Genomic DNA, 72,089 nt, shown 5'->3' with positions numbered 1-72,089 from the left:
GCCTGCCGAAGGTTCCAGATCAGGGTCTTTCTAACTCTGCTTTTGACACTCTGTCCACTACACTACTTGAAAATTCCTCGACTTTCCCATCCCATCCCATCCACATTCCTCCTTACCCTTTCCCTATCCCCCACAATTGTTGCGGCAATGAGAACGATAACAATAACTTACATTTATATCATGCTTTCAGATTTACAAAGTGCCCTCCTATGAGGTTGTTGAAGACTATAGGAGTCCTCAAACTCAAAGAATCTAGACTGTGCATTAACCCCATTTTAGAAAGAAGACTTGTCCAAGGTCACACAGTCTGGCACCAGCATTCAAACTCAAGGTTTCTGCCTCTAAATCAAGTGAGGTTTACATTACAACACATTGCCCCTTATATTCCACCCAAAGCCCTGCAAGTAAACTCACTTATTGGAGCTTTTCTGGGCAGTGATTACCCTGGGACCCCAGCTCCTCTTCTCCCAGAACCAATTTTTTTTTGCAAGGCAGTGAGGTTAAGTGACTTGCCCAAGGTCACACAGCTAGGTAATTATTGTCTGAGGCCACATTTGAACTCAGGTCCTCCTGACTCCAAGGCAGGTGCTCTATCCACTGCACCATCTAGCTGCCCCATCATTTTTTTTTTAATGAACAAACTAGCATCACCAGGACCATTGAGTTGGTATTTGGTAGATTCATCTCTCCCTGGTGGAGATGCTGACCTGGTTGCCTTACATCTCCTCCCACTCCAGTTTAGGGACATTTTGTCCCTAAGTTTGACATAAATGGGCTGGGGAGGAGCCCTGGGTCTGTGGGGAAAAAAGAGAGAATAGGAGCCTTAGATCAGAGGAAAGTTTGGGTGGAACAGTTACAGCCTGAAGGGAAGCTGTGACTTGTGATTGGAGAGAGGTGAATATGTCTCCACCCACTGCAGGAAGGCAGATAGAGGGGAAGAGGAAGAAGAGGACTGGGGCAAAGAAAAAAATTAGATTCAGATCCATAAGGTGGCTTAGGGATCTAGCGAAGGTGATCATGACTTGCCCAATTCACATGTTCTCTGACTTTTGCCCCAGCACTTTCTTTCCTCCAGGGGAAATTTCCAAACCATACAGATAAAGATTTAGACCAAGGGTCTAAAGATTGGAAATTGGAAATGACATTCTGCAGAGTATAGAAAAATCCAGAAACACTTGTAGAGAGCACCCCCCAAACAGCACACACTCCCAAGGGTGATCAGAAAAGCCTTCTTCCAACTCTTGACCACAGCACCATCTGGTGTTCCAAACAACACAAGCGCTCTAGAGGAGGGTTTCATTCCCTCTTGCCCCCTCCCCCAGTTGAAACCTCCCAATATTAGATTTAGCATTGCAAGCTTCATGATTTTTTGAAAGTTTTTTCTTCCCCCAAAACATTTCTTTCCCTTCTATTCCCACAGGAATATAAATATTCCCAAGAGGCAGACACTGCAACACAACTGCAGACAATGCAAAAATTCCCATTTGAGCCTGAAAGTATGATGTTTTAAAAGGACTTTTGGGGGGTAGAATTCATAAATTCTATTTTTCATAGATTGATATTAAAAGAGTATAAGTATGTCATGTTTAAGAACAGGGTGGGTGGCAGTCTTGGATTAAAACTATGCCACAGATAATATTGCAAAATGTGTCCTAAACTCAGTAAGAGAGTAGCAAGTCATCTTTTTTTAGGTTTTTGCAAGGCAAATGGGGTTAAGTGGCTTGCCCAAGGCCACACAGCTAGGTCATTATTAAGTGTCTGAGACTGGATTTGAACCCAGGTACTCCTGACTTCAGGGCCGGTGCTTTATCCACTGCACCACCTAGCCACCCCAGCAAGTCATCTTGATCTTCATACTAGACTACATTTAAATCAATCCAGATCAATTTGTGCCAACCCTATGCTCGGTCCTCTTTAGGGAATTTGTAATTACCTTTCTCATTCACTTATCCCAGTGCTCAACCATCCACATCCCCATATTCTTCCTTGTTCTTACCTCAAGCGTTTAATGTATTGACTTCAAACTGGATCAAACTATATATATACACATTATACGAGAGAGAGAGAGAGAGAGAGAGAGAGAGAGAGAGAGAGAGAGAGAGAGAGAATAGTACTCTATCCCTGGTCTTATACTTTGCAATATTTTTATAATTGAAGGGTAGAAAAGCACATACACAAAACCCCTCTGATGAAGCAGATTACAGACTGCAGACTGCAGACCTTGATGGCTTGAGACTCATCAAAGAGTGACATCCTGACGACTCAGATGAAAACTTTGGAAGCATACTGCATAAGATTTTCAGATTCCATGAATCTAGGAGAGAGAATTGATTCTTAAGATAACAGAATCAAGATAAAAGAAGATCTCAACTTGCTAGGATAATGAGAAGAGATGAACAGGGATGAAGTTTAATAGGAATAAGCATAAAGTTTGAAACAAGTTAAGAAAGTCAACTACAAATGTTCAATATGGAGGATATCTGAACCAATAATAGTTTATAAGGAGACCTAAGAATTCAGTTAAACTTCAACCTGAGTATAAACTCATAGTATCTTGTTCTTGTCAAAAAAAGCTAACATGATCTTGGACTATATTAATAGAAATAGTTTCTGGATCAAAATATGTAATACATAACCCCATCATATTAGCAAAGAATTAGAAATTGAGATGTCCATCAATTGGGGAATGATTGAATAAATTGTAGTAATGATGGAATACTATTGTGTTATAAGAAATGACAAGCAGGATAAGTTCAGAAAAAACCTGGAAAGTTTTCATGAACTGATACAGAATGAAGTGAGTAGAACCAGGAGAACATTGTATAAGGTAACATCAATTTTTATATAATAATCAACTACAAAAGGTTTAGTTATTGTCAGCAATACAATGATCTAAGATAATTCTGAAGAAGTCATGATAGAAAAAATGCAATCTATCTCCAGAGAAAAAATTGATGGAGTCTAAACACAAACATACTATTTTTCACTTTATTTTTAATGGATTTTTCTTTTTGGTTTGTTTTCTTTCACAACATGACTAATATAGAAATGTTTTTCATGATTGCCCCTGTATAACCTGTATCAAATGACTTGCTGTCTCTGAAAGGGTGAGAGGAGGGAGGGAGGGAGAAAAAGAGTTTGGAATTTAAAATTTGCATGCTAAAAACTGTTATATATATATATATATATATATATATATATATATATATATAATTAGAAAAATAAAAGATAATTTAAAAATTTAACAATCCCATTATACTCTGCCTTGGTCAGACCATATCTATAATATTGTATTAAGTTATGAACATATAATTTAGAGAGTTATGGATAAAATAGAGCAGAATCATAAGAAGACAATTAGGATGTTGAAAGGAATGAAAACCATGTCATATGGGGAATAGTTTAAAAATAGGGCATGTTTTGCCTGGAGATAAGCAGGTTTGGGAAAGGCTGTAGTTTTCTTCAAGAATTTAAGAGTTTGTTTTGTGGAATAGGGAATAGGAGAAGAAAAAATAGGCTTATTCTTTGTAGCTAAGGAAAGACTCAAGAAGAATAGACAGAAGTTATAAGAAAGTTGATGTTGCCTCTATGTAAAGAATTTACAATTAAAATTGTCTTCAAGTAAATTGCATCTTCTTATTGTAGGAAAGAAGTCTGTGTCACTGAACATTTTTTTCCCAAGCAAAACAGAATGACAATTAAGCAGGCATAATGCACAAGGGATTTTTACACTGGGTAAAAGGTTGGACTAGATCACTCTAATCATTTTCCAGTGCTGTATTTCCTTTAAGTTCTGTTCCCAGCAGAATAGAAAACAATCATTCATTACATATCAAGAGTTTGAAAATTTAAAGATTCACTCATTTTACCATAAGCCTTTATTTCCTCCTGCATATTTTTTAACTCAACAGCCCTACTAGAAAATTTCTGCTTTTTTTTTGAACCTCCTCCAAATTATCTATGTCCTACAATTGAGAATCTCCACTTAAGGAAGATAAGATGCCATCACTCTAAAGCACTTTAATTCTGATATGTTCCAGTACATCACCCCTCAGACCACAGTGTTCTCAGAAATTACCCTAATCTGGGTGGCCTCTTATTGATGATGTTCAGTCTCAGAACTGTCCATGGTGTTCCAAGAAGTGAAGTTTAATAAAACTGTCAAAGATGATTTGCAATTCTAGCCACAGAATCATCAGCATGAGGAGAGAAATCCCTGCAGAAAACAAAGTATTTTTTCTTATAGAAAAGAAAGGAGGGAGGAGGAAAAAAAGGAAGAAAGGGAGAGACGGAGGAAAGGAAAAAGAGTAGGAGGGAGGGAAGACTATAAAAGAATTTTTTTAAAGCATAAAAGAGAATAGAAAGGAGGTCAGGAAAAATCACTGACGAGCAGACTAGCTTGAAAAGTTGCATGTTGAATTTATTCCATATTTAAAAAGGAAAACAAGCTGTCCATTATAGAGTTTCACAGTTCTATGTACAGCCCTCTTTTTTCTGTTCTACTATGCATATGGAAATGACTATTTTATTTTGTGTTTAAGTTCAGAATAAAAATTTTAGCCGTTTTCTATGTTACCACTAATCACATTTCCTTGGCCTGAGCTCCACTTTCGGCAGAGCACTAGATTACTCTTTGTAGGTAACTTTAGTGAATTGAACAGATAATTTTTCCCCCCTGGGAGGTTTGCAATCTACCAGGAAGCCATGTTTAAGTTCCATGCTATACTTATACTTCTCATGTGAGCTAAAGGATAGGAATTAGTTTTCCACTTTCAGAGATAAGAAAAATATAGCCTAGAGAAAATTGACTTCCCCAAAGTTATACACCATATCAGTGGTGGACTTGGTCCTAGAACTCGGGTCTACTGACTCTCAGCTCAAGGATCTCCTACAGATGACCATGCATTCCCAATGTGAAAAATGCTTTTTAAAATCCATACCACAAATACATATTTGGGAAAACACTAACTGTGAGCCAGATCCAGTCAGTTTTCTGGGGTGAAGAAACCTCAAAGGTCAATGGGGACAAGAGCCAGAGGACATTAGCACAGATGTTTCTGTTGTGGTTCCCTTCAGCATTTTCCAGGCTGTCCAGATGTGTATGAATTCTTGGTCTTGGCTCAGCTGCGAGAAGAGATGTACTGGCTCTGCATTATAGTTTCCAAATAAGACACTGACTGGCCAGTCTAGACCAAGTACTATCCCAATCATAGTCAGCTGCAGGGTCCAAGACTGAGTCCCTTGCTGAGTCAATCAGAATTACTGAAAACACACTGTCTCTCACTGAGGCTCTTATCACAGGAATCCACTCCTTCCTCTCCACCCTAAGGCCACCACCTTAATTCAGAGCATCATAACCTCTAACTTTATTGCAACAACCTCTTAATTGGTCTCCCTGCCTCAAGTCTCTCACCATTCCAGTCCATTCCCTACTCAGTTACATCAGACAGAGAAAATTTGAGGTCAGGAAGTAGAAAAGACAACTGGTAATAGTCTCATTTGTGAACCAAAATTTTGTTGGGTTTTTTTTTTAGGTTTTGTTTTGCAAGGCAAATAGGGTTAAGTGGCTTGCCCAAGGCCACACAGCTAGGTAATTATTAAGTGTCTGAGACTGGATTTGAACCCAGGTACTCCTGACTCCAGGGCTGATGCTTTATCCATTGCACCACCTAGCCGCCCAGTGAACCAAAATTTTGAGATGACACTTTTATATAATACTTTCTTCATAATAATCTTTTCATGTTGTTGCAGATCAGGAGGAGCAACCAAGTTAGTGTGATACCTCAATTTTGGTTGTATAACAACATGAAACACTTGAAAATCAGACTGATATCAAAGGGAGACTGAGGAAGTTCATTAAGGAACTGCATTGATATAGCTGAGCAAAGACCCCCTTCCTCTAAGTTGTTCATCTGTAAAGGGGGAGGGAAGGAACTCTCCTTGGCTTTTGTAATAAGACAATGGGAAGCTACATCCACAGACTGAGCCTTAGCTTCCTGAACCAATTAAATCTGTCGGTTTGAATATCTTTTCATTTTTCTTTTTTAAATTTAATATCCTATTTTCCCCTAATTACATCTAAAAACAATTTTTTACATCCATTTAAAAATTTTTTTTAGTTTCACTGAATATCTTTTAAGGAAAAATTGGGCAACTTAGTTGGGACTAGACCTTATGATATTATTTCCACTTCATGAAATTTTTTTTTTTCCTTTCTTCTTTTGTTCTCCTTCCTTCCTTCCTTCCTTTATATACCTGGACATTTTCATCCCCATTTTACAGATGAAGAAATTGAGGATAAAAAAAATGAAATATGACTTTTCCCAAAACTATGTAGCTAGACAGAGAAAGAACTAGTGCGCACATCTAGGTCTTCTGTGCAATGCTATTGTCTTTTTTTTTTTTTTTTTGCAAAGCAGTGGGGTTAAGTGGCTTGCCCAAGGCCACACAGCTAGGTAATTATTAATGGTCTGAGGCCGGATTTGAACTCAGTTACTCCTGACTTCAGGGGTGGTGCTCTATCCACTGCACCACCTAGCCGTCCCCCAATGCTATTGTCTTTTCATGATACCATACTGTTATTTCATGGCTGTGACAATGAATATTTTAGAAGAAACTTGAGAAGGAGATGCAGCCTGGAATGCTTAGTTGAAATCCTGCCTCTGACACATAATGACTGATTGATACTGGGCAAGTCCCAACTTCTTAGGGTTCTCTAAGACTTTATATGGCAGAGAAAATGTTAATCATGTAGAGGGAGTACCCTATAGCAATAGAATCACAGGTCCAGGTTTTATCCCCACCTTACTTTATATCTGCCTAGTTTTCTCTTGGAATAAAAACCACTGAAATTGGAAACAAAAAACGAAAACAAAAAGAAGATAAAAATAGTTGTATTTTGTTTCTGACATAACAAAAGTTCATAATCAGATTGTTAATTTGAGTAGAAAAATCATTAAAGTAGCAGTTGGAAGCTAGTATGAAGAGCACAGGACAACCAGAAGAAACAGGTTTGAAATCTGAATCTGATGTTGAGGGTTCTGTTTCCTCATCTGTGAAGTGGGCATGATACCTGGTCATCAATCTACCTCAAGGACTGCTGTGAGAAAAGTGCTTTGTAGATTGGAAAGGACAATGGAAACATGACCAATAGGAAGACAAAAGAATAGAATTTGTTTAACAAAACTAGGATTATATGAAGTGAACATCCACTTCATGTATCATTAAAGTGGCATCTTCATTTTACCTGGGTATATCAAGCACACACTTTGTACAAGTCTCCTATCTCTCACCTAGGTGTTCCTAACTCCCATCCACTCTGTTCTGGCTCATTCATTCTAATCTGCTCTTATACCACAAGTATAATTTCCCATAGATGAACCACCATCACTTGAAAGACATGCAATCTTTCATGGTCTTTGGAGACAATTCCACCAAAGGTAAATATACTTTCCCTACTCATCATGCTAGCTATTGAGCCCCCATTCACTATGTTCTCATGTAACTGGTCACTCAGGAAAGTCATTCACCCAATCAGTGTTTGACATCTACAACTAGCTAATTGCACCAAGGGACTTTTAGCTCATAAATAGGGCAATAAGATAAATTTAATAATGATATCATAGATAGTTATATATTAAAGCAAATTCTTAAACAATAAAATGCAATACGATGCAAATAAAAACCTAGATCATGATCTCCACTAATACATTCAATATTTAGGGTGAAGAGTAGGCTTATGGCTTTATGGGAAACATTGTGGGGAATTGCATAAGGGACGAAAACCAATGTGCTGAGGTAACTGGTATCTCTGGACCAATTAGGAACCATACAGCTTAAAGCCATCTGTCTTTAGCTTTTTTGCTGCTGCAGCAACTTTTCAAATCTCTCCCTCTCTCCCTCCCCTCTAGTTCTTCCCCCCAGGATCCTATACTGAAATCCATCTTTTAGTGGTTTATGTTAGTCTACTGATTTTCAAAGACTCACCTTTACTTAAATAGAATTTGCAAATTTCCCCTATCAAATCAATATTCCTTTTTATAAACCATGCCTCAGTCTCCAAATATTGATATTATTTTATATTTTATTTTGCCCTCTTTTGTTATAAAAACATTATATAAGTGCTAAGTAGTTAAAGGACCAAAATGCTTGCAATTCTGATGACTTTCAGGGTGGCATATTATCTTTTTGGTGTCCATCAAACTGTTTCTCTAATTTTCAATAAATGAAAGATATTTCTCTGTTTATAACACCAAAGTTTACTACACAAAAGAGCATCTTTCACAATGGGATTTCAGCCTTAATATTTTTTATATAAAACTATTCATATTTCATATGAAAACTGTTTCTTCATATACATGCAACAAATATGTGTTGACTTTACTTTCTCAGAGCAGAACCTGCTACATCTCTCCCTAAGGGTTTTAGGCCAGCCAGAAGGGAATTGAAGTGATTTCTCCTTCATTTCTATCAGTTTAAGCCTTCCCTGGATGTTCTCTCCTTTGTTAGGTTTCAGTAAGTCCTAGTTCATTTATATATTTAATAGCACTTAACATTAACAAAAGGATATGTACTTTGAAGATATAACAATAGCAAAAGTACAAATAGTTTTCTCAACATCTTGGGGGCACATTCTCTCCCATTCCATCTCAATCCCTCACACTTAACTCAGTTTCTACATAAAATTTGTCCTACCAAGTATGACTGTTGAATGAGTTCTAATCTGCTTAATGGGGCAGCTGGGTGGGGCAGTGGGTAGAGCCCTGGAGTCAGGAGGATCTGAGTTCAAATCCAACTTTAGAAACCTAACACGTAAGAGTTGTGTGACCTTGGCTAAGTCACATCCTGGATCTCACATCCAGGACCATCTCCATTTATCTTCATTATTTGGCCACTGGACCCAGATGACTCTGGAAGAGAATGTGAGGCTGGTGACTTTGCAGTCCTCCCCACATCCTCCTCCACCCCTCCCCCAATCCAATTTGTGTGCATGTCATGGCATCACCTCCCTGATGTCAAGCACAGAGGACAAGCATCATGACTGCTGAATGAGTCCTTTCCTCAGCTACTGCAGGACTGGGTCTCAAATGACGTTCTTGATTACTCCTTGCTTTTTGGGACATGATGCTGAGCCTAGCTGCAGATGCTGCTTTTCTGAACTCACAAAATAAAAGTTTCCAGTCCCTTCACCCAGCATTGAAACAAACAAATGTGAATACCCAGGGCCAAAATCCATTTTCCTTAGGATTACAGTATGACTATGGTGAGGAGGGCCCAAGGTCTCTCCCTTTATAGCTTCATGCCTCACCAAAAGCTGTTAGGATAAGAGAAGATAGCCAGACACAATGCCCTAGTCTATGATCTTTTTTTTTTTTTTGCAAGGAAATGGGGTTAAGTGCCTTGCCCAAGGCTGCACAGCTAGGTAATTATTAAGTGTCTGAGACCAGATTTGAACCCAGGTACTCCTGACTCCAGGGCCGGTGCTTTATCCACTGCGCCACCTAGCCGCCCCCATCTCTTATCTTTCTTAAGGCATCAGCAGCCCTGGTTACACTGTCAACCCCCTAAAAGCCTGTCCTAAACATATATAAGCAGACTAGAACTAGCCACCAGATGAGTATCTCTCCAAGGTACTGCCACCACATATTAGTACTTATCTACTCTCCAAGAGAGGTACCTTCATAAGTGCCAGATCCTCAACACACATCTATTTTAAGTTTTTTTTTATCAAAATAAAGTTCTTGTCCCAGCTCCTTTTAGGTATCACAATGTGGGTATCTAACAGCAAATTTATCTGATTGTCATGTACATGATTAAAATATATTGTTTTATATAAAAATAACTTTTCCCCTTTTCATTACTATATAGCTTCATGTGAAAAGGGTCTTAAAAGGAATGTAGATTTTATTTATACTTGGATGATCCCTTCACTGAACAGTTGAGCTCTGTACTAAAATATAAGTAATTTGTGGTCAAAGATTCACACTTTTTGAACTCACAAAGGTCAAGTTCGATCTTGAGGGCTTTTCAGTGCTCATATATTTTAGTCTGTGCTGCCACTCTGGGTTTTCCCTGGGAATGTCCATTATTTGGCTCATCTTGGGAATATCAAAATTTAGCTTTTGTCTATGGGTTCTCAGTTCCCATGCAAGCATTTTGGTTAATAAAATATCAAATTTATGGCAGATTTTATTTAACCTTTTGTTGCAGTAAAGCTAGTCTCTCTTAAGATTCTTTCCCTGTCTCCTCCCCTTTCCACCCTACCATTTTGACCTCAGGTTTATATTTTGGGAGATTTGGTATATACTGGTTCCATTTATTTTTAAAAATAAATTTTTTGGATGCCTTATGTATTTACAAAATAATTTAACTGCCCTCCTTCAGATCAACTACAGTCCCTTTCCCCTATCTCCCTAAGAAGGAAGGAAGGAAACAACAATAATTAAATTCCAACCCTATTAGTTGCTGTGCTAAGCACTTTATAAATGTCATCTCATTTAATTTTTGAAAACATCCCTGGGAAGATGCCATTCTCATTTCACAGGTTAGGTGACTTGGCCAAAGTCCCACTGCTAGTAAGTATATGAGGCTGGATTTGAATGCCAGTCTTTCGGACTCCAAGACCATCACTCTACTCCACTCTGCAGAGAACTGTGAAAAAGAAAAGCAATGAGGTGGAAAAATCTGACTGAGAAGACAACATTCTGTCCAGAGAGCACTTCTTCTCTCTCCTCTAAGGGAAGAATAAGTTTACATTATCTATCCTTCACAGCTTTCATTGGTTTTTCCATTTACTCAAAATTCTTTTGGTGATCTTTTTATTTAAATTGTTATAAATTATAGTACTCTCAGTTCTGCTCATTTTGCTTATTCTTTTCCTACAAATCTCATGTTCCTCTGAATTCCTCATAGTCACCATTCCTTTTGCGCAATAATATTCTTTGTTTTGGTATTTTTGGCCATGCCCCAATAATAGTGTTTATGTAACATTTTAAAGTTTTCAAAGTATTTCACAAAAATATAACTTTATCTTCATAATAATCCTGAGATTCAGATACTATCAACAGTCCCCATTTTACATGAGGTATCTGAGGCAGGGAGATGTGAAGTGAGTTGCCCAGGATCAGTTAATAAGCATCAGAGGTCACATTTGAACTCCTGCTTCCAGTTTAGGGTCATTTAGCTGCTAATCAACAGGTATTTATGTTGTTCCCAGTTCTTATTTTGTTTCTAACATAGTGATGTTGGTTTGGTCTTAATTGATAATGGACAAGAACCAACCAATCTCATTACCACAAAGAATGTTACTTTAAATATTTTGGTATTTATAATGATATTAAATTATAAAAATGAGAAAAATGTAAAAATTGTTATGTTATACTCTTATACCTATCTTTGAATTCCTTAGGAATGTAAGCCCTGTAGTGACATTAGATCAAAGGGGGAGAACTTAGTCATATTTCTTGCATAATCCCAATTTGATACCCAGACATTTGGCCCTTTTCACACCTCCCCCAACTTGTCTTCCCATTGTGCTGATCCTTCTTACCCTTTTCATCTCCATGGCTACAAAAGCCTCTCTACAGGAAATCTCCTCTCTCTCTCTCTCTCTCTCTCTCTCTCTCTCTCTCTCTCTCTCCTCAGACTACCCATCCCACTTTCTCTCTACCTCTTGTCTCGCTTCTGGTTTTCTGGGGAAACACAGAACCCCTTTGGAAAGATCAAACCCAAAGCTCTGGATTGTGAACTAATTCTCAACTTGAGTTAGTAAAAAGTTCTTATCAATAAAGGCAGAGTACTCAGGAGAAACCAAAAGCAATTGATACTTTAAGACAAAAGGGGAAGGAAGTTACCTGTCCAGGTATGCCAGCTCCATATAGCAAGCCTGACCTTGGATTATACACAGGGGGGATAGGATATACTATTTTTTTTAAAAATGCACATTTTCTGCCTTCCAAAGGGGAAAAAAAGTATTTTTTAATTGTAACTTTTTAAAATTATGATATTTTATATTACAATTAAGAGCCAGCTGTATTGTTTTTCTAATTTTGTTTAGACTGTGCTCCTAGAAGAAAAAAACCCAGCACCATAGCAACAAAAACCCTTTAATGGAAGTTGGTGTGGGAAGGGAGACAGAGTGAGGTCAAAATGGCAGATTCTGGAGAGGGTGTAGGGTTAGTTGGACTACAAAGATCAACAAACGACTTTAGGGTTTTTTAGTCTATCCATGGTTTCCCCCTTTCTAGGCCCTTCCATTCTCTCCCAGAAAAGAGGTGATGCTAGGGGAGGGGGAGATCCTGGGAGGAAGCTTTCCACCTTCTCCAGAATTCTCCACTGACAAGGAGGAAAGCAGTGACTGGGGGCTTGGGGAACTGCCTTCTGTTCCCGACTTTTTCCCCGAGTGAGCTGGGTCACCCAGTGAAGTTCACTTCCCTCTCTCTGCAGCGTGGAGGCTGACCTGAACCAGAAGGTTCTTCCCTAAGTGATATACTGTGGAACCCCAGAAAACCAGAAGCGAGAAAAGAGACAAGCCAGCAGCCCCAGGGAGCCCTAAAGCGTGGGAGGGCCTGTCCTTGAAACAGGGCCAGCTCACCAGTTTTCTGTTTCCTTCTCTGCTATTGCTGCAAACAGGTCTCAGCCTTCTGTCAGCTGCTCTCAATCACCGACTGGAGCTTTCCAGTGTTACCAACATCTTCCAATTCCTCATATCCGTCAGCAAAGGCTCCCCCTCAGTTCCAGACCAGTGGCCTATAAAGCCTGGACTGCAGCAGCTCCTTTGCCCTAGGACAGGACAGGTCAGGACAGGACAGATGGTGGAACCTATCCCCATGCTGCTTTCCCTCCCCCATCAGCTCCTTAGCTGGTCTGCTGTCTCGGGGTGGGGTGCCTTCCCAGCCTCAACCCCTCAAAGGTGTCAGGCCCTTCCCCCACTCCTGGGACATCTACATTCAATTACAAGTTCATTGGAAGCCACCAAAGTTATTTAGCTTCTGGCCTCTAGGTTTAACACAATTTATTTCTCTTAAATGTTGCATAAGGAGCAGCCAGCAGCAGGAGGCATTTACAATTCAAGACCACTTTGTCCTTTCAAAATTAAAATAATCCATAACTAAGCAGTTGGGAAGATGTTTCGAATCCTACCTCAAATCCTTGCTATTATCACTTAACCTCAATGCTCCAGTTTCTCCACCTGTAAAAATGAACTCAATAGCCTCAACAATCCCTTCGAGCTCTACACCTATGATTTTGTGAGCTGCTAAGGTACAGAGGGATGCTAATTAGCATTGGTGAAAGGACTGCACTGATGAAATGTGTCGCTGAAGTGGTAAGTTTTGAAGTAATATCTCCCTAGGTAAGTCTTCTCTAGCCATAGCCTATCCCAAAGCATTCCCTTTGCCCCAGCTTTAACATAACAATAACTCACAATTACACAGATATTCCTTAGGCTCCCCACCTAGTTTTCTATCCAGGCTGCCTCCCTTTATAAAAACTACAGGTATTATTCCTATTTTATCAATGAGTACATTTGGGCTTAGAGAAATTATTATTATTATTTTTAGGTTTTTTCAAGGCAATGGGGTTAAGTGGCTTGCCCAAGGCCACACAGCTAGGTAATTATAGTGTCCGAGGCCGGATTTGAACTCAGGAATTCCTGACTCTATGGCCCTGACTAGTCACTTAGCTGCCCCGGACTTAGAGAAATTAAATGGCTCACCCTTAACTAGTTAAATATCAGTGCATAATTTGAACTCTGGTTTTTCCTGTCTCTAAAGTCCAGGGCTCTCCTCCCTACACCATGCTGCCTTTCCCAAGAGCAGTTACTATATGCATGAGTGTACTAGAATGCTTCCATGGATGCACAAATCCTCTTGGGTAGACTTTAAGCTTTGAAGAGGGAAGAACATGTTATCTTTTTCATTAGCATCCCTTCAAAGACCTAATCAGAGAGCTGTGCAGAGGCTTTCTTCAATAATGTTGTGCTGGATGAATGAGCCTCATTTAGTGCCTTTTTCACAAAAGATTTTGGTTTGAGAGGACTCCTTTGGGTTAGCAGCACCCCAGCACTGAATAGAAAACTTCTCAAAATGCTCAAGGAGTAGGTTTGAAAATGAATTCTGACTGGATCTCTTAGACACGCTTTGCTCAGACTCAAGTGTCTGATAGAATATCCAGAAGACTCAACTGTCCATCCATTAGCTGAAGCTGTTCCATAGTAAAAGGCCTACAGATTTTAAGATCCTAGAGGTTTTGTCCAAACCTTTTTGGCTTACTCATGGAAAAGAGGAAAAGACTTGCCTTAGGTCACACAACCAAGAGACAAAATGTAGACTTCGAACAAGTCTATGCTCCATTTCCTCACTACCCATCTTTCAGCCCTTTATGTTCCAGTTGTCCTTACTTTACTGGATCTGTTTTCTCCCAAGTTTAAAGAAAAAATCAATCCCAAAATCTTGCTAAATCCTATGACTTTCTCATAACCATTCTGTAGCTTTTGACATGCTGAGTGCACTCCTTCCTAGGGTTACTTGCCTTCAGGCCCTTTCTCCCTCCATGTTCTATTTGACTGCCTCTTTTGAATCCCCTTAGCTTATTTTTCATTCATTCAGCTGACATGCATTTAAAATGCCTGCTGTGTGCCAGATATCATGCTAGGCCTCAGGGGTACAATGAAAATCCCTGAGGGGCTTATTCTCCAAGGAGAACATCCACTTCATCATCTTTTCATTTATCATCTTCCTTCTCTGCTTTAAGTGTGAGTATCCCCTCATAAACAGACACGTTTAGAAGGATGTTAGTGCCTCTGACAAAATAAGTAAGTTAAAAGGAATTTGTTTATGGGGAAGATAATATATTGTTTGGATTTTTGTTATTGTTCAGTAGTTTGTCATCTCCCACTCTTCAATACTGGAGTAGCTTGCCATTTCCTTCTCTAACCAATGTGACAGATGAGAAACTAAGACAAAGAGGGTTAAGTGACTTGCCCAGGGTCACACAGGTACTAAGTGTCTGAGGCCAGAAGATAAGTCTTCTTGACTTCAAGGCTGGCACTGGAGCTTAGGAGAGAGATGAGGGCTTGACAGCTATCAGTTAATCAATAAGCACCTACCACTGCTAAGTGTTAGAGATAGAAACAGGCAAAAGACCTTGTTCTCAAAGGGCTTACAATTTAATAGGGGAGACAATATACCAACAAATGTAAACAGAGAAAGGCATATAGGGACAGCTAGGTGGCACATTAGATAGGAGTACCCACCATGGAGTTAGGAGGACCTGAGTTCAAATCCAGACTCAGACCTTAATAATTACCTAGCTATGTGACCTTGGGCAAGTCACTTAACCCCACTGCCTTGCAACACCCCCCCCCAAAAACAACTATATACAAGATAAATAGTAGATATTTAACAGAAGGAAGACACTGGAATTAAGAGGGTTTGAAGGTTTCCTGTAGGTGAGCCTTTAGAGTAAAGTTTGGAAATATGCACAAGACTGGAGAGGTAGAAAAGGGGCTAGGTTATGAAGGGTTTTGAATGCCAAATGGAGTAGTATATATCTCAAAAAAGTAAAATAAAAAAATTTTTACATCTCCTTTGACCCAGTGATAATCATTAGTGATCACATACAGGAGTTCAAAAGCAAAAAAGGGGAAAGGTCCCAAATATACAAAATATTTATAACAATATTTATATCAATCCATCAAAAATTATTAAATTTATTAAAATTTAGTAAATGACTATGGGCCAGGCCCATTTACTAAATCCTAGGGATACAAAAAAGAGGCAAAAGACAGTTTCTGCCCTCAAGCTTATAATCTAATGGGATAAACACAAATATCTACAAAGGAAGCTATATACAGGATAGGAAATAATTAACAGGAAGAAGGCACTGGAATTGAGATGCTGGAGGTTTTCTGTACAAGATGGAATTTTAGCTGGGATTTAGAGGAAGCCAAAGATTGGAAGACACAGATGTTTACTCATTGGGAAATGGCTGAAGACTCTAGGCCTCAGATATAGCAAAGAGGGCTTTATCCATCACCAGCCACTTTGTGCCTCATCTCTGACTGGCACAAACAATTATAGGTATGCCCTGCTTTGTAAAAACTTGCTAGACAAAATGCATAAATTTACTGAATTAAATTGAAATGGGAGTGAAAAAAATAGTCTTTTATTTACAAAATGATCCCACTATGTTTAAACTTTTAAATCCAAGTCTCCCAACTTGTCATCCTCTGTCCCTACCCACCCCAAATATTTAAAACAAATCTCTAATTTACAAAAACTCAGTTCACATAAACTTTTCAAGATGGCCTTAGAAGGGGAAATCTTTCAGCTGGAATCAGGCATTAATGATGCTGCCAGATCTTCCTTAACACATCAGCCTCTCAGAATCACATCCATTCAATACCAGATTATCAGGTGAGTCACACAGTCCCATTCCAGTCACCAAAGCCCAACTCATTTTTCTCCAGTAATAAAGAGGTGAACGTTCTTTTTGGACTGAAGCATCTGGGCTGCCCGCTCCACGCCAACCACAGCTGCCAATCTCTGGGCATCATACTTTGAATACAAGGCAGTGCAGGTCCACGTGGCTTCCTCCCCACCACCAGTGGCTTTCAGCATATTGCAGACTTCACTGTAGAAATGGGGATAGGTTGGCAATTCATAGAAAATCAGATTCCTGATGCCCTTTATTGTGTACCTGTTGGAAAGACAAAGAAACACCCAAATAGAGGAATGTTTTGAGTACATCAATAGGAAAGACTTCATCAAAAACTACTAAGAGTTTCTCTGGTCAAAATAGTCAACTCTTGAATGTCCATATGAGAAAGATTGTGTGTGTGTGTGTGTGTGTGTGTGTGCATGAGAGAGAGAGAGAGAGAGAGAGAGAGAGAGAGAGAAAGGGGAAAGGACTTGATTTTTTCATTTGTAAAATGAGGGGGTATAACAGTTGAGCATGTTTGTTAAGGAGGCTTTTTTTTAATTGAGCCTTTTTATAAGGTCCCCAGTTGAGGTAGAAGGGAAGGGATTGGGAGAAGGATTAATAAAGATACCTATTTTTCTGTGAAAAGGAAAGGTCATTAAGGTATCTTTTTGGGGGTGGGGAGAAAAGAAAAGGTAAAAAAGCAATTAGAAAGATCAGCCAAGTGGGACAGCTTTGAAAGCTTCCCAGGAAGAACACACACTCCAGAAGGAAAGAAATAGGAAAAGAAATTGGCCAAAGAAGAAGTTTGGAAGGGGACAAAGGTAGAGTCAGCACTATCATATCAAACACAAAACAATTAAAGATGAATGCTGCAAAAATAAAAAGAACAAATATGACCCCCCAAGAAGAGATGAGAAGACACTTCCACAATCTTTTAAAAAAGTTGGAGATCCACAGATGAGCAACATAACATATAATATCAGAATTTTCCAATTGTACTGATCAATCTTGACAATTTCTTTTTTCTATTTCCTCTTTTTAAAAAATATTCTTTTATTATATAGGATGACTATCTGGGAATGGGGAGATATTTGGAGGAAAATTTAGGCCGTACGAAAATAAAAGCTGTAGTATAAATTTGTTATTTAAAAATCATAGAAACTTGAACTATGCTTAAAACAAAAATATGGTTCATAGTAGAGATTCAAGCTTCCTACATGGTCTTCTTTTCTGTTCTTCTTTGAATAGGGAAATCTTCATGTTTTAGAAGTTTGGCAAATTCATAATAAAGAGATTAAAAAAAAAATCTATCCAGAAACATCAAAAAGGAGAAAGCAGACTTTAGTGGAGAGAGTACTCTCTAGGAGAATAAAGTTTCTCTTAGGTGGCTGAAGAAATGTTGGCAGAAAAAAAATCTAAGTTTTTATAAAAGTAGTGTGTTAAAAGCTGAATCAGAAGGGCCAAGGTGTTCAGTGAAAGCTGGGGAGATGAGGTTGCACTAAACCATAAGTTTAGGGTTGATTTGATTAGGAAAAGATAGTATAGAAATGGCTTTTAAAAGAAAAGTAGAAGAAACATCTGACTACAACACTGCTCAACTCAAATATCTGGGATAAAACACAAAATTCTCATTCAGGCATTCTACAATATAGGTCTTGCCTACTTTTCCAAACTCTTCCACCCTGAAGCCCCCTCCTTCCCTTCCAATCCAATCAAGTTGTCTGCCAATTATTCTCTGCATATAATATATGCCAGCTCTGACCTCCCAATCTCTGCCCTGGTATTTCTATATGTCCAGAACATACTCCCTCTTCATCTTGAGCCTTTAGCTTCCTTTAATGAGGATCAAAAATTAAGAACATCTTGAAAGATCAGATCAAGCTGTGTCTACTGACACAGTATTTTTTTTTCAGATCCATTAAAAAATACATAATAGTATAAATTTTTTTAATCAAAGTAAATAATTTTGTGTCACTCAAGTGACACAAAGCTCACTGCTATTGCCCTAGGGGAGGCCTTCTGTGATGCCAAGTTGCTAGTGTTCTTTCTCTTAGAATTATTCTGCAGACATTGTGTGTTTCTTTACCTGCATACACACTTAACATCTTCCTAGTACAAGACTCCAGGAAGGGAGGGAGGAGCAATTTTCTTTTTATTATAATAACATGCTATGTGTCTAGCAGAGAACTGGACTCATAATAAAGATTTTTAAAATTTTTTTTATAGATCCTATCATCTGTTATTCAGTAGAAGGAGGTAAATTGGTATGGTAGGAAGGAAGGTGAATGAAAAAAGAAAAAGCTAGTCATAAAATGAACTTTTGTTAATGAACTGCACAGGGTGAGGGCTCAGAAGGGGATATCAGAGTTCAACATCTGACCCACACAGCAGCCTGGTTGGAAGAAGCTAAGATAAAGATAAGGGTAACACGTTGGCTCCTCAAAATTTAAAAGCCTTTATTTGTCACAACAATACCACTCTGCTCTCTTTGTGGCAGACATCTCAAGTTCCTCCAGCTACAAAGCCCTGCTGGAGGACCCATTAGAAATGCAGTCTGGGCAATTAAAGTGATTTTTGGAGTCACCAGTGTCCCATGTGTAAAACCAACCAGACTGAAACCCTCCCCCTCCCCCCAGACCTGGCCTGCCCAGCTAATAGATTAGGGCTGAGGTCAGGTGCCCCCTCCCATGAGGGATTCACCAAGGACAAGCCTTTATTCTGGATATGTCCTCCTTTTTTCCACCAAAGTCCTTCTATTCTTGTCTTTACATCCACCACTTCTGGGCATGTCAAAAGGGAAATTTTCTGCCTTTCTAACCTATGGCTCACAGAGAGACCTTCATCTTTGGGTACTCTTGGTACCATTCCAGATGGAGGAGATAAGGTGGCTGCAGGTGACTCTGTACCACCCCCACCACCTACAAATACCCTTCTCTCTTCTTCATTCTGGATGTATTTCCTCTCTCCATTACCACCCCACACATCCCCTTCACCCTCCTTGAGTTTAGCCTCCCAACACCATTCGTGGTTGATTGTGTCTGTATTTATCTTCTCTGCCCTTCCTTCCCTGGTTGATGAAATCTCCTGGACTATGCCTGAATTTACTTTCCTAAGGAATGCAGTTTTCCTTCCAAGGTAGTTTAGAGTTGGGGTAGAAAAGAAAAGTTGATATCCTTCATGTTTTTAGCCCCTGAGCTGTCTGCTTGTTGTTTCTAAGTCCCAACCAGATTAGCCTGGTCTTTATGCAGTAAAAGGAGGTTTGCTCTTCTCCAAAAGAGCAGCAAGGTCTAGTCCTCTAATAAAGATTACCAAAGGCAGGTAAGAATCCAAGAAGGAATAGAACTACTTGGATGGATGGGAATAAATAACAATACATAACAGAGAACTGGGCAGTAAAGAAAGGACAAAAATGACTAACAGAAGATGAAACCCAAGAGAAGTAGGGAAATAAAAGAGTTCCTAGGTGTCCTTGGTGAATTCAAACCACCAGGACCAAATGGACTACATCCTGGGCACCCAACTGACGAGGCCATTGTAGGTGATCTTTGGAAGATTATGGGTGATGGTAAAGGTAAAACTAGAATACAGAGGTAATATTAATTTTTATCTCTTCACCCAACTCTAAAACCACGATCCTGTGATCCATAAGATGACTACACCCAAATGCACAATGGGCAGGTAATAAGCAGAATGAATTAGAGACTTTAATGAAAGGAGCCAAACTGAACCTCACTGGTCTCACTGAGACATAAGACTGGACCCAAAACCAGAATATGTCTCTGGAGAGAGGATACATCATTCAAAAGAAATCAGATAGGGAGAGGGAAAAGGGTTGGGTAAACCATGTTGTATATCAAGAAAACAAATAACAACAGCGCTATACTGTATTTTATGTACCACACACACAGTACTAATCATTTTACAAATAGTATCTCACTGGACCCTCACAACCACCCCTGGAAGGGAGATGCTATTACTATCATCCCCACCCTAATAGATAAGGAAACTGAGGCAGCAGAAGCTAAGTGACCCAGCCAAGGTCACAAAGTTCATTAGTAGTTGAGGTAAGAGTTGAACTCAGGGCTTCTTAACTGCAGACCTAATACTCTATCTCCTGAACCAAAGACCAGAGTATGGGGAGTAGGAAAGGGGAGGGTGGAGAATATTTGAGCTCAAGTTCAAAGGAGGGCAAAACAGATTTGGCAACTTTTATCATGGAGACCATCAGGAAAGAATTAAGAAATATGAATTCAGGAAACAATCTCAAGCCTGCCTGGGAGGCAAGATCAGGGAATATGAATTACCCAAACACATAAAATTCTCTTTCGACCAAAAGCAGAACACCTAATAAATTCTTAACTTGCTTTAATAATTTCATACTTCAGAAAACAGAAGAAACAAGGGAATTGCTATTCCAGATCCAATCCTCACCAAAACAAAGGAATTTTTGCTGATATAAAAAAAATTAGGAAACCACAGGCATAAGAACAGGGATCAGACTATGATTTAACTAGTTCAGGCCAACTCTGTTGGTCAAGGCAGGCTGGCACCTTTTCAGCAACTTAAAGGCTAGATTTGTCAGGGTATTGATTGGTTAAATGAGTTTTCCAGGGTCTCTAAGTCAGTTTGTATCAATGGCAGAACTTAATCAAGTGGCTTGGAGACCAACTCTCTAACCACTTTGACACAGTGCCTCTCTCAAGAGAATTTATATAAAAAAAAAAGATAAAATAACTAGAAGCAGCACTTTTTGTACTAGTGAAGAACAAGAAACATTCATAATAGATAATGTAATGAATATAATGAATATGAAGATTTAGGAAAGCAGAAGATATGTTATCTACTAAAAAATGAAGTAAGCAGAATTAGGGAAAATGATATACAAAATGGAAAGAAGCAAAAAAACTCCAAGCAATGGTGTGTAGTTACAATGACCAAACCTGGACCCAAATAAGGGACAAAAAGATATATCCCCTCAAAAAGGAAGTTCAAAGAAGGGCTTTCTCTGCAGAGTCAGGGATGATGGTAGAAATTCACTTAATGTATTAGGAGAAGTGGGGAATATGAACTACTTTTCTCCCCTCTTTTTTATTCTGTTAACAAAAGATGACTCACTGAGTGGGGGAGAAGTATATAGATACCAATAAAATTTAACAATTTTTTTAAAAAGAGAAATTAAGGAAATCTTGATGAAAAGTTATTACCACTCCATCTTATCTTTGTGACAGAGGAGGAAATGAAATTTAGGCAGTTTGACATGTACCCAGGTGTTTTAAGAACAGGTTTGAGAAAATTCTGAAAACCCACAGATAGGATACTGACTGATATTTTATAGGGAAAATCAGTCCAAGTGAAATGGGAGGGTCAATGAAATTCTAAAGACAAAAAACAATTTCAATAAGGGGATAAAGGAGCAATAAGCCTAAATGAAGGTACAAGGGATTCACCAACCAGAAAAGGAAGGGCAGATTAGATGACTGTAGGCACAAATGATCAAAAATTGGGAGAGGGGGGGAAGGAGGGAGGGCGAGTGTGTTAAAAGTCGAGTTGAGATTATCAAGGAAAACAAAAAAGTTTTTATTTGTGTTTATGAGAAAAGAAGGAGAACCCAAGAAGGAATAGAGCTGTTGGGGATGGATGGGAATATGTCTCAGAGAGATGACAAAACTCTTCAGATCTTAATTACCTTGTTTTCTCTGCTGAGAACAAACCTGAACAATAAAGGAAAGATAAAAATGGTTAATGGGAAGATGAAACCAAAGAGAAGGAGGAAGATAAAAGAAAATCTTCTAGCTGTCCTTGATGAATTCAAACTACTAGGACCAAATGGACTACACATCCTTGCCACCCATATGACAAGGTCACTGTTGGTGATCTTTGAAAGATTATGGGCAATAGTAAAGGTCCCTAGGCCTGAGAAAATCACATTCAAAAACAAAGGAGTGGAATCTGCAAACCATAAGCCAGTGACCTTGAATTTAATTCCCTACAATATTCTACAATGTATTATTAAGGAAATAGTTGGTGAACAACTATAAAAAGAAGAAATGATCACAAAGAACCAGTATATCTTTGTACAGAACCTGTGTCAGACTACTTTGAAAAGGCAGGCTATAGAATGCTGGAGATAAGAATTTACCTAGATTTTAACAATACAAAGTAATAACTAGAAACAAAGTGGATATCTTACTGACCCTTACTGACCTCCTGATTGAAGAATGGCTAAACTGTGATATATCAATTTAATGTAATATTAATGAACTGCAAGAAATGATGAATATAAACGAATGAGAAGACATGATGCATAGTGAAGAAAGCAGAACCAAGGAAAACAACACATACAAAGTCCTCAACAATTAAATGGAAAACTACAACCAAACAACCAAAATGCAATGGTGAGAAATTATAATGATCATATTTGGTCCCAAAGAAGAGATATGAGAAAGCATCTCTCCTCTTCCTTGCAGAGAGGAAGGACTATGGGAATAGGTGATGATACTTAATGTCAAACACTTTGAATATCTTACTTCAGTTTTGCAACACTTTTATTTTCCTTTTTATATTACTGGAAGAGGAAGGGGGAAGATACACCTGGAAATGTAGTTCATATAAAACAAAAGACACCAATAATTTAAAAAAAAAGAAAGCATTCCATGCTATTTTTTTATGGGAAAAGATGGATATCTATATTACCATGAAGTAGACGCAGATTTAGTTGACTGGTTGGATCCAAACAATAGTTATTAGTGGTAGGAGCAGCCTCTGGTAGACAGCTGAAGGAATTTGCACTTGCTGCCACCCCCCAAGAGAAGTGTATTTGGAATATTTATTAATTGGCAGATACCAAGAAACTAAGAGAGAATGCTAAAATGTTAGGCAATAGTCAGGATTCAAAAAGAACCTGGGCTTAATCTAATAAGATAAAGCTAATAGTAACAAGTCATAGATTTCTAAATGTAAAGTTGTATATTTAGGATCCAAAAGCAATCTCCAATGTGTCACACATAGGAGATATGACTAGAGAACATATCTGTTGAAGAAAGTGTGATGGGAACTTTTTTATTTTTATTTTTTTTTGCAAGGCAAATGGGGTTAAGTGGCTTGCCCAAGGCCACACAGCTAGGTAATTATTAAGTGTCTGAGGTCCAATTTGAACTCAGGTACTCCTGATGCCAGGGCAGGTGCTCTATCCACTGTGCCACTTAGCTGCCCCTGATAGGAACTTTTAAAATTTTCATTTTATCCAATTTTATTATACTATTCTTTCTAGAACATTTAGTTAACTGGTTTGCTGTTAATATTAACCTCAGTCTGTTTCACAAGGATTATTTCTCTGGCAGAGGTAAATGATTATGGCTTTTTTAAACTAAATGTGTTCAACTTTTATAGTCTAAGATAATGTACAAGATTGCTGTATAAATTATTTCTCTGTATCTCTGAAGTAATTTTTGGATTGTTAAATTTAGGAGTTGTTAAATTTGTTAAATTAAACCCCTAATCTTGGTTCAGGGTTATTTTATACCTTCTTATTCTGTTTTTAAACATAATATAACCTAGGTTTTTATCTCTATAACTTCTGTATTGTCATAGGCTCTTCAGCAACTATAACCTACCACATAAACTCAATGAGAAACATCTCTCCTGGAACAAAGGTGCATGGTTTTAGTGAAGTTAATGCTTAATATGAATAAACTGATATGGCAGTTAATAATCTGAGTCCAATCTTAAGTTGCAACAATATAAATGTTTATGACTAGGAACTAAGAAGAATGTTTTACTCTGTCTTGGTTGTATCCCACATGGAACAATTAAATACTGTATTCAATGGGAAGCATTTCATTTTAAGAAGACCACTGAAAAGCTGGAACAAGGTCAGGTAGGGATGGACATATACTTCACAATCATGTGACACAGAAATTGGTTAAATGACATCTCTGGTGGGGTAGACTGTTAATAGAAGAACTGTCAAACAAATATATTTAAAGTCCTTCATAACCTAAACCACTCCTTCCCTCCTAGTCTTCTTCTCATTGTTTCTTATTCTTCCATACTCTTCAATCCCATGGCACCAGTCTCCTGGTGATCCATGAACAAGACTTTCCATCTCTTGATTTCAGGGATTCTCCCTTGCTGTCTCTTATAGCTCTCTCCTCCTCCACTTGGACTCCTGACCTCTCTGCCGTCCTTTAAGTCCCAACTAAAATCTCTTTTTCTACAGGAAGCCTTCCCCAACCCCTTTTTATTCCAGTGCTTCCTATCATTTCCTATTTATCCTGTAGAAAGCATGTTAGCAATCTGACCATCTGCAGATGATCTCACCTATCAACACCTCAGTTTCTACAAATAATAAATGGGAATGATTAAAACATAAATCACCTACTTCACACTTATAGAGAGGACTCAATACCTTTGTGAGGTACAAGACCACTGCTACTACTCAGAAATGAAATTAAAATGCATTTCCTAGGTCAAAGGTGGTCACCACAAATATAATCAAATCATCATATGGCTTATTTTCTCTCTGGCAAGAAAATTCATAGAGGAAGATGCTATTTTACCCAATTCAAAAGTTCTGAGAAAAGGATGCTCACAAGAAAGTCCTGATAATTTGAAGGTTGCAGGCACCAGGAGAGTTGGCAGTAAATGGGACAAGCTGAAGTTTATCTCAAACAATCTTAAGAGGAAGAGGGTTTGCTGGGATAAGAAAATTAACAACATAAAGGAAAGCCTCACACAAAGCAAGTGCTTTTATTAAAATAATTAATATGCTAATTAAAAAAATTCTTATCTATTTTTAAAGCAATTGTAAAACTCCCCCCTTCAACATTCCAGCAGCCAAACCTAGGGCCTAAAAATGTCAGTCTTTCCCCTCAAGCCCTCAGTTAAGGCAAAGTCACTTTACAGCCCTAGAAATCTCAAGAGTTGCAGGCAAATTTGGGAGTACCTCTGGCCTTAAGCATCACTGATACTCTTCTCAGACAATGACAGTAGGAAATTTCCCAATGCATTCACTTTGGGATGTGATCTGGTTTCATTTGGCAAACCCAGAGAAATCAAGAACTCTAAAGGATTAAAAAAGTCACATTTTCCAAACTTGACTGAAAAGATATATTTACTAGAGGAGAGAAAAAGTGGTAATGATCCTGAGAACCTTCATCATCTCTCATGCCCAACAGCCTTTTCTAATTATTTGGGAATGAAGCACAGGCAGCAGTAATGGAATCAATTCTCAATTATACACCAATGGATTATTGGCTACACATCGCAAATGAGGCTGACTTCAAATCAGAGCCTGGGTTTTCCCTAGCCCCTAGGACACTTCTGGGATTCTACTCCCCATAGACACAATTAGCATGTACCTGGGGGATGCAACTGTTAATAACATATGCAAGACATAATTAGGATGAGTACCTGCTGCCAAAAACCACAGCAAGGCAGAGTACAGGTCTAGAAAGAATTATGAATTATCCAACATTTGAGATTACTCATTCATTCAACAATAAGTGAACAATAAACTGAAACACTAGATATATACTAGATATAAGAAGGGCAGAAACATCTATCAAGCAAAATGGAAGTGTCACAAGTATGAACAAAATGGTAGGGGAGGGTCAAGGGAAAGAAAACTCATTTCTGCCTAGAGAATCATGATAGACAACCCAGAAGGGGGCTTTGGAGTTGTTTCCCTTGACAGAACATACTCTTCAAGGGCATTCTTCATGTTTCCCACTCCTTTAAGGATTTAGGAGGTAGAGGGAGAAGTCCAGTATGTCTCTTCCTGCTCCTAACAAGCATAAACAAAGTCACTCATTGTCTAATTTAAATACAATCAAAACTCGAAAACCGTTAACCAGCTCCCTGCAATTTACTTGGCTGGCTATGAAAGACAAGCTAACACTGGACCCTGGTGAGTTGATTAGAAATCATTCCTTTGTCTTCCTAAGAGTGTGCTGTGCATGTCAGAGGAATAAAGATGGAGGGAAGGAGATAGGGAAATTAGGTGCAATCTAATCATGGACCATCAGGAACTTCAGATCATCTTTGATGAAGGTGGTATCAAACAGATCAAAGTAGAGCAGCAGGAAGTTCCTAACATCCTTCCTCTTTCCCTAACATGATCAGTTCTATCTCGTGAGTGAAAAAAGTAGACAATGAAAGTGGGGAAAAGAGAATGGGCTGCTTAGGCCGTTCCCCTCCAACAAGTCAGATCACTATTCTTCTTAGTCTGATATTTCATTTCTGGCAGTGGGACTTTTCTCATAGAATTAAAAACATCAGTGACACCCTTCCATCCACAGAGCTGGGCCCATGACCCTAGGTCTACAACACTCTGGCCGATGTGATTATTACATCACAGTGTAGAAGAGAATAAGAGTAGGACTCCATTTTAACTTCTTAAACAGATTAGTTATCTATCTATTCTAATTTCCATCTAACAAACCCAATTTTTAGACCTAAAACAATCACCTTCAAGCTTCAAAGTTCTAGGTTTTCTAGATTTCATTAATGTCTGAATTTAGTTATCTAGATCCTTTATCAATCAATCAATAAAAATTTATTAAGAACCTACTATATGCAAAATACCACACACATGCATGCATGGGTTTAGGGATTTTGGGACAGAAAAAGAGTAGCTCAAAAGAAGGATAGAACTGGTCAAAGATACTGTTTTCTGTTTTGGACATGCTGAGTCTCTGATGCCTATTAGACATCCAGTCGAAAAAGTTCAAGAAAACATTAAGGCAAGACTGGAGTTTAAGAGAGACACCAGATCTAGATAGATCTGGGAATCATCTGTAATGAAGATGACAAACCTATGGGCACTAATGAAGTGACTAAGTGAGTGACTAGAGAGAAAAAATGTTAAAAGGGCCAGATGAGTCTTAGGGGACAGCATATGATGATGACTCAGCAAAGAAAACTGAGGAGCAGTTAAGACAGGATTGTGAGAAAAAAGTAGTCATGAGATCCCAGGAGAGGAGGACTGGCAGAGCCCAAATGCTACTGACATGCTTCATATATCAGTTCTCCTTAGTCTTAGTGCTTTCCTTCCAAGACCACCCTTAATTTCCCTTGCATATAGCTTTGCATCTTGTCTGTACCATTAGTGAGTTTCCTAAAGGTAGGGACCTTGTTTTTGACTCTCTGAGGGTCTAGTTTGCAGCAGTGGCTGAATCAGTGCTTGTAGACTAACCCTTCTGGTCCACTGACATGGTCATTCAAGCAGTTCTGAATCCTCCTAATGATCATCTACTCCGACAACCTCCGTTTTGCCTTGTCATCCATTAGATCAGATATAGCAATCACTTCTACCAGATGATGCTCATACAAACCAATCAATCAAGTTTTTTCCCTTTGGCTCCTTTTCCAATGTCATCAAATTTTTCTTGTGGACTGTTATTCTAGGTAACAGTGCTTCCAAAGTACTGTCCTATGATGGCTCTGACAACTTGTGGAACCTTGGAGAAGTCAGGTAGCTTCTGAAAGCCTAACTTTCCTTACCCAAGAAATGAGGGAGGTGAACCACTTCTCTTAACTTTAACTTTATTTCTTGTTCATATTAGAAAAAGAAATGAATGAGACCTCTAGCCATCCTCAAACAAATTCTCTGGCTATTCTAGTAAGGGAGAAGGCAGGGGAAGAAGTACAAGCTTTTAAATAACACAAATTCCTCCTGGTACACCTGTCACCAGGCAGTTATTTTCCTCTCTACCTGGAGAAGGGGGAATAACCAAATCTGTCTTGGTCTTACCTTTTATAGAAGTGGAAACGTTCTGTAAAAAGCAGAAACTGACGTTCTCCTTGGAGGAAGAAGTGTCTGGCCCTAGAGACACCAGACCTCTCAGTATATTCACAGATGTGGGTGAAGTTTAACTCCTCCTTTTTGAAGTAATTTCGGAGTCGCACAAAGTCAAAGTAGGATGGGACATAGATGAGAGTGTGAGACATGACCGCATCTTGATACTGAGGTAAGATCTTATCCACAAAGAAATGAAACCTGATGAAAAAGAATAAAGTTACTTTATAAATTAAGATTCTAGTACAGGCTACTATAAGACCTACATGTGTGATCTTCAGAAAGCTTCATTATTTCTCTGCATTATGTTTTCTTTAAAGCAAAATACCATCTCCAAGAACTGCTAGAAAGCCAAAAATAAGAATAAAAATTTGAAAGCATTTTTAAATTTGATTTATTTGTGGTATTCTCAAAAGCACATCTATCTTTTATCTTCTTGGTATGTCACATTTTATCATAAGGAATAAATTTTTTGCTCTACTGTGGCGGTTATTTTATTTGTTAATTTACCTCTGGGGGCGGCTAGGTGGCGTAGTGGATAAAGCACCGGCCCTGGCGTCAGGAGTACCTGGGTTCAAATCCGGTCTCAGACACTTAATAATGACCTAGCTGTGTGGCCTTGGGCAAGCCACTTAACCCCGTTTGCCTTACAAAAAAAACAAAATAACAAAAAAACTAATTTTACATCTGTAATCATTAACACTGGTCCATAGATCCTTCTATTTCTTTCCCAGGTTTGGGGATCAAAGATATAAATTTTTTTAAATTAGAATATTGTCATAACTTTCATAACTATAGAAAGAAGATAAATTCTATTTATATTTTATTTTTTTCTTAAGTTTTTTTTTTTGCAAGGCAATGGGGTTAAGTGGCTTGCCCAAGGCCACACAGCTAGGTCATTATTAAGTGTCTGAGGCCAAATTTGAACTCAGGTACGCCTGACTCCAGAGCCAGTGCTCTATCCACTGTGCCACCTAGCTGCCCCAGGAAGATAAATTCTAAACAACGACTTACAGTAAATTGTTAATAATGAAAGAGATAAATTAATTGTTTATTTGATTTGAGATTTGATTATATTTAAAATAAAAGGTTTTACCATAACAGGGCAATGCATTACAATAATCAAAGAAACAAATTTTAAGAAACAGTGCTTGTGCCAAAATCATACCAGAAGTATCTACTACATTACCATGGGGAATAACTCCATCCTCCACCCAAGTCCAGGTCTCAGTATTGTCCTATGGAGCTGTCTGAAGCTGTCTAAGTCCCAGATCTAAGTCCAAGTTCAGGACTCTAGCCATAGTGCCATGTGGATCAAATAGTGACAATCTAGGAAGACTTAACACAAAAGACAAGGAACCATTCCCTAGTAGATACTTGTGTCTCCTAATTCTCTCTCATCTGTTTGGCATTTAAAGACCTGTAATCTTGGCTCCAAGCTTCCTTTCTGTGTCGTTCCATAATAATCCTCTTTATAAACATGAACAGCTCATCAAAACTGGCTTCTTAATAAGATATTCCTCATGAATGGCATCTCTTTAGCTCTAACTGGCTGTCCCCTACACTTGGAATGGACAGCTTCCTCTCCTTTACCTCAAGTGATCAAGAGTTCTGTAGGAGCCCTTTCCTAATCCACTCCTTTCTACCTATCAGTTTATTTTTACCTCTTGGGCCATTCAAAAATAGGTGGTGGCCAGATCTGACCCTCATACCATAGTTTACCAATCCAGGATTTAGTCCAAACCCTTCATTTTACAAATGAAGAAAATAAGAGCACAGTAGATTAGAGTGCTGGCCTCCAGTCAGGAAGACCTTACTTCAAATCTGGTATCTGACACTTACTAGCTGTATGACCTTGGGGAAGTCACATAACCTCAGTTTCCTCATCTGTAAAATGGAGAGATTAAGAGCACCTTCCTCTCAAGGTTGTTGTGAATCTCCAAGGTGACAGTTATAAAATATTCACAACAGTACCTGATGCATAGCAGGTACAAAATTAACCCTTGTTTACTTTCTTGATTCCTAGGAAGAAGTAATTTTCTCAAGATCACAGAGGTACTAAGTGGCTTGGTCAAAATTCAAGCTCAAGCATTTTATGCTCATTCATTTACACTATTCAGGCCAACACCGAGGAGTCAGGGTCTAAACCAGGCCCCAAACCAGAGAATTATACAGCTGATCAGGTGATGAGGGTTTATGTGATCTTGGATGTTGTTTTTATCAATTTGTGTCTTTTCTCACCAATAATTAAGGTCAGCTGGACCAGATGATGCTTCTCAATGTCTAAGATTTAAGGATTCTGTGAGTTGAGAACTTATAAAGGTACACATGTAGAAACTTAACCATTCACATCAAAATGGAATGAACTGAGTCTTCAGAGATAAGTTCTGAGCTGAAGATGAAGAAAAGATAACTGTTCATTCTCACTGAGGGTAATTCTGGGACTTCATCAATAGCTACAATCAATACAAAGGGGGGGTTAATAGTCTCATGAGGATAATCTTCTAAAACCATGACATTATTCAGAAAAATCACCTTCTGAAATGAAATCTAATAAAAACCAGCATAAACAGGACTTGATTATCCCTCTGCAGAAATGACCCATTTGATGGTTTAAGAGAAACCTGAGAATTGTATAAACTGCTGCACAATGGGCTCCACTGAGCCTAACCAGGAGAACCATTTATACAATAACTGTAAAAGATAAACAAGTCTGAAAAGTTTAATATCTATGAATAATGCAACAGTTTACTATGATCCCCAAAACATTAAACCACTCACTTCCTGGTAGAGAGAAGATAAACTCAAGATGCAAAATGAGATCAAACATTTTCAGACAAGGTCAAGATGAGAATTTTATTTGTGCTTGACTGCATATTTGTTGCTAGGATTTTGTCTCTGATTCCCCTCAATTAAGGGGTTGATGTGGAAAAGAAAATAAATACTTATTGTTTTAAAAAAAATTCAAAGAATTACATTAAAAATAGAATATTTCTAAATCTGTTGTTTCTAAACTAGTGGGTTTCCTGAAACTCAGTGGAGCTTAAGAAGGTGCATGCATGCATATGCATACACACACACACACACACACACACAAAATATTACTCAAGTAATATGAACTTGGGGTAGCTAGGTAGTTCAATAACTAATACTGGACTTGGGAATAAAGATGACCTGAGTTTGAATTCTGCCTCAGATATCTGCTAGCTGAAACAGTTTTCTCAACCTATAAAATGAGAGAATTGGAATCAATGATGTCAAAGGCATTTTCCAGCTCTATCTATACAACCTTAATTTCCTGGAATATTGACTTTTCTGGTAAGGAAGTGCTCTAATGACCCAAGGCTTTGGTGATTGAGTGTGCCCTGGGTGGTTAACTCAAACAGTCAACTTCTATGACAGGTCTATCCCTATGGCACAGAGTAGGTTACTACAGTCTGCAAACTATAATCCCTGAAGACCATTCAACCCTTCGTTTTAATACTAAATAGGCAAATTTCTCATTAATTTGCCTTACTAATCAGATTTTCCAACTGGGAAGAGAAGGCACTGACCAACCAATGAGTATCTGAGCCAATCAGCAGTTCTATTTCACACTGCAAATTAACAAATTAGCCTGCTGATTGCTCTGTCTTGGGGTATCTGGGGAATGAATGGCCTCCTCACTGGAGATTAAAAAAAGACTCTAAACTTGGAAAACAGAGGACCTGCCTTTGAATCCAAGGCCCCTCTGCCAGCTCAGTCCAAGGAGTAAGTAAACTGGCCACTCTCTCCACTACCAACTCTTCAATGCAACAGCTATAATTTAGAGGGTATTGGACAACAATCTTTTACAATTTAACTGATGTTTATTTTAAAACTACATATAGGGGCGGCTAGGTGGCGCAATGGATAGAGCACTGGTCCTGGAGTCAGGAGTACCTGAGTTCAAATTTGGCCTCAGGCACTTAATTACCTAGCTGCATGACCTTGGGCAAGCCACTTAACCCCATTTGCCTGGCAAAAAAAAAAACCCTTAAATAAAACTATATGTAAAGTATCAGAAATTTAAGAATGAAAAACAATAGGCTCTGCCTACTTAAGAAAAGGGCAAGTATAAATAAAGGCATAAAAGGTAGAATTCAAAAATGGCAAATTAATAGACAAAGGACTATAAAAAAACTAATGGAGGAGAGATCACTTTCAGCTAAAGGTGGACCAGAGAAGGCTTCATGGAGATGGCTTTGAAAGAAGAGAAGGCTCCCCAAAATCAAAGATGAAGACCACCCATTTCTCCAGTACAACAGGTTCATAGCCTCAGTATTGTCCTTGACTCTTCCCTTCACACACCACATAGGTGATAAGTCTTGCTATCTCTCCACATTTTTCACAGCTGACACCTTTTCTCTCCTCACACAGATCTTAGTTCAAGTCCTCACACTCACCTTGCCTGGACTGCTGCATCCTCACTGCCTCCCTGCCTCAAATCTCTCCTCCACTTTCTTGCAGATCACTGCCTAAGTAAGAGATCAGACTACAGCATCCATAAACTCCAGAGCTTCCCTAGCACCCCAAGGTATACATACAACCTGGGCACCACTTTACAGCTCCATTTCCTTTCCTGCCTGGGTAGACCCTTCAGATAGGTCTCTCTTTTCTGCATACATGGCAGTCCTTCAGGTCTGGAATGCACTCCCTCTTCGTCCTTGCTTCACAGAATTCCTCACTTCTTTCCAGACTCATCTGCCATCTACAAGAAGTCTTTCCTGATGTCCTCCCTCCCCAATTATCTGGCATTTATCTTTTATTTACTCTACACATATGAATAGATATCCATTTGTCTCTGGCAAGGGAATATAGGCTCCTTGAGTGCAAGGATTCTTTTCTGTCTTTACCCTGGGACACCTAGCACAGTAAAAAATACTTGTTGATTGACTGAAGATAGAAAACATGTCCTGAGATCTGAGGTAGGTTCCAGTGGCAAGGGTGAGTATTCATTTAATAACAAATATTTTTCAGCATATTATATATATACAGAATTTTGGAATCATGGAAGCACCCAAAATTTCAATAGCCTTGATTCTGAAGTTTCTTTGTTAGACATAAACCCAAAGAAGCCAAAGGCAGAATATTTATAGCAAATATTTATAATAGCACTTTTTGTAAAAGCAAAAAACAAGAAACAAGTAGATGGTCATGAAGCTGGAAATGACTAATTAAATTATAGAACATGAGTGGAACAAAGCTGGGCTATAAGAAAACAATGTGTGTGGTGACTGCAGAAGCATGAGAAAGCATCTACAAAATAATTAAAGTGAACCAGCAGGACCAGAAAAAAAACATATATGACTACAACATTATCAACAATGGAAAGAACAAAAACAAAAACCAATCCCAAACTACATGCCACAAAATCCAATGATCAGACTTAGCCTCAAAGAAGAGAAACCACAAAAGATAACAGATCTCAGGGCAGGTTTCCTATCTTCAGTCAGTCAATCAACAAGTATTTATTACTGAGCCAGGTGTCCAGACTACAAGACAGAAATAAAACAATCCTTGCTCTCAAGGAGCCAATATTCCCTTGCCAGAGACAAATGGAAGTATAGATGTAAATGAAGAGTTATTATCTCATTTGATTTTCTTCTCCTTCCTCCACTTCTTCAAAGAGCTAAGGAATTATAGGTGTGAAAAACACATACAATATCAAACTTCTCTGTTCTGTCAGCTTTGATAACTGGTTTTCTTCCTCTTTTTTTAGCCTCTGCTATAAGGTATATAGATGTATTCTCTGGGAAAGGGAGGAAAATGCAGAAGGAAAAAGAAAAATCATCAATAAAAAAATATGTATTTAAAAATGTTATGTACACAGCACTGTCCTAGTAAAAGAAATGAGTCAACCAACATAAGATTGTTCTACACAACAGTAGTGGTGGAGTAAAAAAAAAAAAAATCTATCAACCATTGGAAGCAGATGAAGGAATAATTTATTTGGGTCAACAAGCTCCACTAAAATCAGCATTAAGTCTGTTGATGCCTCCTGAAGCCCAAATCCCTGGGTCACCCACAGGGAGAATGACCTACCTGGCGTCTATTACAGAAAGGAGGTTTTCAGCGTCTAGTCTCTGGAAGACATGGGGGAGCTGCACCAGGACCTGACTAATAGAACCAGTCATTGGGATGCTCCTCACCGCAACCTGCAAAGAATCATCAAAACTATCAGGAAAGGAAGGCCAATGCAGAACAGTAGAGTACTAAATGTGTGTGTGTGTGGGGGTGGGGTGGGGGTTCTATTTCTCCACTCAGCTGGGAACTAAGTATTATGCTGCCTTTTCTTTTGGCACCTCCCCCCTTTCTCTTCCCCCAATGAAGTAATGTCAATAATCATAATCATAACGATGATGATGATATTAATGAGACTGAGGCTGATAATAACATTTACAGAGTATCTACAATGGACTAGGCACTGTATTAAGCACTTTACAATTATTATTGCATTTGATTCTCACCTGGGAGGTAGGTGCTATTATAATGCTATCATTTTTACAGATGAGACCACTGGTGTCAACTGTGGTGACTCACCTAGGACCACACAATTAGAGTTAAGCTGGGGTGTTCCTGACTCTGGCCCATGCTCTGCCCACTACCAGAGAGAGGAATGGGAGAGTCTGCCAGTTCTCTGCTGGAGGAACCCACCTGCCCTTGGTGATTGACACAGTATTTGCTGAAGACTGAGTTGATCGGGGCCTCTTGCAAAGCACCAAACAACAGCGTCTGTCGGTAATACTTGGACCAGTTATTCAGGCTCCACATGCGCACTCGGGAGAAGTCCACCCCATGAGACTCCAAGGGAAGCAAGTTCATATGATTCATCAAATGCTATGAACAAAAGGTGAAGAATGAAGCATGTAAAGTCAGAGCAGTCAGTGTGCCTGCTTGTTTGGTTTGACTATGCATATTTGATAAAAAGTTTCAGTTAGTTTGTTTTCCCCCCTTTCTTTTTTCAATTGGGGAGGGGGAGGGAGTAAATAGTAATAAAAGGATAGCCTACAAAACAAAACTTCATCATCAACAAACATTTTAAAAAAATGATCAGAAGGGAACAGGTCAGAAGGAAACAGACAAGTAGAGCAACTGAAAGTTATTAATTAAACCACAAACTGTACCTAAGAGAGTCACAGTTTCATCTTTTTCTAACATTATATACAGAAATGCTCATTTTATCTGGTATTTAAGTTCTTAATTTAAAAAGAAAAATGTAAATCTGAGGCCAAGAAGTGCCTGCCTTGTCAAACTCATCTTTAGTGTCTGTCCAGGGCCATCAGGACATTTATCAACCACAGATTAATATGAACAGCAAAAAGCCTGAATTATTGTGGCCTTGGCCAAGGTCAAAAGTATGATTACCATGAGAGAAAAACCTGTTTCCCAGATAACAAGGGGCACCATTAAATCCCACAGTTACTATAAATGAAAGCAGGACTAGGTGAAGAAGTCTGGTCAGTTCACCCTTCACCCTAACACTTCTGCTCAATGACTTCCCATAACTCCCAATCTTCTAGGTAGCACAGTGGATAGACTACTGGGTTTGGATTCAGAAGTCATCTCCCTAAGTACAAATCTGTCCTCGGAAACTTACTGGTTTCATGACCTTAACCCTGTTTGTCTCAGTTTCCTCTTCTGTAGAATGAGCTGGAGAAGGAAATGACAAAAAAAAAAAAAAAAGATACTCCAGTGTCTTTGCCAAGGAAACCTCAGCTGGGGTCACAAAGAGTTAGATGTGACTGAACAACAGCAAATTTGGAACAAAATTTAGAATTATAGATAAAGTGGTTAAAATGGTCCCTAACCCTTTGAACTTAGAAAACCACTAATAAGCATCTAATCCTACAGGGTCAATAAAAAAAAATTTTTTTTAAGGTTCCATATATACCAAAATATTAGCAAAGTGGTAAATAGCTAAAAAAAAGTAGATGTCCTCTCTATTGAGAAATAGCTAAACAAATTTTTGGTACATGAATGCAATGAAAAAATTACTATGCTGTAAGAAAACAACCAATATGATGAATCCAGAGAAACAAGATCCACATGAAATAATGCAGAAGAAAGAAAAGTCAAGAAAACAGTATGTACAATGACCACAACAAAATAAATGGAAAGAACAAAAAAACCCCAAAACAATAAAAAATGAATGTACAAAATGATAAAACAGTCAATGTGGACCAAAAGACTTTAAAATCCCTTTCCCCAATTCCCTTGCAGATGTGAGGGGTCCAGGGATATGCAATATTACATGAAATTCAATTTTTCTTTCAATGAATTTTTCAGTTTGGTTTTTTTCCCCCCTTCTTTCTTTGAATAAATTTAATTTGACTTCTGAAAAAAAAGTGGTTTGCTGGTGGGTTCTTTTCCCCCTAGAAATGGCCTTAGGAAGGCCTCACTTGAATATGTAGCAAGATTTCAAGCTGAATCTCTTTATTAAGTATTTACATCAGAAATCAAGATAAGCAGTACACATTTGGAGAGGACATTATTACCAGGACATGTTCCCAATTCTGCATAAGATAGATGTCAACTTGGTCAATGATGAGAATCTCTATGGAAGATAAGAAGTCAAAGTCTCTCTTCTTTTCTCCTTCTGCACCAATAATGGTCCTCAAGCCAAGAGGAGAGGCAATGAGAATGTCTGAAGAGTAAAATGGAGCATAAAGTCGGATACTTCGCTGAAGAACTGCAACTCCTGCACAACAAAAGGAGACAAACATAACTGGTTTGTTATTTAAGACTCATTTACATGTGGGAGAAAAGATCTCGAATGTGCCTTTCATAATGCCCTGATGCTTGGGTCTAGCCTCCTATCAGGGATCTCCATTCAGCTTTGAGATCTGATAGTAGTCACTGAGCTCAACTTGGATGCTGACTGCCCATGGTAGAGTTCTGCCAACAGGGACAAATCCTTCCATCATTAGAGAAACACCAGTTAGTTTCTTTGGAAACGTGCTATGTCTGGAAGCTCTTGGAGGTGTATTCTCTCTCATTATGGCCCAGTACAGAGTATTGGTTCCTAAGTAAAAACAACTGATTCAAAACTCACCTTGGACACCTGTTATCTGGGTGATTTTGATTTAATTCAGAAGCAGCCTCAGCTTTCATCTGTAAAATGAGAATTAGGAGAGCTGCTGTATGAGGTATCTTCTAATTCTGTCTGACATAAATCCCCCAATAGAATTTGAGTTCCATGAAAGCAGCAACTGAGTCAATTTTTTGTCTGTGTATCCCTAATACCTAGCTGGTATAAAGTATACCAGTGAATGATCCATTAATTAATCTCATTCTTGTGGGACTTGAAGAGAGGTAGGACCCACAGAGGAGTATTTGGTATAGGCTACACAATGATTACACCCCAGGCAGGACCCAAAGTCTATGATGTCGGGAGTCCCATCTAACTACATCTATTAGGTCATGTCCTAAATTTATTATCTTCTGAACTGGTCGATTAATAAAAGTAATAATTAACCATTTTATTACCGACAAAGGAGGACTGTGTTTCTTTCTTAACTTTCTTGTCAATACTTGGTCCTTTATGTGAATATGGTCAGAAGTGAAGGAAAAAAAATTAAGTCATAAATATTCCTAGTAGCATAGATTTAGAGTAGGAGGGAAAAGTTTAGTTCAATGCCATCTTTTTAAAAAAAAATGCTTACAAGGTAGCTTTGGTTTTTATTTTCTCACCTTTAATTTAATTTAAACCTCCCCACTTTGTCCTCCAGAGTCATCTCTTATAATTTTTTTAAAAGGAAAAAGCAATTCAGTAAAACCAAGACATCAACTAAGTCTGTTATTCCATGCAATATTCCCCCCCCCAAAGTCCCTCCCACCAAATTTTACAGATAATGAAACTGAGGCCCAGAAAAATGAAAATATTTGCCCACAAGTAGTAAGTGGCAAAGCTAGGAAAACAAATGAATTAATATGCTCTAACTAGAAATCTAACACAAGAGAGCCCTGTCATTCAAGGTAAAAAACACCCACAGATACATTTAAAAAGAAGTTAGAGGGTTGGCTTCAGAGTTCTACAGTGAGCTAGATCCAGTTAACTGGTTCCATTGCACAGTGGAAGTTACATAATAGTGACAAATGAAAACAGGATTTGTGAACAAAGAAGGCATCTTGGTTCAAAACACAGCCCCAGGTGGTCACTAAACTATTATTTCAGACTCTGCATGGATCAGATGGACTTATGTAGCATCTTATAACAACGAACAGTCTTTTCTTCCCCAACTGAGCATGCCCCCCTCTTCCCCACAGCCCCCTCCCGAGGCTGCTCTCATGCAGTGGAGTCCTGCTGAGCCTGGCCATCTCCCTCACCATAGGACACTGACCCTCAGCCCATCAGTGAGCTCTTGACATACCAGCTGCTGAGCCAGAGGACCAAAGCAAACCACAGCTGGCCCAACCACATGGCCAGCAGGTCCCACTGTGGGGTGCAGGGAGAGCTCCCACTACAAAATTACAACTGAGGTAGCTTCCTCCATCAAGTGTTTTTGCTCAACACCATGGAGAGCCTCACAGGTTTTCTTTTGGTCTGAAATTCAATGTCCTGTAGGCCTCCTGATTCTGCTCACACAAGCCATATTTACTTACTGTAAGCAGAACACTCTCTATTAGAATGGAAAAGAATAGATAAACAAGGGACATAAAGTCAGAACATACATAGGAGAGACTACATTTACATAGTAAGTTTACTCCACTAAGAAAGTTGAGTCCTGAAGAAGAAGAATAACAGCTACTTGTTTTGCCCAGGAAGGCTTCTTAGAATAACTTGTCTTTGAAGTGGCTTTACAAAGCAAAAAGGACATGGACTGACAAAGGGAAGCATGAGAAATCAAGAAATACTACAGCCACCTGGAGAGGACAAGAGGCGTCCACCACTGTCCCAAAGACCCTTCACGAACAACCTCTGCAGACTAAATCACCTGGCTCCAGTCATTCCAATTCCTCTAAGAACCTCTTCCAGCAATTATAGAAAGGTTATTTACCCAGTGGTGTTTTTAAGTATTCCTATTATAAAGCTAAGTCTTTCCTGTGAGCTCTGTGAGTGTTCCCAGGGGAGATTTCTCTAGAAGGCATCTTCCCATAATACCAAGTACTTCCTAAACAGAGATTCTCTCTTATTAGAGCTCCACCTATGAGGCTATAGGTGAACTGTTACATTTGTTGATGGATATAACTAGTCTCTTTTATTTAGTTTTTCCCTTGTGAAGGAAGGTTCCACTAGAGAAGACTGGCTGTCAGATATTCATAACAGATCTTTTGAAAGAGGACAAAGATGCCTGTTTACCAGGGGCATAGGAAAGATCAGGGTGATCTGATCTGATCTGAAATGTTAGTCACACAAAATAAGATGGTTCCATTTTGTTTCAATTTTCCCACCTACCTATCCGGAAGTGGTCATCAATGTTGCCAGCAAACACAGCGTTATAATCCTCAGGTCTCTTCAGATTGGGAGGTCTCTCATCTGGGTCAGACCCATACTCTCCATTGAACCGTTTTTTGTTACTCACATCTATTTTCTTCTTACTTCCTGCTTCTAGGAGACTGATGAGAAGCTGGACCACTCTGAGAGCAGCCTCCCGGAAAGGAACAACAATTAATACCTATAAAGGGAGAAAAGGCCATGGAATAGAGAAATAAGTAATGGATCTAGAGACTCAAGTCCTGGACTAGTTCTACTTACTGCACCTCAGACAAATCACTGGGACTTGCTTAGACCCATTCTCACACTTGAAATAATGAGGGCGTTAGTACAATTTCAGAGGAAGCATGTTATTGATTTCCCAAGAGAGAGGTGATAGATTCAAAGTTTGATTATGGCCATGGCCAATGGGGGAATTCATTTTGCTTGACCATATTTGTTATAAGGATTTTGTTTTTTTCTTCTTATCCTTGAGGGATGGGGATGGAAAGGAGAGAAAAATAAATGCTTATTCAATGCAAAAAACATATAGATTGATAAAGAAAGATAAGCTTGCTAAGAACAATAAGAAAATGAATCTCATTTCACTCTTTACACAGATGGGGACTTTGGCGTGCATGTACTGTCAGTCCGGTGATTGATTATACTAAAGTGATTTTTAATTCCTCTATTTTTTTTAACCATTTTTGTCATATGGGTTGACTAGTCAGGGAGAGGAGAGAAACATAGTTGGAAAAATTAATGTAAAATTCAATAGATTATCAATATAAATATTTTTTTAAAATTATAATTAAAGCAAATGCTTATTCCACAAACAAGCACCTAATGCTAGAATTCTTCTGCTCTGCAAATCTCATAAGAAGTCAATGTCTTTCCAGGGAAAAGTCCTCATGGAGAAAGGGTGATTTTTCTCTCCCAAAGCAGTCCTTTTTAATGACATCCCCAGAGAATCTGTTTAGGCACATCCTGGGGAAGTACCTTAATGGAGATGGCAATGCCCCTTAGTATAGGGGTTCTCACTCCAAGACACCTCAGGGGCATGATCATCAGGACTTATACAATAGATGAGCTGTGTGGTAATGGGTGATTAATTTATATTATTACAAAAGAATGAACACATGGTTCCTTAAAATAATTCAGTTTCCAAGGTGCAATTTCCCCAGAAATCAAGATAAATATCCTTGAAATCGGAACATGAGTAAATGAGAAAATGGAAATTGATGAACAAATTCAATTTATATGGAAACATCTATTGCTTAAAGCAAATAGTTTTTTTAGAATTTTGCCAAGAACTAGTGTTGCATTTACAGAACAAATTTAATAAATATCTGCTAACTAATACACTCTTTTTGAAGCACCCATGCAATCACCTGAATAAACTATTGGTTTTCCTTAAAGCAATTTTCCTTAGCATAAATTTGCTTCCTACCTCCTACTGCTGAGCTATCTATTAATCAAAAAACAAACATTTCTTTGGCTTCTCCTATATGGCAAGTCCCTACATTGGGCACTGGAGAAACAAACAAAAGTGACTTCCCTGCCCCCAAGGAACTTCTAGTCTACAATGAAAGAACACACAAATCAAGGATACAGAAAATACCTAGGAGGTAATGGAGGAAGAGGTTGGGAGGGGTTGAACAGGAGTCTTTGATGATCACAAAGGGCCAAATCTAGTACAACCAGTTTTTGAGCTGAACTTTAAAGAAATCTAAGGATTCCAGAGGTGGAGGCAAGAAGGATGTGCCTTCTAGAAATGGGGAACAAATTGTGCAAAGCATGGAGATGGGTGATGGAAAGTCCTTTTGGGGAACAATAAGGTCACTTTGTGATGATTATTATATAATGAAGTTAGAAAGGGGTTCTCTTAAGTAGTGGGAAAAGATTTTGGAAAAGAGGGAGAACAGAGGAGCATGAGAAAGTCAAACATTTTAAGTGTCATTCAAAAACATTCAAAATATTCAACTGCAATAAAGAGCAAAAAAAGTGACTGAAAATAAAGCAAAAATTTGGTGAACAATGGCTGCAAAATAGTATAATTAAGCTTCAAAAAAAGGGAAAAGGGCAGCTAGGTGGTGCAGTGGATAGAGCAATGGCCTTGAAAAGAGTTCAAATCCAACTTCAGACACTTAATAATTACCTAGCTGTGTGACCTTGGGCAAGCCACTTAACCCCATTGCCTTGCAAAAACCTAAAAAACAACCCCTCCCCCAAAACCAAGTGAAACCTTCAGAGTGGCTATGCAACTAATGAGAGGTATAATCTAGGCTTCTTAGAATTGCAAGAACAGAGAGAATACCAGCATTAAAAAACAAAACAAAGCCAAAAAACCCAGTTTGTAACAGCTGCTATGAAGAAAAAAACTTTTTACTCAGGTAAGAAAATATAAAGACTAGAATACTGCACAGTGGGGGGAAAGTACTGATGAAACTCACTTTTTCTTTTCTGACTGCACTAAAACTATTGTTAGAAGTTTGTAAGATCTTAGAAAGTCCGTATCAGACTTTCAAAAATCTAACCTCAAAATAGGGTTTGGGGATATTTTGCTTCTAGTAAACCTGCAAGTCAAGTCCCCAATGCAGGAAAGAGGAACCCATAAATATACTGATATGCTCAGAAGCAAAATTGTTCTGGAAGTACCAGAAATAACTATACCTAAATAGACTGGTAACTGACTTGAACTAAACCATTAAAATGCTGCTGCTGCTGCCGCTAGCAAACATTTATATAGCATTTATTAGGTGCTGAGCACTGTTCTAAACATTTTCAATTAAGAAAAAAAGGAAGATATAATGCATGTATTTTTCTTTTAATTTTAACACAAAAAACTATAAGATTTGCTTTTTTTATTTTGTAGCTGTAATTTTAATTATTTCTATTTTTTTTACCAATGAAGTCATATACCATGGCTAAGTCTAGAAAATCTGAGATGAGATATAACCTAATTATTAAAAAAAATCCTTAAAACAGCATGAAGACAGGGCAGTTAGGTGGAGCAGTGAATAGAGTGCCAGCCCTGCAGTCAGGAGTACCTGAGTTCAAATTTGACCTCAGACACTTAATAATTACCTAGCTGTGTGGCCTTGGGCAAGCTACTTAACCCCAATGCCTTGCAAAAATCTTAAAAAAAAAAAACAGCATGAAGAGTAAAAACAGGTTTGTTGAACAAATTTCCCGATTGTTACCACTAGATAGCTTGATGCTTTGAACTTAATTAAAGAGTGAGGTACCTGAGTAAAAATAAAAACAAGAAATTTATGTCTGAAGGGACTTCAATAAATTGTGCTGGGGTGAGCTTGATAAAGGAGAAAGAATGGGTGGGGAAGGGCAGAAGATCTGGATTGTGTGCCTACCTTTGCTACATACTGGATGAATGACAGCAGGCCAGACAGTTAACTTCTCTCCAGCCTTATGCCCTCAGGAGATGGCACCAATAAAGGCTCCTAAGGTTACACTGTACATCAGCTGATGTGCTAATATGGTTTAAACTACTCAAAGAGCAATAAGCACCAGGGAAATGAAGGGTTGAGCTAGATCATCTTTCATATTCTAAGAAAGTTCTAATGTTCTACAATTCAGAAATAAATGGTGTAAACAGGATTACTGAAGGCAGTAGAATTCAAAGTCCATCTTTTCCATTTCTGCACGAAATCATAGAGATCGCCATGAATTCACTCTCCCAGCAAGCCATGATAACAGTGTCAGACACAAAATACTGAGTTGGATATGGTAAGAATTTCTGGTCTGACCTACTAATGTGGCATCTCCAGTGTATAACTCAACTAGAGTCCTAAAAAGAGCAATCAATAATAAGATACCTCACTGGTTCCTTTGTAAAGATTCCAATCCAAAGGTTGAAATACTGCTGAAAAATATCAGTCTTTTTTGATGTAATTGGTTCTGCTGACTTCCTTTTAAAAATTACATTGTAGGGGCAGCTAGGTGGTGCAGTGGATAGAGCACCAGTCCTGAAGTCAGGAGGACCTGAGTTCAAATGTGACCTCAGACACTTAAAAATTACCTAGCTGTGTGATCATGGGCAGTTCACTTAACCCCATTGCCTTGCAAACCCCACCCCCCCAAAATTACATTATAGGAAGCATTGGAGGTAGCTGCAGCAGCAATAGCAGCAGCATCTTTGTGATCTTTTAGCTAGAAATGGTCAAAGCAAAGAACAACTGGTTAGAAAGAGATTAAAGAAGACCCTTTGTGGGGACCAGGTGTAGCTGGTATTGAGTAGCAACTCTATTTCCCTTAAGCAGTTCTGAGTAAAAATTCCAGGGTGGAGAGGAGTGCCTGTAATCAATCACAAGAGGTCAGGACTTTGGTTACAGTTCCTGGACCCAAAGAAACACTAAAGCTTACAGGTGCCAGGAGCAAGGACCCTTGCTGGCTAAAGACTAGAGCACAGACTAAGAGAGCAATAACCATACCTTACCACCTTGTAAGCACCAAAAACTTGCAGACCCTCAGAACTAGTGCTGAAAACAACAACATGAGAAAGCATGAAGCTTGACACAATACTATCTCTGCAACCTCCTGGTGAGCCGAGTTCAAAATGAAGAAATAGGTGAGAAAATTAGCAAATATAAAAAAAAACAACAACTTCACTCTAAAAAGCCAATATAGTTGCAAGAAAGACTAAGACACAAACTTGAAAGAAGAAAACAGCTACAAGCAAAGCCTCACAAGAAATACTGCTAATTGAATAGAACAAGAATTCCTAGAAGACTTAAAGATAGAAGTGGTAGAGGAAAAATTGGGAAAGAAATGAGAGCAATGAAAGAATATTACAGAAAAAGAGAATTAGGGGGCAGCCAGGTAGTGTAGTGGTTAGAGTACTAGCCCTAGAGTCTGGAGGACCTGAATTCAAATCTGACCTCAGACACTTAATAATTAACTTAGCTATGTGACCTTGGGCAAGTCACTTAATCCTACTACCTTAAATAAAAATAAAAAAAAATTTTTGTTTTGTTTTTTTAGGTTTTTGCAAAGCAATGGGGTGGAAGATGATACATGTAACTCCCTAAGAACTCTGTCGTAACTGCAGTTAGAAGTAGTCTATATAACTCTGTGTGAGCTGATTATATTAGTATGATCTCAAAAAAAAATGAAGAAGGAGGGCTGCCCTAGGTGAGAGTGGAAGAAAAAAACGGGGAAAATTATTTCACATAAAAGTGTCATGCAAGGAAGAAATTTTACTGTGGAGGACGAAATGTGAAGGAGTAAAGCTTGAACCTCACTCTTATCAAAATTGTTTACGGAAATAGGAGGGAAAGGGCATGAGAAAGGGAAGGATGGAAAGATGATAAAAAAGAAGGATGATTAAGGGAGCCAGTGCTCAAAAGCAAAATAGGAGGAGGAAGGACAGGATAAAAATAGAGAAGGATAAATAGAAGAAAATAAGATGAAAGGAAATATACAGTTAGTAATTATAACTGTGAATGTGAATGGGATGAGCTCACTTGTAAAACAGAAGCAAAAAGCAGAATAGATTAGAAATCAGAATCCAATAATATCTTGTTTACAAGAGACATACTTGAAATAGAAAGACAGTTAAAATAAGGGGTTGAAGTAGCATCAGTTGAAGTAAAAAAAAAGCAAGGATGGCAATCATAATCTCAGACAAAGCAAAAACAAAAAATAGATCTAATTAAAAGAGATAATCAGGAAACTACATTGTGCTAAAAGGTACCACAGACAAAGTTTTATCAAAAATTTTACATTTGGTTTCTCTGATAAAGGTCTCAGTTCTCAAATATAAAGGGAAATGAGGCAAATTTATAAAAATAAGACATTCCCCAAGTAATGAATCGTCAAACACAAACAGGCAGAAGAAGAAATAAAAGCTAGCAAGTCACATAAACAAAGTCCTAAGTCATTATTGATCAGAGAAAGGCAAATTAAAGTAATTCTGAAATATCACCTCACACCTATTAGAAAGATCAAGTGGGTGTGGAGGGGAAAAGGGAAAACAGGTACATTAATGCAATACTGGTAAAGTGCTTTCTGAAGAATAATTTGGAATTATGCCCCAAGAGCTATAAAACTGTACATACCCGTTGACTCAGCAATATCACTACTAGGTCAGTTTCCCAAAGAGATCAAAGAAAAAGGAATAGAGGCCTTACATTATGATAATGCTTATAGTAGTTCTTTCTGTGGAGGAAAAGAATTGAAAATTGAGTAAATGCCCATCAATTGAAGAATGGTTGAACAAATTGTAGCATATAATTGTGATGGGAGTACTACTGTACTTTAAGATATGTTGAAGAGGACGGTTTCAGATAAACTTGAGAAGACCAATATGAGTTTATGTAAAGTGAAGTTAGAAGAACTGGGAGACCACAGTAAAAGTAATATTGTAAATAAAGAATTAGTAATCATAACCTTGAATGTGAATGGGATGAACTCTCCCTTAAAATGTAAGCAAATAGCAGAGTGGATTAAAAACCAGAATCCTACAATATGCTGCTTACAAGAAACTCATTTGAAGCAGAGAGATACATATAGAGTAAAGGTAAAAGGTTAGAGCAAAATACATTTTGCTTCAAGTGAAGTAAAAAAAGCAGGGGTAGCAATCCTTATCTCACATAAAGCAGCAGCAAAAATAGATAGCTTTAAAAGAGATAAGGAAGGAAACTATCCTCCTAACCATAGACAATAAAGTCATATCAATATTGAATATATATGCACCCAAATTCTTAGAGGAGAAGCTGAAAGAATTACAGGAAGACATAGCATAGACAGCAAAACTCTACTAGTAGGAGACCTCAACCTCCCGCTATCAGATCTAGATAAATCAAATCATAAAACAAACAAGAAAGAAATTAGGGAGGTAAATAGATTGTTAGAAAAATTAGATATGGTAGACTTATGGAAGAAACTGAATGGGGATAGGAAGGAATATACCTTTTTCTCTGCAGCACATGGAACTTATACAAAAATTGACCATGTACTAGGACATAAAAACCTAATGATCAACTGCAGAAAGGCAGAAATAGTGAATACATCTTTCTCAGATCACAATGCAATAAAAGTCATATGCAATACTGGGCCAAGGAGATATAGACCCAGAGCAAATTGGAAACTGAATAACCTCATCTTAAAAAATGAGTGGACCAAAAAACAAATTAGAGAAAGAATTAACCATTTTATCCTAGATAATGATAATAATGAAACAACATACCAAAACCTATGGGATTCATTCAAAGCAACTCTCAGGGGATATATTATAGCTCTAAATGCTTATATGAATAAATTGGAGAAAGAGGAAACCAATGAACTAAACATGCAACTAAAAAAATTAGAGAAAGAACAAATCAAAAATCCCCAATCAAATACCAAATTAGAAATTTTAAAAATCAAAGGAGAAATTAATAAAATTGAAAGCAAAAAAACTATTGAATTAATAAATAAAACCAAAAGTTGGTATTATGAAAAAACCAATAAAATTGATAAACCTCTGGTCAATTTGATTAAAAAAAGAAAGAAGAAAACCAAATTGCTAGTATTATAAATGAAAAAGGTGAACTCACCACCAATGAGGAGGAAATTAAAGTAATAAATCGAAATTATTTTGCCCACCCTTATGCCAATAAATTTGATAATCTAAGTGAAATGGATGAATATTTACAAAAATATAAGTTGCCCAGGTTAAATGAAGAAGAGATTAAATACCTGAACAACCCTATCTCAGAAAAAGAAATTCAGCAAGCCATTAGTGAATCTCCAGGGCCTGATGGATTCACAAGTGAATTCTACCAAATATTTAAGGAACAATTGGTTCCAATCCTATATAAACTCTTTGGAAAAATAGGGAAAGATGGAACTCTGCCTAACTCTTTCTATGAAACCAATATGGTGCTGTTACCTAAACTAGGAAGAGTTAAAACAGAGAAAGAAAATTATAGACCTATTTCCCTGATGAATATAGATGCAAAAATCCTAAATAAAATCTTAGCAAAACGACTACAATAAGTCATCATTAGGATAATACATTATGATCAAGTAGGATTTATTCCAGGAATGCAGGGTTGACTCAATATTAGGAAAACTGTTAGTATACTCAATTATATCAATAACAAACCTATCAGAAACCATATGATCATATCAACAGATGCTGAAAAAGCTTTTGACAAAATACAGCATCCATTCCTATTAAAAACACTAGAGAGTGTAGGAATAAATGGACTGTTCCTTAAAATAATTAGCATTATCTATCTGAAACCATCAACAAGCATTATACTCAATGGGGAGAGGCTAGAGGCATTCCCAATAAGATCAGGGGTTAAACAAGGGTGCCCACTATCACCACTACTATTCAATATTGTATTAGAAATGTTAGCATCAGCAATTAGAGAAGAAAAAGAAATTAAAGGAATTAGAATTGGGAAGGAAGAGACAAAACTCTCACTATTCGCAGATGACATAGAAGCCCAAGAAATCATCTAAAAAACTACTGGAAACAATTAGCAATTTTAGCAAAGTTGCAGGTTATAAAATAAACCCCCATAAATCCTCAACTTTCCTATATATGACTAGCAAGAAACAGCAGGAAGAGCTGGAAAGAGAAATTCCATTCAAAGTAACCTCAGACAGTGTAAAATACTTGGGAGTCTATTTGCCAAGACAGACTCAGAATCTTTTTGAAAACAATTATAAAACACTTCTCACACCAATTAAATCAGATTTAAATAACTGGGCAAATATCAACTGCTCATGGATAGGTAGAGCTAATATAATAAAAATGACAATTCTACCAAAACTAAACTATCTGTTTAGTGCCCTACCAATCAAAATTCCAAAAAATTACTTTAATGAGCTAGAAAAAATTGTAAGTAAATTCATATGGAGAAATAAGAAGTCAAGAATTGCCAGGAGCTTAATGAAAAAAAAATGCAAACGAAGGTGGCTTAGCACTACCCGATCTAAAATTATATTATAAAGCATCAGTCATCAAAACTGTTTGGTATTGGCTAAGAAATAGAGTGGTGGACCAGTGGAATAGACTAGGTGTAAAAGCAGAAGAGGAGTATAGTAATCTGCTGTTTGATAAACCCAAAGAGTCCAGCCATTGGGATAAAAACTCCCTCTTTGATAAAAACTGCTGGGATAATTGGAAGTTAGTATGGAAGAAACTTAGATTAGACCAACACCTCACACCCTTTAACAAGATAAGATCCAAATGGTTACAGGACATAGACATAAAAAACAATACTATAAGCAAATTAGAAGATCAAGAACTAGTCTATCTGTCAGATCTATGGAAAGGGGAACAGTTTATGACTAAGGAAGAGTTGGAGAACATCACTAAAAACCAATTAGATGATTTCGATTACATTAAATTAAAAAGTTTTTGCACAGATAAAACCAACGTAATCAAGATCAAAAGAAAAGTAGTAAATTGGGAAACAATCTTTACAACTAATGATTCTGACAAAGGACTCATTTCTAAAATATACAGAGAACTGAGTCATATTTTTAAAACAAAAAGCCATTCCCCAATTGACAAATGGTCAAAGGATATGCAAAGGCAATTTACAGATGAGGAGAGCAAAGCAATCCATAGCCATATGAAAAAATGCTCTAAATCATTAATTATTAGAGAAATGCAAATTAAAGCTTCGCTGAGGTACCACCTCACACCTCTCAGATTGGCCAGTATGACCAGGAAGGATAATGATCATTGTTGGAATGGATGTGGGAAATCTGGGACACTATTACACTGTTGGTGGAGCTGTGAACTCATCCAACCCTTCTGGAGAGCTATTTGGAACTACGCCCAAAGGGCAACAAAAATGTGCCTACCCTTTGACCCAGCAATACCACTACTGGGTCTATACCCTGAAGAGATGAGGAAAAAGGGTAAAAACATTACTTGTACAAAAATATTTATAGCAGCCCTGTTTGTGGTGGCAAAGAATTGGAAATCCAGTAAATGTCCTTCAATTGGGGAATGGTGTAGCAAACTGTGGTATATGTATGTCATGGAACACTATTGTTCTATTAGAAACCAGGAGGGACGGGATTTCAGGGAAACCTGGAGGGATTTGCATGAACTGATGCTGAGTGAGATGAGCAGAACCAGAAAAACACTGTACACCCTAACAGCAACATGGGAGTGATGTTCAACCTTGAAGGACTTGCTCATTCCATCAGTGCAACAATTGGGAACAATTTTAGGCTGTCTGCAAAGGAGAATACCATCTGTATCCAGATAAGGAGCTGTGGAGTTTGAACAAAGTACAAGGACTATTCCCTTTAATTTGGAAAAAAAAAAACCCAGATGTCTTATGGTTTGATCTGGTTACCTCTGAGAATTCTGTTCTAAGGATATGATTTCTCTCTCATCACACCCAATTTGGATCGAGGTACAACATGAAAACAAAGTAAAGACTGACAGAGTGCTATCTGTGGGGTGGGGGTGGGGGGAGGGAAGCAAGATTGGGGGAAAACTGTAAAACTCAAATAATATCTTTAATAAAAATTTTAAAATTTTTTTTAAAGTCATAAAAAAAGTAATATTGTAATGATGATCAATTATGAAGGACTTAATTGCAAAAAGTTCCATCTAGGGGCAGCTAGGTGGAAGTGGATAGAGCACTGGCCCTGAAGTCAGGGGGACCCGAGTTCAAATTTGACCTCAGATACTTAATAATTACCTAGTTGTGTGACCTTGAGCAAGTCACTTAACCCCACTGCCTTGCAAAAATCAAAAAATAAACAAAAAAAAGTCCATCTACCTGTAGAGAACTGATAAACTCTGAATAAAAATTGAAATATGATTTTCTTGCTTTTTGTTTACAATGTGGCTAATCATGGAAATGCTTTGCATTATTTTACATGTATTATTGATATATTATGGTCTTCTAAGGGGATTGGAGAGGAATGGGAGAGAATTGGGAAATCAAAATTTTTTAAAAGAATGTGAAAGGGGCAGCTAGGTGGCACACTAGTCCTGGAATCAGGAGGACCTCAGTTCAAATTTGACCTCAGACTGTTAATAATTACCTAGCTGTGTGACCTTGGGCAAGTCACTTAACCTCATTGCCTTGCAAAACCCAAATAAAAAAAAAGAATGAAAAAATAAAAAAAAATAATTTTTGAAATAATTAGGTTGAATAAGTGATGACTATTTAGGAGGCGGTATGAAGAGCGACAGAGGGGAAAATTTAAGTGATGTAAAAACAGAAGATAACAATAAAAATGTATTTTTTAAAAAAGCTCTGAAACATCTCCCTGGGAGACTGAGTTATTCTGCTTCTGCTTACCTTTGGTCGAGTGAGCCCCTGGTCTCTGAAGTCATCATCATCATCACCTGCCTTTGGTTTCTTATCCCGGCGTTTGCTATTATCACTGAGCACCTGCGAATTGGCTTTGAGAACGTGGTTCATGGCATGGAGGCAGTACACATGTCGGACCTCTTCCCCATTCCCCATTGCTGTCCTTTCAGGGTACAACAAGTCCCGGTATGAGCTCATAATGGAGAAGAGCTCTTTCTGTAGAGGGGAGAAGGGCCCACTTGGCTTTGGGGGACCAGAGAGAAATTGGCTATTTACTTTGGGCCATGTGGAATCCAAGGGCTTCTGAAGATGGAGAGTCATCAAGCCAATGTCCTTTGGAGGTTTCAAAGTCTCCAGCTTATGAAACTGGGTTGAAAAGACAAGTTGACCCAGAGTTGACCACTGAGGAAGAAAAAAAGACAACAGTTGTGTTAGGACCAAATTTTGCTTGGATAAGTCATCCTAACTTCAAGGCTGGCTCTACATTCCATACTACATCATAGTTCTTCTATTCAGTCTAGCACTACCAAGGCAACCATAGGCAGGACTCAAAACTCAATAATCTAAGAGTTTATTAGAGTTAGGATTTAAGTTGATAATTGTGTATGGTCCACAAATGATGTAATAAATATCCAAATAGCCCTTGGTGGAAAAATAAAAATTGCCCACCCCTGCTGTTTTAAAGTTAACTCTTCATTTAGCAACAAAGAAGGGAATATGAAAGATAAGAAACTCTCCTATGTTTAATTAGTCTAGAGTTGAACTTACTTTAAATTGATTGTTACAGATATTCAATATACAGATGGAATACATAGTCCAGAAGTTGGAGCAGTGGATAACAGGAATGACCTCATACTGTCTGACAGGAGATCCTAGCAGAAAATTAAGGGAGTCAACTAAGCTTGAGGGACAAGGTAGGGTGAGGAAAAATGGGCTGCTTAGGGATGAGAAGACTTTTCCAGGGTCACCTCTAATAAGAATAAGAGGTAGTACTATGTATGTAGTACTATGTAGTATCTATGTAGGGAGACTTCATTCCCAGTTTTTTCTTGGCTGGGGAGATATTCAGAAGTTTCTAATGACACCTTGACTGTGCCTTCTTCCAGATCTACTAGTGATGTTTTAACTACTGACAATGGGATTTTTGCTACTGTGAGCTGTCGATGTGATGTTAAAATTCATGGTCACTAGATGTAAACTCTGAGAGGAGAAGCTTGCACAGGTTCATGTCAAGTTTGTCTTAGTTCACAACTTTGATGGCCAGAAGTACTTACTTTTAGTTGCTGGGTAATTTTGGGGTTTGTGGCGACAGCTTGAATTTCTTTTTCTTTCAGTTCTTTGTTCATATGTTGTAGAAATGGATCTGTTGTAGAAAACAATCATTAATATCAATAGGTCAGAGAGACACTGAAGAACAGAAGAACAACAATGGACTTGGGAGCCAAGAAGTTTGTGTTCAAAATTCTGCCTGTGATACTTAGGAGTCTGAGAGATCAGATTAGTTATTAAATTTTTCTTAAGTTCTAGCTTACTCTGTAAAATGGACACAATAGTAACTCTTAATAGCTACCTCACAGGGCTGTTGAGAGAGTCAAAAGTGATCAAGTTGGGGTGACTAGGTGGCACAGTGGATAGAACACCAGTTCTGGAGTTAGGAGGACCTGAGTTCAAATCCGACCTCAGAAACTTAATAATTACCTAGCTGTGTGATCTTGGGCAAATCACTTAACCCCATTGCCTTGCAAAAACAAACAAACAAAAAGTGATCAAGTACGATACTGATAGGTTCATATCCCCCCCCCCCCCCCAAAATATGCTGCCTTTACTTGATAAAGCCAATTACTAGGCCCATTTGTAGGACAGGAGCTATTCATGGCTTTCAAATGTTAGGATAGCTTGCTCGGTCATCCACCAAACTTTCTCAACCATTGACTAGATGGTCACTATTTCCTCTTGGCAGATGGCTGGTCAAAATGAATGGGGGGGTGGGGGGTGCTAAAGAATGAGAATGAACAAAATGGCAATGTGAAATGGCCACAAGGTACAGAATCTGTGACTTCAGCCTAATTCAGTCCATGCTCTAAACCAGGGATTCAAACCTATAAGGTCAAATCCAGCAGTCTACATATCACACAGTCTGCTGTGTTGGCAAGTGAATGAGACTTTGTGAAGAGAAATAAGGATTCAGGAGGCAACAGCAGTAGAAGCACAACAAAGAGGGGTAATATGAATTTTAAAAGAATATAAAACATCATTGTGAGTCTGCTGAACTTGGGTCACTGAACTTAGAATCTGCTCAGCAAAAATAATTAGGTATTAGGACATCGAAGAGGATAATATAGTGGAAAAGATACTAGATTTGGGTCAGGGGCCTGATTTGAATCTTAGTTCTGCCTTTTCCTGCCTGTGGGACTATGGGTACACCATAATCATTCCTGATAAGCTAAATAAGGCAGGCAGTGGTCCTAGATTCTCTCTAACTGCTGCAGTCAGCACAGTGGGGCAAGCTGGGTAGAAAGCCTGCCTGGGAGTTGCTTTGTAGTGATTGTGTGTCCTGGGTCCCATGCCAAGTCCTAGATCAGTGACTCTGGGTAAGCCTCATTACCCCTCAGGGCCACTGGTAACTTCCTAACTCAGAAGGCTACAAGCCACAGAAGAGCTACTGGGGTAAAGCTACTCCTCACAGTGCTCCATTCCAATAGTGACAGGTCAGGAAGAGAAGAGCTGCTGGGCCCAGCAGCAGCAAGCCTCCCTGAAAATACCTGTTTGTCTTTGCTACCAAAGGCCAGGGCAGGCAGTTCTTACCTTCGGAGGCTTTCCCAGCAGAGATCCCCTCCTTCTGAAAGGGTCGATGGTCTGCATGCTCCTCCTCAAGGAAATTGGTCTCCAGGCTGAATTCTGATTCGTGTTTCAGATCCGTGAATTCATCATCTTCACCAGCGCTCTGTTGGGAAGGTGCTTCCCCATGTTTATCCTCAGGGTCAGATGCAGCCACATGGGCCTCTTTTCCTATTGTTATACATTAAAACAAAAACTTATGATCCCTGATGATAGAGACTGTTCAAATTCTCTAACCATTCAACCCATTGCTCTTCAAACTCAATACCTTCTAATGGTCCCCTACTATCTTCAAGTCCAAACATCTAACCTTTTGTTTGGCACTGAAAGTCATTCACAGGGCGGCTAGGTGGCGCAGTGGATAGAGCACCGGCCCTGGAATCAGGAGAATCTGAGTTCAAATGCGGCCTCAGACACTTAATAATTACCTAGCTGTGTGGCCTTGGGCAAGTCACTTAACCCCATTTGCCTTGCATAAACTAAAAAAAGAAAGTCATTCACATCTGGCCCCCTTCTCATCTTCCAGGCCTCTTCCACTTTGGCTCCCTCCATGCACACTGTGACCCAGTTCTACTGGTCTCCATAGGGTCCCTCCACCTCCCCAGCCTTTGCACTGGACAGTCCCATACCAGACAGACTCTACGTCCTCCTCTTAGCACCCACAATCTGCTTCAAGGCTCAGTTCAAATCCTTCCTTTTGGAGGCCTTTCCCAGGGCTGTACTTTCTCTTTCTCCCCTTCCCCACTCCATTGTTAGTGCCTTCCTTCTTTGAGTAATGTGGAGATGCTTGTCTATACCAAGTAATTTGCGTATTGCTTCCCCCATTATGTGAACTTTTGCTTGTATTTACAGTGCCTGGTGTTTAATAAATGCTTGACTATAAATTCAAAAGATGGCCAAGACCTCATCCTTTTAATGAATTATTTTTGAAGATAGCATGTAAGCTCCTAAACAGCAAAGATTATTTGTTTCTTTGTCTCCCAAGTGCCTAGAATTCCTTAATAAATGCTTGCTAACTGATTTGAAAAGACCCAGATAGAGAAAGCAAGATGCTCACTTTCCTATCACAGTAAGGGGAATGGATTTATATCCAAGAATTCAAGATATCTCTTTGCAGATAATTACCTTCCAAATGAATGATATAATTTTGGACTGTTAGGAAAACAAGCACTAAAACACAAAGTGAAAAGTCAAATAAACATCTGAGTGATTATCAGAATTTTTTCAGACAAGAATACTCACCTAATCTATGTAGCTGTCCACAATCCATTCTAACTATTTTGAAGAGCTTAGGACCCCTTTGATAAATGTCACCCACTTTTACACCAGGTGAATTTTTATTTTAAATGTTATTTATAATAATAAGTTTCAATTTGTTTTTATAGCCATATGTTCTTTTCTAACCTAGGGGTTTCCCTACTTCTTTACTAAAATGGGAACTCCCCAGGACAAGATTTCCTTCGCCTACATTCTCCAAGCATATTATCCATCCCCTGTCCCAATCTCCTATCAGGATAGCCTAGGATTCTGTTCACCTGGGTCCTCAGGGTTGACAAATTTTGACCCAGAGACACCTACCTCCCTTCTTTTCTTCTTGTACTTCCTCTTCCTCCTCCTCCTCTTCTTCCTCCTTCTCCAAACTGCTGTCACTATGAGCTCCTTCACTCTCCATTTCTGCCTCTTCTTCTACAGCACTCTCTTCCTCCTCTTCATCTTCCTCTTCTTCCTCATCTGAAACATTCTTCAGAGTGGCAAGTAACTTGTGGTATTCAGAGATCTTTTCTGGTTCGTTGTCTGAATCATTCTCTGAACTTGAGTGATCTGAATTCTCAGGCTAAAAGGAAAAATAAAAATATTTTTAAAAATTAAAAATAGTAAGTCACAACAGGCTTTCTGAGGATTATGACATCTACAGGATGCCCTCAAGTGGCAGAATATTATCCTTATTTTACAACTGAGGAAACTGAAGTTTAGAAACTTGTCCCAAGTTACAGAGGTGGATCCATCAGAGCTATGGCTTGGCAAGAGGTTTACTGTTTTCTCAAAGTCTTTTTTTAAGCAATAAAATGACACTGTTTTCACTGTTATCTTATACATCCTAAACTAGACCAATAACTAACTGATTTGAAAGATCAGTGTAACAGGTGCAGGCCTACTTAGCTGCCACTCTCCTACAGATGTGACCATCTTGAATTCACATAACTCAGAATCAAACCTTCAACAAAATTACTAACCTAAAAAGCAAAGAGGCTTCCAGTTTCACATATTTCTCAGGGTATGGAGGTAAACCTGGCTCAAAGTTTATGTCAAATAAATTTCATTAAGACTAAAATGCCTTGGGGCAGCTAGGTGCGGCAGTGGATAAAGCACAGGCCCTGGAGTCAGGAGTACCTGGGTTCAAATCTGGTCTCAGGCACTTAATAATTACTTAGCTGTGTGGCCTTGGGCAAGACACTTAACCCCATTTGCCTTGCAAAAACCTAAAAAAAATAAAATAAAAGACTAAAATGCCTTAATTTACAGGATCTTGATGCTGAGTGAAGGGGGCAGAACCAAGAAAACAATTACATTGTGAGATGATCAACTTTGATGGAAACACTTCCTCTCAACAGTTCAGAGTTATGACAACTGTATTAGACCAGCTATGGACAATGTTATCTGCATCCAGAGGAAGAAAAACAAAACAAAAAACAACCCTCCCTTCAGAAGCTGAAGAGCACATTATAAAAATTATCTCTTATGTTATCTCTTTCCCTTAATCCTAATTCCTCATACCAAAAATGACTAACCTGTAAAGATGTTTTTCAAAAATATGTATGTACAATGCTAATTTGACTGTTTGCCGCTGAGGGGAGGAGGCTGGGAAGGGAGGGTGGAAGGAAATTTTATAACTTAAGAATAGACATGAACATGGATGATAAAAAATTTTAAAAAAGATAGACTAAAATCCCATGATAAATCTCTCACAGGCACAAAAACGATCTTCTGAATCTATAAACAAAGCATATACCAGAAAAAAAACCCCTAAAATTCCCATGCCCCAGATAACAGCCTGTTTGCTTAAAGCATTATTCAAGGGGAAGAAATTATATTACAACGAAAGAATTCTAGTTCAAAATCCAGCACACACACAACTACTCACTCTTTAACTTAAAGGAGTTTTGTAACTTTCCTGAAAGCAATCCAGGCCAATCCTCCCCTCTTGTTCATTTGTACTGTCTGTTCCAGATATACAGAACTTTGGACAAACTCTATATAGGATGACCAATCCACTGTATGTAGAAATTTGGGCAACAGTTTTATCATTTGGATGAATAGGGCCAAACTATAAAAATTTTCACTATGTAATTAAAATAAAAGCAAACAAAGGAAAATCTCCATAACCAGGTCTATACTTTTTTTTAAGGTTTTTGCAAGGTGATGGGATTAAGTAGGTAATTATTAAGTGTCTGAGGCTGGATTTGAACTCAAGTACTCTGTGCCACCTAGCCCGTCCCTACACTTCTTTTTTGAAAAATTAAAGAACCTTACCAGCTTGCAGATTTGGGGCTTTGCTTCTTTTGCAGAAACCCTGTGAAAAACAAAAAGGCTGAGATGAGATAAGATTCTAACAATTCTCAACAAATGAGCGGGGGACCTGGCCCTTGACTGAACAAACAGTATACTAATATGGTAACACAAATTAACGTACAAAGCCAAGTGTGAGAAGCAGCACAGAAGAAGTGCGGAAAATACCATGTGTTTAGAACAGAAAGAGACCTTGCCAATTCCAGAACCAAGTGACTGGGTCCCTGCCCTACCAACAAGCTGGTTCCTCGGGAAGAGGGGCAGCTTTAGTTTTGTCCTTACATCACCAGCACTGAGTAAAATGCCTTGCTCGTCTTCTCCCCTCCCCTGGGAGCTGGAAGGACCTTCTGGACTAGATCTCCCTCAGACCATCTTCTCAGAAGGGGAGACTAGGAGGCCCTGGAGTCAGGAGGACCCGAGTTCAAATCCGACCTCAGACACTTAATGATTACCTAGCTGTATGGCCTTGGGAGTCACTTAACCCCAATGCCTTGCAAAAACTAAAAAACAAAACGGAGCTGGTGCCCGACTGCGTGAGGGGGAGTACGGTACAAGTGGGTCCGCAAAGGGCCTGTCACCTCTCCCGGGAGGGTCCTAACAAATCAGGGAGGGCGCGGGCTGGCTGGAGGAAGGGGCCGGGGCCCGGCCCGACCTGTCGTAGAACGGGTGCTCCTCCCCGAAGTCCCGCAGGTGCTTCTTCTGCTTCTTACTGAGGCCACTCAGCACCCGGCCCTGGCTCCGGCCCTGGCTCCGGCTGCGGCTCCGCCGCTTCCCCATGGCCACGCGCTTCCCTCCGGCCCCTCCAAGCCGGAAGCGACCGCATCCGCGGGCCCACGTGACAAAAGGGCCCGCCTCCTCCGTTGCTTTACGGCGGCGGAAACGAGGGTGCCGTAAAGCACGCTCGGCGTCACCTTGCGACAGGGAGACCGGCACGCGGCGCCGTCCTATTCTCTCCGTCTCCCCCTGGCGGGCTGCTAATGAGAGATGGGCCCCTCCCTCAGCCCCACCTCCGTCCTCCTTGTGTGCGCCTGCGCAGGGCCCAGTCTGCGCGTGCGTTAGCGGAAGAGTTTCTCTGCTCCATGAGAACATTTGCCCTTCAGGAATAAACAAAATCTTTTTATTTTCTTTTATATTATTTATATTTATATTAATATTATATTATAATATATAATATTATTATATTATATTTTATAACATTATAATACAATTAATTTATATTATTTTCTTTTATATTATTTTTGTAAATTGTCTAGGCTAGAAGCAATTAGATGGCTCAGCGAATCTGGAATCAAGAGGGTCAGAGTTCAAGTTTGAGTTGAGACATTTATGAGCTGTATGACCCTGAGCAAGTCATTTGACCCTGTTTGCCTCAGTTTACCCTAGCTCTAAAATGAACCAAAGAAGGAGATTCGATAGAGTGGTTTTCTACCATATTCGCCAAGAAAACCCACAGATGGGGAGGGCTATGATTCATGGGGTCACAGGGTCAGAGAGTCAATAGATAACTGGACAAGATTTAAGAGTGATGGAGAAAATGTTAAAATGCAGATTAAATTTCTAATGTGCCCCCACACACACACACAGATCTTTTTTGAGAGCCTGTTGGCCATCAAACACATATCCCTCCGGTTGTGCCCCTAGGCCATGGGACACTTCAATGGCTCCCATACATGGCCAGTGTTTATTTAAGCATATTTTGGGTTTTTCTTGACAAGGATACTGGCTCATTTAACGCATGAAGAAACAGAGACAAAAACAGTGAAGTGACTGCCCAGCTAGTAAAAATGAGGCAAGATTTGAACTCTGATCTTAACTCTCCAGGCCTGGTACTCTATCTGCTATACTAGCTAGCTATTAATTCTCTAGTGCTTTAAGTTTTGCAACGTTCTTTGCATGAGTTATTCAATCCTCACAACAACCCATGGAGGAATTAGCCCTTATTACAGATGAAGAAACTGAGGCTGAATGACTTGTTCAGGGTCACACAGCTGTAAAGTGTCTGGAGGCAAGATTTGAACCTAGTACTTCCTGAATATGTGATAGATGACATAAGTATGATTTTTCTCCTTTTTAAATATAAGGAAACCAAGTCCAGAGAAGAAAAACAAGGTAGTCAATATCAAAATCAAAGCTTTAATATTCTGAGTATAAGAAGACTCTTTTCACTTAATCTCATTGCAAATCTAATTAAAAGCAAAGATGTGATCAGATTAAGATTGCAATCTCGAAATTCTCTCATGAAAGGTACTGTAAATCCAATTTGATATATATATATTAAGAAAAATCACTATTTTCTCTAATACATTTTAGGCTATAACTCTCAGCCTAAGTGCTCTTGGCATCCTTGGAGGTGGTCTTATTCTTAATTTTCTCACTTGTGGTCTTCCTCTGAGGTCTGAGAACAGCCTCGGGGGGGGGGGGGGGGGGGGGGGGGGGAAGCACCAATATCACCTAAGCAGATTTTAGAAGCTCTTTCTCCCCACCCCCACCCTCCACCCCCACATTCACACAAGATCTGGTTGGGTTGTTTGTTTTTTTTATAACAGCTTGAGGGTCCAGAATTTAAACCTCTATCCTAAGACACCAGTGAAAGTCCCTCCTCCCCCGTAAAACTACTGCTTAACATACCTGTGCACTTGTCTAAATACATGTGTATACATGTCCATTTGCAAAGCCCAGAGTGAACAGTAAAATAGTTTGTGTCTTTGGAGATCTCCACCTCCCTTTTTTATTTTCTTTCCCAATCACCCTCCCTTCAGGATTCCTTTTCCTCACCCTCATCCATATTCTAAAGAACTCAGCCCTCTCTTCTAGAAATTGAATTGATAAAATAATTTATCCACAATCCATTACTAACAATGCATTTCTACTTCCAGGAGATATTTGTACTTCAGATCATAGACCCAAAGTGGAAAGTGACTTAAGAGATCATCTTTCCACAACTCTATGATTTATACAGATGAGGAAACTGAGGTCCAGGAAGTTTAAGTGGCTTAGCCCCTAATGGGTGGCTAAACTAAAACCTCTGACTCCAGATGAAATGCTTTTTCCACAGTACCTCTGAAATGGAACAAAGATATGAATATTTTTAGTTGTGGAATTTGGGGCATTTTAAAGTCTAGATTGGAGAACTGACTGGGGATCATGTGATTTTTCTCCAAACTGTTTTAGTTTTTTAAGAGATAATCTCACAAGGCTATGTCCAGGGTCACACAACAGTCCTCCTCTGGAAACTTTTTAAATGTACCATGTGGGTGACCATCTACTTACTCTACATACAATACCCAGAATTGACCACCCTCATTTCACGTTAGGAGATATCTTACAGTAGAAATCCCAAAAATTTACCCTAGCCTTTCAAGGAAAGAGATACAGTATATCATCACCATGTCACTCACTGAGGACATGTAAAATTATATAGCTCCCTCATATTTGATTTGTGTCCTATTATTGGTCAAATGATCCCCATAGAGATTGTGATTGTTTCGGGAAGTTTGCTGAGAATAGAAATCACTAAAGGGCCAAAGAAGCAGGTAATTAAGAATAGTAGCTACACTTGTTCACATCCTCATAAGCAGAGAAGAGGAGAGGATATGGGAGTAGCTGCTAGCAAGGAGAATTGCTAGTTAAGGCATCAAGATTATGTATTAAGAGAGGCATTGGCATCAAATGCCACAATGTATCCTAGTCTGGTTTATAATTTTTGTAATCCTTTTTCTTAAGGCAGGTGTTTGCTGTTTAAGATTTTGTAAAGACTAAGTACTTTTCTTCTGTAAATGTAAACAATTTGATAATGCTTTCTAAAGAAAGTATCTACTTGCAGACAGTCTGAATTTCCTTTGACTAGGGCTACTAATGCCGTTTCCCCTAAGGTTAAGATCCCTCTGTTTCCACACCTCTGTCTAGGTCAGCATTCATATGTAGATTCCCAAGGGAAAGTTGAAAACTCATATAAGCAAAGACTCTATTGTCCTCAGCAAGCCTCAAGGCCATTTTCTTTGGCAGTGGAAAAAGCACTTTTGAAGATAAAGAAAACTATTTAGGATATTTTTAAATTGGTCTTTCCCCCATTTCCACCCCTCCCATTGAAATTTATAATAATTTCACTATCTTGCCATACATTACACACACACACACACACACACACACACACACACACACACACACACGAACAGCTTTTGGAAAATTTCTCCCTGTTTCCAAAATTTAATAGTATTAATTTTATAGATAATGTTTATTTCTACACATAATTGATCTCAGCATTCCAAGTGGAGGTAAGAGAAACAAGCCTAGAAGCCCTGGGACTAGAAAATTGAAAAATTGCTGAAATATGTTGAGATCTCCAAGATGAGACTTTCTTCATATAGAAAGGAAAAACTGGCAAGCCTTCTTGAATACTGATAGCAATCTCCTCCTCACTACAACTCCCAACCTAGCACATGCTTACTAGTCCCATCTGAACTCCTAGTCTTCTCTTTCTGCCCCCAATTTTTGGTGCTCCTTCAATTCTGAAAACTAAACTAGGTGATCTGGGACTTATCCAGGACTGTGCAGATAAATTTTTAACAACATGCTCTCTGAAAAATACAACCCACACTTTCAAGTTCAATCTACTTTAATAACATTATTACTATTAATTATACATTATAATATCATTTTCCCAACACTTTCTTAAGCGTGTTTTGTCCTCAGACACCAATTTGGAAGCTATTGAAATATTGCAGATACACTTGATGAGGACCTGAATTAAGTTGATGACTGAGTATAGACAAGGGGGATGGAATATTCATCCCAGAAATAGGAAAGTTAGAAGCATGGTGTGAGGAATTCCTATTTAATTTCCATGGAGTGTGAGAAGAGGCTATTAGTTAAAGATATTCGTTACAAAAACTGGAGTCTATCTATGGCTATTGATTAGGCTGAATAGCACAAAACCTACGTGCAGGAATGTTGGAGTAAGACCAAAGAGGAGATAAAGGAATTGACCCTAACCAAACTGGGAATGGTCTTCCAACCGGACCTAACGATGCCAGACCTAAAATTAGACCAAAATCTGCTCCAACTAGTCTGGGGGTGACCTAGGATCCCTGACATTATAAAAGTGCATTTCTGTAAATAGGTTCATGAATAGTAACTTGCATACCCCCGTAACAATTGAGGTTCATCAACATAACATGCATCTTATGAACAGAGAAGGGGGAATATATTAAATAGTGGTATGGAATGGGTGTATCAATTAGATTGTACCCCTGACGATTCAGACCAATGGCTGGCTCAGAGGGGAGGAGAAAGTCTCTCAATTAAGCTGCTTCTCACAGCAAAACAGATGCAAAACCTCTTGTTCTCCTATTTCTCCTCAAATCAGAGAGTTGAAGGTAGTAACCACACACCTTTCAGAGGTTTCCTTTCTCATTTTGCTAGAGGTAAAAAAACAGAATTCAACTTTCTTCCAATTAATTCTAATTTTTAGCTTCTAATTAATCAATTAACTTTCCAGCAACCAATTCATCCTTTATGAACATTTTTAAGGAAAAGAGACAAGTATAATTATATTTATTTGATCTTAAGAATGTTAAAAAGGATTTAAATAATACAAAATTATCACCAAAACAAAATGGTCATAAAGAACCTAGAAACGACTTCATTCAACATTTAATCTTCTAATCAAGTAATCCAAAATGGTAGTCAAAATCAAAATTTTTTTTAGATTATGAAAACAACAGCAGTAGAGCCTTGTGTTTTCCCACCTTTGAATGACTCTCTTTAAGTTAGCATCTATTCATTGAGGAGAAATACTCACTCCTCTACTCTTTGGTTTTGTTTCTTGCTATGATTTACATGATCATATGATTATGTAATCATAGCAATTTATCATATGAACATTTTTAAAATTCTGAATTAAAACAAAAAATATTTCCAACACACAGCAGCACACAAAAAAGAGAATTCTAGATGAAATCATGAATCTCTATTTTATAAACTGTTTTTTTTCAAAGTATGTAAGTTCTACATATTGCTTTTAAAACTGTACAGCTTGTTCATGTTTCTTTTTATAAATCCCTCTGTTCTCTTTTGTATATTTGAAAAAAAATGCAATGGTCCTCTTTTAGTCTAATACTAACTTCCCTCCCACTGACCAGTCTCTCCCACAATTGAAAAAAAGGGGAAAAAGGATCCTAGTAACAGGTATAGTCAAGCAAAATAAATCCATACAGTTGTTACGGTTTAGTCATTTTTCAGTCAAGTCTGACTTTTTGTGATTCCTTTTGGGGTTTTCTTGTCAAAGACACTGGTATGGTTTAACATTTCCTTCTCCAGCTCATTTTACAGACCAGTAGGGTTGAAGGAAACAGGGTTAAGTGATTTGCCCAGGGTCACACAGCTAGTAAATGTTTGAGGCCGAGTGGAATTTAGAAAGAGTTTCATTGTTACACCTAGTTGCCTTGAACCTATTCAGTGGCCATGTTTAAAAAATTGTATATTTCTGCACTTTGTGTCTATAACTTCTCTGGTAGGAGCATTAAATGCTTCATCACAGGTCTTCTGGAGATGTTTGACTTTGCTTTGGTCAAGGTTCTTAAGCTTTTCGAAGTTGTTTTTCTTTATCATGTTGATATCCTTGTATAAATGATGCAAATTGATTTAAGGGAAAATTTGAGTATAAATCAAATTTCAAGTTTTCATATGCATGACTTTGTCCATGAGAATACAGAAAACAGCAACCAGTGGAACATAGTAAGAATATACAAAATCCATATATCTCAAAAACTATCTGTACCTCAAAGTTTCGACCACGGAAGCTGTTCTCTTGCCAGGAACTGCCATTAACTTGCCAGCCTACAAACTTCAGAATTACTGTGTATCTTTCTGCATTTTATGTGACAAACTGAATTTCTCAAGTTGATTACATCCCTGTTCCTTAGACAAAAGTTCTTTATCCTTTCCTTTCACTAAATTTTTTTTGGGGATAATATGAAAGGTGAAGTACGTTATATTAATATTTGTTAGGTGATTTATAACCAAAAGGTGTATATAACCTCTACAAGGCTCTACAAGAATTATAACCATTTTGGGAGAAGCCAAGTGACAGGTAGAGAAAGGACTTGAACATAGGTCCTTCAGATTCTTCATTTTGTTTTTTCCTTTATTAAAAATTCAAATTATAACTAATGTAAATATCAAGCTATTCTCAGTTTTAGCCAGAGGAATATTGGTAACTTTGGATATTCAAAACAAATAGAAAGTTTGCTTATTAGGGTTTAGCAATGTGTCATTCCAAGCACTACAGGGTTTGCCTTTGGTGGTGCTAATTTGATGATAATGTTTCAACTGTGAGTAACAGTTTCTCACCTCCAATTTCCAGCAGAACTGCCCTTCACAGCTGTGCTAAGGTACACCATTATCCTCTGCCTTAGCACTATCTATCATGGAACTTATCAAATGTTGGAGCTGGAAGGGACCTTAAAAATCATCGAGTCCAACTTATCAGACCAAGGTCTTTCTATCTTAGATTACTTAAAAGCTCATTCTGGAAATTGAAAACATTAGTCATTTCTAATGGGGGCTTTTTGTCACCCCTGATGAGTGTGTGAGATGATGTGTGGTCTTGAATTTATTATAGCTTCCACATCTGATTTGTGGCAACAGCTTTGCCCTTCAATTACTCTGACTGATCATAACTGACATTTGCAGTAGATGATGACTTCAACACACTGATGATGTCTTCTGGCAAACTCAGGGGGAGCAGCTGGGCCAGTTTATTAGAACTGAACTGGGGCTTTATTTTATGTATTTAAAAAAAAGTTTGGGGGTGAAGTTTAGGGGAAATAAGCAATCAAAGAAATACAGGAATGATAGCAAGCATGAGAACTCAAATGTACAGATACTACTTGGGGATATGGAGATCAATACTAGAACACCCCCTCCCAAAAAAAAGAAATGTTTTCAAGTAGGTTTTCCAAAAGCTGATCTCATAATAGGTATTTATGCTTTATCAACCAGTTCCTTCATCATCCACTGGAGATATTACTCAATAGACATAGTGGGGATAGACAAAAAATTTGGAAGTCATTGTCACATACATGATAGGGGGAGAAGCTATAGTATTCGACACCTGATATACACAAGAACCTTTGCAATGGTACATTAAAATAATTGTAAATTAAGTTAGTGAATAGATACAGTGCTCAACAAAATTATGCAATAGTCAAACTTTTTTGTAGGTGGTCCATCTCCCTTTCAGAGATTCTTCCCATTCTGTCAATGTCCCTCTCAGGGGTCAAGAATTTTTATGCTCCTTCTTGGTTGCCCAGGTGACTTGTGAACTAACTAATTCTTGTGGGGTCAATGTGGTATAATAGAAAGAAAACTGGATTTGGAGTCAAGTCAACAAACATCAAGTGCTAAATCACTAGGCAAAAGTTATTGCCTACTCTAATGGAGCTAATAGTTTAAAAAGAGAAAATCCCAGGACTGAAGACAGAAAGCCTGAAATTAACTCTGGTTCTGTCATTAACTCATTGTCTGTAGTTTCTGCAGGCTTTGGAGTCAGGAAGACCTGAATTCAAATCCAACCTCAGACACTTCCATGGGCAAGTCATTTAACCCCTTTTACCTCAGTTTCCTCATCTGTCAAATGAACTGGAGAAGGAAATAGCAAACCAAGATCTTGGCCAGGAAAATTCCAAATGAGGTCACAGTCAGACATGACTGACCAGCTGTCATTAATTCACTGTGTGACTCAAGCAAGTCACTTAAACTCTATACACCTTGGTTTCCCCATGTATAAAATGTTCATTTTGGATTGGGTGTAGTTTGGTTCCTTCCAACTCTAACATTTTAGGTATCATGGGTGATGGTTCAGTTAAATTCAATAAGCATTTAAAGGACTTACCATCTGGCTTTTTGTGTTACTGCTCCACGGAATATTATCTCCAAGGATAGCAATAGGAGAGTTTTGGAACAAGGGGATGACTTTCAGCAACCCTCAACTCCAAGCTGAAGAGTTTGGTTCCCATCCATAATCCACAAGGAAGCAATGAAGCATCCTGAGCAATGGGGCGACATGGTCAGCCTTGTGGGTACATCATTTTGTTAGTTGTGTGAATTACAATTTGAAGAGGGAAGAGACTAGAAGCAAGGAGATCATTATAATATATTGTCCAAGAAAGCAATAAAGAAGTCTTGAATTAGGGTGATTTCTATGCAAGTAAATGGAAGAAGATGAATTTGAGAGATGTTGTAGAGTTGGGATTATTTCATTTTTTAATTCATTTTTAGGTTTGTTTCTTAAGTACCTAATCCAGTGACTGGAAAAGAGTGGGGAATTTAAAGAACCATTTGCTGAATGAGATGGAGAGAATGAAGAACTGAAATTTATGATGACTAGGATGGTGGCCTTAAGAATAGGGAAGTTTAGAGGATGAGGAGGAGGAGGAGGTTCAGGACAGAAATGAATTTCATTTTGGATGACAGAATATATTCAGGTAGGGGTGTCCACCAGATAGTTAGCAATGCAGGACTAGAAGTCAAGAGAAACTGTAAAAAAATAGATTTGAGAATCATTTAAGTAGAAATAAAACTTGAGTCAAGGGCAAGTGATTTCAAGAGGACCCTGAACTTGGAAGGGAAAAAAAGTTATTATCTTTATTTTCACCAACTTTTAAATAAAAGTCATTATTTTCCTTCAATAATTAAAAACATTATTCTTAGATGGGGTCCACAGACTTGACCAGACAGCAAGAGGGGAACACATATAGTAGAAAAATAATTGAGAACGTTTTTTATATAGCTTTTCTTCATTCTCCTCAAGAGCTAGTGACCCCCTCTCAAATTGTCTAATGTATTTTATCTACTGTATTTGGACATCATAATTACATATGTGCCTTGAACTTTTGTGATCCCTTAATGCTTAACTCAAGGATATACAAAATAATGATAATAGTGTCATTTATTCTGTACTTTTGGGTTCACACAGTGTTTTTCTCATAATAACCTTGGTGTGGAGAGAACTGATGCTCAGAGAAGGTAAGTAATTTGCTTAAAGCAATAGCTTAACAAAAACTCATATTTATATAGAACTTTCTATACACTAAGCACTGTGCTACAAAATGTGGAAATTGAGGAAATTAGAGGTTAAGTGACTTGCCCTGGGTTACACAGATAGTAAGTATCTGAGGCTGGATTTAAATTCAGATCTTTTTGATCCCAGGTCCAATGCTCTATCTACTGGGCCACTTTGTTGCCTCTTATAACACTCTACTATAAGGTTAATAATAAAGCAGTATCCATATAACCTTGAAAGGTAAAGAGCACAAATATTATAGTCCCCATTTTAAAGTTGAGGAAACAAACTCAAGGAGATTAAAATGTGTCCAAGGTCACATTGCCAGAATCAAAACTGGGACCAGAAACCATATCTCTGGATCCCAAAACCAAGACCAGACAACATACCAAAATTTCTTGGATTTGCTAAGGTAGTGCAAAAGAGGAAAAATTATTTCTCTATAACCATATATTAATAAAATATGAGAGCATTAATGAATGAAATGTGAAATTTTTAAAAATTGAAAACCAACAAAAATAAGTACAAAGGAGAAAATACTGAAAGTTGGAGAAATCGATAATTTGGAAGTCAGAGGAGAGAAGTGACAATACTGAAATCTTTTTTTTTTTGAGTAAAGACTACTCCATCATTTGTTTCACCATTACCTCTTGCCAGCTCTCCTCACCTTGGGTCTATCATGTCATTTAAAGAGAACTAGTTTGTAGGAAAAGGCTAAGACTGTGTGAATTTTTGATGAGAACAGGATAATCAGATTGAACTCATAGAAACACATATAAGAGAATTATGGGATTATAGACAGGATCAGAAGGAATCTTAGTCCAAACCCCTCATATTACAAAGGGAAAACTGAGGCCCAGAATGATATAGGAACCTGTCAACTTATTAGTGACTCTCTAATAAGAGTAGGGGACTAATTTCCCTAGAAAAGAGCTAGTTAGTGTTCTTTCAAATACACCATGCAACCAATACATCCCATGGAAGGGTAAATGTAAGTTTAGTATAAATGGATTATAATATGTAGTGTTAGCAGTGATAACATCATTTGAGGAAATTGCATGATTTCATATATATTTAGAGGACAGATAGAGATGTAGGGCAGAAACTTTAGAAGAGGTTGTATTGGAGATGCAAATTTCATATCAACTCAATTAGGAGTGTGTTGATAAATATTTTAACAACCTGGAATTTCTGGAAAAAATATTCATGATGACTTTTCAGTTTAATATGCATTATCAACATTTCTTTCATCACTTTCTTTTTTAAAAAATATTATTCTTTTTTTTAACATCTTGAGTTCCAAGTTGTCTCCAGTCCCATAATTAGAGAAAGCCAATATTTAATATAGATATATATTTGGAACCATTCAATGCATACTTACATATATCAATTCTTTCTCTGAGGGAGGTTAGCATTTTCCTTCCTAATTTCTTCATAGTTGATTAGAATGATCAAATAACTCAAAATAGCTTAGTCATTCTATGTAACTCTACAGTGTACAGTGATTGAAACATCTTCTTGGTTCTTATTTTACTCTTCTTTTTTGCTTGTAAGTCTTTCCATGTTTCTAAAAACAACCTGCTCATCATTTCTTGTAGTACAGTAATATTCCATAACAATCATATACCACAACTAGTTTAACCTTTACCCAATCAATGGGCATGCCTTGTTTCCATTTCTTTGCTACCACAAAGAAAGTTGCTATAAATATTTTAGAATATATAAATTTTTTTCCCTCTCCATCATATTGGAAACAGACTGATAAGGGTATCGCTGGGTCACTGCTTTATAACTTTTTGGACATAATTGCCAATTCATTTTACTCTCCAAAATGGTTGGATCAATTCACAATTCCACCAACAGCATAATTAGCATCCCAATTTTTCATATCCACTCCAATATTTGTCATTTTCCCCCATCTATCATTTTAACCAATCTGCCTCCCTCACTTTCTTAGACCTAGACAATCAATGGAACAATAAATCAAGTCTTGATTTGTAGCATTTGCCAATTCATAAGGTATAAAATGAATACGCCAAAAATTTAACCATTACTAATGAAAGTCACAGAAGAAAGAATAGGAAAAGAGGCCATAGCTATGGAAGAAAAATGTGGAAAGAGGCAGGAGTTAAGGAAGAAATGTGAAAAGAGAATTTAGAATTTGGAAAAAGAGGTATCAGACCATCATGAATATTTAACAGGATGGTGCCAACACTCCCCTAAATTCCATAAATATTTATTTTATATCTGCTATGTAAAAACACAGTGTTAGGTGCTGAGGTAGTCCCTTCCTCTCTACCCCCCAAAACTTAATATTCTTCTTGATTTGGGGGGAGGGAGAGACAGACAGACAGACAGCAGAGAGTGACAGAGACAGAGGGTGAAACAGAGATTCAGAGAGAGCTACCTACAACCAAATAGGCTAGTTTCATTGTCATGCAAAATACGTGAAGGGGAGTTGTTATGGATGGACAGCTTGACCATAAGGAGGGACCTACATGTCCCATTCAGAATTCCCAACCTGTTTTAGATGCAGCCCAAGAACCAGTAGAATATAGAAGAGGAATATGGGGTATAATAGAAACAGTAGTGGGTGGGAGGTAAGAGACTTGAGGTTTAGTCTTTACTCTACCACTAATTTAGAGACAGTAAAATCCAAACTAGTCTTAAAATCAGTGGGGTTGCATTCTGCCTCTGCAACTTGCTAGCTTTGTTACCCTAAGCAAGTCATTTCCTACACCTTAGCTTTTTGGGTTTTTTTTTTTAGGTTTTTCCAAGGCAAATGGGGTTAAAGTGGCTTGCCCAAGGCCACACAGCTAGGTAGTTATTAAATGTCTGAGGTCAGCTTTGAACTCAGGTACTCCTGACTCAGGGCCGGTGCTCTATCCACTGAGCCACCTAGCCGCCCCTCCTCAGTTTTTTTAATGTTTTTATTACCTATCCTACTGAGCTCTTGTGATGATGAAATGAGATAATTTTTATAAAGTCCTTTCCAAACCTTCAAGCATTATGCAAATGTCAGCAATCAATAGTAGTTAATTGTGTAATTTTGAGGAAGTTAATTTATCTGGTCTCAGTTTCCCCATCTTTTCAAAAAGGGAAGAGATTAGTCTAGACGAGTTCCAGTTCTGATATTTTATGATTTTATTTGAATCAAATTTTTTTTGGTAGAAATACAGCTTTGATGACTGTGTAGAAAACGGAAAAGGTTTCCAGAGTTCCCTCTTGTGGAACTTTTCTATAATTGCACCTTTTTATCCTACAATCTTTTTTAGTAGGCTTATAAAACTTGATAAAAGCCTTCTAGGTCAACCCTACTTTTTAAAGCGTAAGGAAACTGAGACTCAAAGTTAATGAGCCAATATTTGTTGAGCACTTTTTGCAATGGGATACAAAGACAGGCAAAAAGATTTTCCATTCTCAAGGAATTTTTACATTCAAATGGGAATGCTTACTAGTAAATATTTAAATACAAGAAAGCAATCAAAGGGCAGGAGGTGAATTAGCAGTTGGGGATAAGAGGGACTGAAGTCCCCTAGAGAAGGTGACATTTGAGTTAAGTCTTGAAGGAAACCAGATAAACTTAAATTCAGAGTTGAGAGAGCAGAGCATTCCAGGAGCATTAGATAGACAGTATAAGGACATAGATAATAATAATGGTTTTTTTGGCTTTCATTTTCAAAGAAGACCATTACATCAGGAAGGTGATGCCATAACAAGCACATGAATTGGATTTGAATGGGAGGGAGGGGGGGGGTTGTCCTAGGTCACCAGCCTCATTTTCTCCTCCAGAGTCATCTGAATCCAAAGGCCAGAATGGTTCAGAACTGCTGGAGATGGCCCTGGATGCAAGGCAATCACATAGGTAGTAAGTGGAAAGTATATGAGGCTGGATTAGAACTTCCATTCTCCTGACTCCAAAGTCACTGGTCCATCCATTGCACTATTTAGCTGACAAAGTCAAAGAGAATAGAGGTGGAGAATCATCTCTGGTGTACCCACATTGGGTGGGTGAAATGGAGTAAAATGTCAGAAGATTGTAAAGGTAAGAAAAGTCCAGGTATTATAGTTTAGGTCTTAACTTCTTATTAGTCTGTGAGCTCCATGAAGACTTTCTTAACTAAATTTTTCTAAACTTGTCAGATCCTAATAGTAATTACATCAAAATCAAGATGCCTATGGAGATCCTCTTGTTCATTCTTCTCTAACCTTTCCCCACACATTAGAAGATTTAAAGTGCCAAAGCAAAGGATTATATACTTCAGAGATTTAGGAATAATATAGGAATTCCCTGCGTGGTGATTCCCTTCACTAAGGTAGATATTAACTTATCTACAATTCATGATCTTAGAGAGTTTCTTGTGGCTCAAAGAAATCACATGACCTACCCATAATCAGATAGCTAGCAAGTATCAGAGGTAGTATTTAGAACCTAGGTCTGCCGATTCTAAGCCCAGCACCCAAGTCATCAAGCCATGTACTCTAAGGATTATGATGGTGGCCTTAATGGTCATTTAAGAAATCTTTGGAGTGATAATTTTTAAATAATGACTCTGAAAGGCCTTGTCTGATTGTAGTTGATGAGAATTAATCAATGCTTATCAATGGCTATTTCAGTGGCATTTTGTCTGTCTTTCATGCCTGGAATGCTTTCCTTTCTCATCC

General features: G+C 38.3%; 1 protein-coding gene across 2 annotated transcripts; it reads right to left on the bottom strand.

The window, feature by feature from the left end:
* Positions 1-11,599: 11,599 nt before the first annotated feature.
* On the bottom strand, positions 11,600-58,184 carry UTP25 (UTP25 small subunit processome component). Of its 2 annotated transcripts, XM_074222583.1 has the most exons (12): positions 58,014-58,184; positions 57,326-57,365; positions 55,373-55,628; positions 53,762-53,965; positions 52,231-52,319; positions 50,945-51,358; positions 39,636-39,855; positions 36,736-36,938; positions 34,895-35,077; positions 34,283-34,395; positions 28,175-28,420; positions 11,600-16,698 (listed from the first exon to the last, which is right to left on the bottom strand). In XM_074222583.1, the coding sequence occupies exons 1-12, from the start codon at positions 58,136-58,138 to the stop codon at positions 16,455-16,457; spliced, it is 2,337 nt and encodes a 778-aa protein (XP_074078684.1). In that variant the 5' UTR covers positions 58,139-58,184; the 3' UTR covers positions 11,600-16,454. The 2 variants fall into 2 exon arrangements, with proteins under 2 accessions (XP_074078684.1, XP_074078685.1); XM_074222584.1 differs by lacking the exon at positions 57,326-57,365 and having other exon boundaries at positions 58,014-58,095.
* Positions 58,185-72,089: the final 13,905 nt, after the last annotated feature.

Source organism: Macrotis lagotis, chromosome 2 (assembly GCF_037893015.1).
Source record: "Macrotis lagotis isolate mMagLag1 chromosome 2, bilby.v1.9.chrom.fasta, whole genome shotgun sequence".
Taxonomy (NCBI): domain Eukaryota; kingdom Metazoa; phylum Chordata; class Mammalia; order Peramelemorphia; family Peramelidae; genus Macrotis; species Macrotis lagotis.
This window is presented reverse-complemented; position numbering and strand designations above follow the sequence as displayed.

Bases quoted from the DNA above. Each gene is read 5' to 3' on its own strand.
- UTP25 (XM_074222583.1), bottom strand. From the start codon at position 58,138: ATGGGGAAGCGGCGGAGCCGCAGCCGGAGCCAGGGCCGGAGCCAGGGC. The intron at 51,359-52,230 runs GTAAGTACTTCT...TTTCTTCCTCAG, and splicing joins AAATTACCCAGCAACTAAAA to TGGTCAACTCTGGGTCAACT. The intron at 34,396-34,894 runs GTGGGTTCCTCC...GATTCTTTGCAG, and splicing joins GTGTCAATCACCAAGGGCAG to GTTGCGGTGAGGAGCATCCC.